General features: G+C 40.6%; 1 protein-coding gene across 2 annotated transcripts; it reads left to right on the forward strand.

Annotated features, from left to right (window-relative positions):
- Positions 1-14,082: 14,082 nt before the first annotated feature.
- On the forward strand, positions 14,083-58,506 carry BACE2 (beta-secretase 2). Of its 2 annotated transcripts, XM_061359183.1 has the most exons (9): positions 14,119-14,587; positions 36,151-36,239; positions 40,422-40,638; positions 42,215-42,343; positions 43,556-43,690; positions 46,756-46,857; positions 50,382-50,531; positions 51,660-51,828; positions 57,793-58,506. In XM_061359183.1, the coding sequence occupies exons 1-9, from the start codon at positions 14,276-14,278 to the stop codon at positions 58,044-58,046; spliced, it is 1,557 nt and encodes a 518-aa protein (XP_061215167.1). In that variant the 5' UTR covers positions 14,119-14,275; the 3' UTR covers positions 58,047-58,506. The 2 variants fall into 2 exon arrangements, with proteins under 2 accessions (XP_061215168.1, XP_061215167.1); XM_061359184.1 differs by lacking the exon at positions 50,382-50,531 and having other exon boundaries at positions 14,083-14,587.
- Positions 58,507-71,920: the final 13,414 nt, after the last annotated feature.

Consider the following 71,920-nt stretch of genomic DNA (forward strand, 5'->3'; position numbering starts at 1 on the left):
GCTACAGTTAGCATTTGCACCAAGTACTGTCAAACTCCAACTGTGACGGCAAATAACAAATCACCTGTCCCTCAAATCAAGAGGTTGAATTAAAAAATCATTAGATGATTAAAAAAATAAATAAATAAAAATTTGAACTCTTCATACAACAACCACATTCTGGTTTATGAACCTTTCAGACATAGTTACATCAAATGTTCTTTCCTCTAGAGATGTAAAGAATAGAAAAATGGGGGTTTTCTAGTGGAAGAGGCTTGCACTGAAAGTCTGCAGGAGCTGAGTGTTACATCAAATACAGAAAGACTCAAGATGAAATCAGGATCCTAAACAACATGGTGAAACCCCAAAGCAGAAGTATTTTCCTTTGACTTCCACAGTTGGGTTCTGACTCCAAGCTTCAGGGCACCCATGAAGCTCAGTTTTGTTTCTCCTTATGCTTCATTCAGCACCTCTGAAATCTGCAACCAACTGTATTTGGGATGAAAAGGCATAGGAATAAAAAAGGTCAAGAAACAGTCTGCAGCTCAAGTTGTCCCATTTAGTTAGGCCTTGAACCCTCTCCAAAGTTCCCCTTGCCCACTGTTGGATCGCCCAATGCAATATTTTTTCAGGCACTAAAGAAAATGCTTGTGAGTTCTTATATCTTTGATCCCTCTCAAAAGAAGTCTTCTTATACTTTTGCCTTTCTGGGAAATATAATCCTAAAACTACCCTTGTTCAGAACAGAAACAATAAAAATGAATCTGGAAATAAAAGACTCATACCTATTGTAATGGTTTCCAACATAACACTTGGAGGAAGATTATATAAATAAACAAACAACAACAAAAACCTAAAAACATCAGGCAAGCTCAATACCTTCCATGGTAATATAGCCTAGTAAAGAAAACAAGCAATGCTGATTCATGAGAGACAGTATGCTTGGGATTAAGTAGTGAAACACAGAAACTCCTTTTAAGAAGAGATTTAAATTCTGAAAACAAACAAGAAGTGAAAGGAGTTAATGAAAAAAATCCAAAGGACAAGATGAGAAAGCATGATATTTAAAAAGCAAGGAATGAGAATATTGTGCTAAAAATGAAAAAATTGAATTAGCAGGCAGTGAGCAGCTGAGAAGAACAAACAGAACAGCCATAATAAGGATGAGGTAATAATATTAGACTAAAAATAGCTAGTCTTCAGAAAAGATGGGGATCATGAGGAACAGAGAAAAATGAAAAATCAGTCTGATTTGCATGAGCTTTAAGAGACTGCAGAGGATAGGTAGGGAAATGAAGAAACAGACATAGATACATGGTTGATGTTGAGGCACAAAACAAGGGACACATGCAGGGGCTTATCCACTGAACCAAAATTAAGAATCACAATGAACTGTACTTAAAAATATTCATACTTGTTTTAATAGCAAGGGAGAGAAGGGTCCAGAGCAGAGCACCACTGGTTTTAAAAAAGGTATTTTCTTGGTAATTAGAAGAAAAAGAAAACAAACAAACCAACCAACCACCACAAACAATGCTAGTGAGAAAAGATGAATAGTGAGAATCAGGGGTGAAGAAAAGGATTTATGTTTTTCCTATCTTTCAAACAGCTGTATCTCTCCAAGAGGGAGGTAAGAGAGGTAGGAACAGAATTGTTGATGAGCAAATGAGCAGACAAGAAAGAAGTAACGTACCTGGGTGCTATGAGCATATCAGTCAGGAGCAAAAGTGCTGATGATTGATAGGCTAAATATAAAGAGAACACAGAGACCAAAAACAATACTATGGGCACATTGCTAACAGAAGCACTACAAAACTGCTAAAAACTTGAGCAGTCAGTCAGGCTGGAAGAAAAGTGAAGTGAAACCCCAGTACCATGACAATGAAGAAGCAGCAAACTGTCAAAGCCAGTGCCGGCAATTTGATTCCTGAGCAAAGCAAGAATGTCTGGGAGTAGAATGACACAGAGCAAAAGCATTGAAAGGGAAAGTGCTACTAAGTGTCTCATCCCTTAATGCTTGATGATTATCATTAAAGTTATGTTTCTTTCCTGCAGAATCTCTTTCTAACTCAGGGTGTTCCTAACATGATGAATTCTACTAACTTGTGTCTGGGGTTTCTCTTCCCAGAAGGGGCAAAGCAGTCATACAGAAGGGTGAAGGAACAAAGTCTGAGGTGCGGACAAGTAGAACACTACCGTTTTTCTCTGCTACAGTACATATACCACCACTGCCCACTCAAGAAAACTGATATTTTGACCTTATAGCCTTCAGCTGTAGCACAAACAGCTCTAGGGAAGACTTTGAAAACAAGACAATGGAAGTGCTGAGTGACTATAGCCAAAATAAGTTACAGGGCAAGGAGGAGAACAAAGCATAAAGTCTCCTCTAGTCTGTTGTCCTTAGACTAGAAACATGCTTTAGAAAGTGATGTTATTGCCTTTACAAAAAAATGTTGATGCCAGCTCATATGGTAGGAAATTATTTTAAGCTCACAAAGAAATATATGGAAAAAGAGGAATCAGACCTAAGGAAGAGAAGGTGCCGATAAACTTTCTGTGAGACTGAAAAAAGCAGAAGACAAAAACACTAATCAAATTAACTTAAAAGAATTAAAGTAACATTAGTTAGCCTCTGGTCCTTGTACATGTCTTAGAGAAATAATCCCTGTAGAGGAATGAAAATAGTAGCTAAAATCATCATAAGTACCTTCCTAATTTTGGTAGCAACATACCTAAATATGGGTTTGCTGAAGTTTTAAATAAATAAAGCATTTTTTATTTCTCTCTTAAGCTGACCTACAGGCCCCCTAGACAATGTTCAGCAGGCCGCTCAGAAGTGGTTGCTCTTTAGTCATTAGTGAATTCCAGAATGCCAATACTTGTGAGAGTCAAAACTACACAGAAGAGATATTCCACTATAATCCCATGTTTTCACTGACTCAGACCTCCCCAGGGGGAAAAACTGATGGAATCTTTTCATGTTCCTAAGTACAAAAGGAGCTTCCCTGCTGCCCCCACCCTCTAAAACCTGAGAATTATTCTTTGGACTACAAGGCTTTGCAAAGAGGGTGTGTGGGCATGTGTATACCAAAACTACTTCAAAAGAAAACTAAGGATACACAATCAATCACTAAATTAAAGTCAGAACTAAAGTTGCCAGGATAGCTTTTTCTCAGGCTCCCTCCCTTTTTACTAATTATTATTTAGCATCATTAGCACATTCATCTTTTTTTCTGCAGGACCTCTTCCTCATTGATCTCACAAGGTGGGCAGGAATCACTAAATGGACAGCTGTTCAGGATTACCTTTCATCCTCACTATTCAGAAGGTGCTCTATGAGTTAATTATCATGTCACCCAAATCCTACCTTTGAGCTTTTCTACAATGCCCTTATGAACTAGTTCTTCACAAACCCTAGCAAATACATTTTCACCAAGCTCCTGATGTGACTCACTGGTATTATACCTTACCACTTGAAGAGCTTAAACAGAAAATCATTTAATACTTTATGCCACTTAATATGTATACCCACACTGTCCAAGGAAGTCACCTTAAGGCTAGATTAACTGTCCATTCAGACAGCAAGCCTAGAAGCAGAAACCTAGACACAGCCAGAGGCTACCTCTATGTCACACAGGAAACCACTTGGGGGTTAGAACCCTCTGAAGCAGACAGTTTCAAATAGAACCTTATATTTGGAACTGCAAGAGACTACTGGGCAATTTCACTGGAGTTTTTCACAACAGGAATACCAACAAGAGATATAATATTCCAAGGACAAGTAGTGTGTTGGAGGGGGCATCTACCTCTGCCCTAGTTTTGGCTGGGATAGAGTTAATTTTGTTCCTAGTAGCTGGTACACTGCTGTGCTTAAACTAGTCTCTCTCCCTCTAATTAGAAAGAGCTGCTCTATGAGCCTTCATGTATCTCAAGCTAATGCAAGGATCCTAGGACCACCCATGCAACAGAACCCGTCTTTCCATCACTTCCCTTCAGTATTCACAGAACAACACAGACATGGCAATGCTGATCTGTAAGAGACAGGAAAGAAGGAAATGGTCTCCATCCATTCTTTTGCCCCACTTCTATTCCATAGAGGAAGTACTGCCTAAATTTTACAGTGGAAATTGGGAGTCAGAGGCTGTATGCATCAGTGTACAAGGGCACTACAGTACCACACTAATATGAATAATGGCTTGCATACCCTCAGAATCATGGTAAGGCTGGCAAGTACGCATCACCCATTACAACAATAATGATAAGAGCATTGATTTCTGTATTAGCATGTAAAGATGTTGCAATGTTATCAATTTTGTCTACACTTTTTCTGGCAGCTGTCCTGCAATTCTTTTGCAAAAAGAATAACACAAGATTAAATGTAACTTCAAGATAGTTTTCCCAAAGCTGCTTTACTCTTATAAGGAGCATTTAACTGGAAAGAAAAAGGAACATGGAAGGAGAAGATACGCCAGATTGTCCCTTAATTCCACATGCATCTACAGCATAGAGCAAAGAGAACATTCCTCCTAACAGGGAATGGGATTCTTCAGCATGTCTCCCCTTCTGCATATGCTTCACTCTTGTAAAAATTGGTGTTGTAAGCTTAAAACTCTCCTTTTGGATTGCGTGAGCTGCATTTCTTCAGCAGATTATCCCTGATCTCACTGCCCTTGGCAGCATTAGAGGGGTCACATTTTTACACGTCTGAACTACTTGAACAATTTCTTCAAAGTAGGAAATAAAAACATTCTTTCCTCCAAAGCAGCCATGAATGCTTTCTTCTTTATTCTGTTTGTTCAGTTTTTCTTTTTAAGTCAATAAACACTTTATACCTTGTATTCATTGCAAGAAAAACAAATTCTACTCTATTACTAGTATTTACATTCTGTTTACAGCATCAGCTGCTGAAAATTAAATATTTCACGTGTCTTAGATTCTTTTCTAAGATCTAAATGCAACCCCTAAATTATTTTCTCCCCAGCAAAGGTTATAATTGTACTTGGCAGGAATGGAGTGGAGAGTGACATCTCTGATTATCTTATGCCAAGCCTCAAAGAGCTGCTGTGTCCTCTTTCCCAGCTCCCAGGAGAGTACCAGCACAGTAAACACCATCTTTTAGGTACTACATGTAGCAGCAGCAGATGCATTTGCAAAGGTCACCTAGCAGAAGGCATTCCTGCCAACTTTTCTCTTTCTTTCAAATCCAAATGGTTACCATGAACTATTTAAAGCAGAGTCAGCTTAAGCATGGTAGAGTGAACCCAAACTGCATGTTATAGCTCTATTTTTTTTATAAATGGACAAGATTTACCCAGGTATTAATATAGTACAGAAGATGGATAGGGGTATTGCTAATATAAGGTAACCAAAATCTCACTCAGCCCTTTTATATCATCAAAATTTAGCACTTCAGTGTATATGAGACCATAGAAAGATGAAACATCTATTCTTGAATGCTTTTTCTCTTTGAAAAGTGCATTCTCATACATGTCTAATAAAGGAGATTACCTCCAACATTGAGTCAACTTCTATTTCTTTTTTTTTTTTATTTCCTAGACAGACTAACAGGATTATTGGTATTATATCCTGAAATTGATATTCAAAAGCAATAGCAGCCAAACCTTTGCCATGGAGACCAGTGTAGAAGGTGAAACAGTGAAGGTGTTTTTGTGTGGTTCTTCAGAAGGTATTAAAATGCAGTCAATAATCTCATCCAGCAGAGAGAGACTATGAAGTAAATAGCAGTGGCATGCCTGTAAGAATCCAGAAGGTCTAGTTGCTCTCAAAATAAGATTCCTTTGTGGAAATTTTTAGTTAGTTTACAAACCACTTCATCTGAGGTATATTATATTCGTGCACTCATACTCTCATTTGGTACAAAGTGTTTGAAAGCTAACATGGGCTCTTCCATTCTGTGCCAACAGCCTGTTCCTCTCATTCCAACATACTTCATCTTTTTTTCTTCCAAGTCACACCATTATGAAGGTCCATTTCAATTTGAGCTGTCACAGCCCTTCTGTCCACAACCCTGTATATGCCAGGCCAACTCCTGCTCCATTTCAGTGTGGAAGCTGTCTTCTCTTGCACTTTCCTGAGAGATCTAGTATCACTTCTGCAGTCTCTGTCCCTGTATCCAGCACTGCAGGGCACAATAGCAGTGACTGCAAATAAAGTCTTACCGAGCCCTGCACCAGAACCAGAACAGTGCCGTCCAACCTAAAGACCGACAAAAAGATGGAATGTGTTCAGTGTAGAAGGGGCCCTTTGAAGAAATTCCCTGCTAAGTGAGTTGCCACTGAGCACAAGTAAACTTATTTTTTATAAGTAATAACTATAACTATGCTCAGATTCATTTTTATGAGATAACTTCACAGATAGGCAGCTTCCCTTTGCATCTTCTAGTGCTTTTTTTCTAGATCTGCTTCTCACACAGAAATACCCCCAAATGGACTGATTTACATTTTTCTTTTTTTTCTTTAAGCTGCAGAAAAACACACTTTTCTGCAGTGTGCTTCTCAGAAAAGCCAGGAACAAACCTGCAGAAAATAGGATGAGTCTTCTGCCAGACCTTCAGCCCCAAAAAAATTCAGCCTCCAAATTCAGCAAGGTTATAAACTTCCCTAATTTGAGGTTCTAGGCATTATTAACCAGAAGGCATGCAACCAGCTCCAAGCAATACATTTCTGATGTCCCATGTATGAAATAGTATAAGAAGGAAAGACAAATTGAAGTAAAATGGCTAGATCTTGCCCTTGTAAGCAGCAAATCAATCTACTTTACTTCAGTGGGCTCTGCAATTACAAATGAGGGAAGAATCACCTGAAGTTTTTTAAGCTCTGTTTTCATGCTTCTGTCTCTTTTGGGTAACTGCCTGTGAGAGCCTGCATCTCTGAAACAGCCTCCATAATGCATTGTTTCCTGAAAACAAAGAATACCAAAAGGCAGGCATAATTATTCTCATTGTTGGATACTTGAAACAAACGGCAGGAGACATAAATTATGAGAAGACCTATAAGCCTGCATCTGATGAGGAATAATGAATGATTGTAAAGACAAATTGAAGTGCAAAGGCATGTAACATTTTGCACATTAATAATGTAATCAAACTTTCCAAGATCACAGATCTTTCTCAATTTTTTTAGACTGGCATCAGTGTTTTGCCTTAGGACATATTTTATCTGGACCATTTCACCCACTGTCGTTACCAGGGGACTGTAGGATAACAGTACTTTTCCTAATTGACTTATTTAACCTTAAAGTACCTAAACCATTTTTTTAGTTCTGTCTCACAGAAACAGGATACTGACAGCTGAAAATAGTTCAGTAACAGTTTGAGGTCTTTTTAAAATTTGTGTGAATTTTAAGTAGCATTTGGGGCTCATCATTAGCACAAACATTCAAATGGCTAAATATACCTTAGTACATCATGAACTAGCATTACAGCTGCCACTGGACTTCATTCTGTAAAACGTGATTCCATTTCACCTTTCTCTAGCCCCAGTAAATCGTTTCAGAGGTCTCCAGAGGCCCAGAAGGATAACAACAAGATCTTATTTTACAAAGATGATGGCTGCAGACCTTTCTTAGATGCTCTGGGTTTTGCCTATAGTTTAAATGCCAAGAATATTTCTGTGCTAGTGAACTCCTTTGCTAGTAACATATTCATTTTTCATGCACATCTTTGTCTTTACACACATGAACAGAAAAACTTCAATCTAAGAATTCTGGAAAACCAGAGCTCAAGTATTGGCTTGTAGGGTTTTGGTTTTTTGGGGTTTGGTTTTGATTTGGTTTTTTGGTTGTTGGTTTGTTTGGTTTTCTTTGCTTTTTTGTTTGCTTGTTGTTTGGGTTTGGTTTTTTTTGTGGGGGGGTTGTTTGTTTGTTTGTTTTAATTAGAAAGAAATTGGACACAGACTAGGTTATTTAGATCAAGATCACTGGGACCAGTGTGATAATTTCATTTCTAGTGGGATGAAGACTTGACCCACATCCCTGTTACTATTTTGGATCAAAAAAGAAAGGTAAAATGTATGAACAAAGTTCTATTTCAAGGCTAAAAAAACAAAAACAAAAATTAAAGAGCTCATTGTCAAAATACAAATAATCTTTTATCAAATCTTAAAAAAAAATCTTCATTAATCCTACTAATTACAAGTACATAGATTTTCATTAAAAATTCTTCTTCATCCAAGTGTCACTTGGTCTGAAGTCTGTGGTTTACACTCAGCCTCCAGCATTTTGGATTTTGTTTACTACAGCAGTATATCTAAACTATAATCCACAAATCTAGGGGTCCGAGAGGAGAGGAGAGGAGAGGAGAGGAGAGGAGAGGAAGTTAATGAAAATGCAAGTTAACAAAACTGCAGATCTTCCTAGATCATGAAAAAGCATACCTGCTGCATCCAGTGTTCAGAGGCTCTGCCACTGTCAGCATCAGGGTGCTAAAGAGGTTGGGGGAAAAAAAAAGCTAAAAAATAAAATAAAAATAAAAATAAGCAAGTTACCAAGACAGGGTGCACGAACTAATTTTGCCATGCATGAGATCCTTTATTTCTTGAAATTTCCAGACTGAAGTGGTTATGCAAACTATAACAGAGTAAATGAATACAGCGAACAACTTCCCAGCTTAAGGTTGGCTGTTCAGACAACGTGGTCCATTGCAAAATTTCTTAGTCTCTCCAGGAATGGGCATAAATATAGACCCACAGCCCTATTAAATAATGAACTTATTTAGAAAACATTCCCGATTGCAGCTGGGGTGCAGCCAGAAGCATGCCTGTAATCTCTTTGTTGAACATCTGGCACATGGTTGGACTGGAACAAAACCATACTCTGTATTTACTTCAGCAAAGCAGCTAGTGCTTCTAGGACGACTCTCTGTCTCGTGTCCTCCACTTCCTAGCAAACACTGTGGAGGTCAAAGCACTTCTGAAAAGTCTGGACCAAGCTCACTAGTTTCCTGAACATCTGCTAACAAGCAACTCCTATTACTTTTGCTATTAACAATAAATGGTCTACCAGTGCTGGGCAAGAGGATGCAGCTCCGCACATTTATGAAAGTATCTGAGTAATGTCAGCAGTATGTGCCAACTTTCAATGTGTTGTTTTTAAAGTGCTATTATAGTTCCCTGCATGTTTAATTTTTCATAGTTTATAAATTTATAACCATTGCTGTTTGCAGTGTAGGAAGGTATAGAATCAGAAGTTCGATACTGGGTCATTTTAAGGTCTAACCCACAAATTATTTCATCCATGATGCCAGCTAGAGAATGGAGTTGAGGAAGACTGCAGTTTCTGAGAAGAAATAGCACTTTTCTGAGAGTGATCACTGCATTCATCAAAAACTCAGACGCCTGTCTCAGATTTGGGGCAGAAGCAGAAATTACCACTCTCCCAGATAGCAGTGAACTACACCAGGCCCACTGGTAGCAAAATTCAAACAAAAGGTGATCAAAAAAACAGACAAAACAACACAATGCCAAGCATATTGAGTACTGTAGCATCAGGATGCCCATTACCCTAATCTTGATCTCTGTTCTGTGCTGCCCTTTGACCCTACAGGGCCTGAGTGAGCCTTACTTTGAGCCACTTGGACCTGCAGCTGTGTTTCTCCCCTTCCTTTGCTCCTGTTCCTTTCCACAAAAGAGTCCTGGTGGCTTCTGCGTGGGCCCTGTGATCTAGTGTGGGGACAAGCAGAAAACAAGCTGGGTTTTGCATCTCTTCTCTTTGGTGATGCACCACTTCATCAGAGAAAAAGGGATGAGGTGTGACAGAGGAGAGGGTGTTTTGTATGCGAACTTAAGACCCAGAGAAAAAAGAAAACACTTTGGGGCACGAAGATTTTTATATGAGAAAGGGCCTCATGCTCCAATAGGAGAGAAGCTCACATCCTGTGAAATCTTGCTGAGGTGGAGGACCTTGCTCCAGGGAAGATGTAAAATAGGGACCTCAGCACCCAACTGGGTGACAGCCTCTACCACAAAACAAGCCTTGGGATGACTTCTGAAATCACCTCAGTCAGACTCCACCAGTGATTTCAGCAGCAACTGAGGATGATATTTTGCTTGTTTTTAATGGAACTTTGAAAGAAGACAGCTGGAACTTCAACATCTTGTATGTTCAACTGCAGCCAAAGGGATGTATCATCACTCAGAAAACTAATTGCACAGACAGTGATCAGACACCCCTGCTCAGAGATTCTCTACTCACAGTAAAGAGATGAAGGGTGCTAAACATTTGCACCTACATCCCCAATCACATATTCTCCAGCCACAAGACTGATTTTGGATGAGCTCTATACACGGTGCATATTCTCAGTCCTTAAACAAGCCCCAGAACTGCCCATGCCCACACTTTGGCACAGGAGATCACAGAATCATATTACTAGAGCCCTGGCAGTATCACTGGAGTAGCTCTCCTAGGTGCCACATCTCTCATCCCACGGGGATTTTGCCTTGAAAGACACACTGCCTTTGCAGACAAACAGCAGAGCCAAATCTTATGGCATTTTCTGCCACTTGTTTACTGTTCCATCATCTACCAGCAACAATTCACTGGATTAGGCCCAAAATATGAAAAAGCTGACTGCAAGATGACCACAGACAGAGAAGGCCATTTGCCAGTCAGGTCCAGGAAGAGCAAAATTTCCCCTCTCCTATGGCTACTGCATTCTGCAGATTAACTGTTTGTACACTGCAGGTATAGCTGGGCTTCTTTCAGTGTGCAACCAGTGTGCAATAATTAGCAGTAAAAGAGCAATCAGTCTTCTGAAAACTGAAGTATTGATTATGCTGACAGTAGAAACACAGAAAGTAGACAAAGCAGTTTTGGAACAGAAGTCTATTTTGTGTCAATCTGCCCTTATCATTGCATAGGGATAGCACTAGCCAGCGTGATCACTTCAGATGCACTTTGGCCTGAGCAGTCCCCTAACAGCTTTCTTTCGGAAGGAGAGGATCTCTTTTTAGCCATGCAGAGCTTCTTTGCTCAGATCAGCTCCAGCACTTCCTCTGCATCTTCAGCCGCCTTCGCCATTCCTGCTGGTTTTCTCAACAGTCCTGATTTCACATCTCTTCATAGCAACTGTCCTTCTGAATTAGTTGATATACCTTGCCAACAACACAGAGCAGCTGTATTTTTATGATGTGTTTTATTCTGTAAATACTAGTGGAAGATTATGCTATAGAGACATATGTTAATTCACTGTCAAATGGCTCAAGATTTAAAGCACCACAGTACCATAAAATTAAATTAATGCAGAGTTGGGTCAAAGTCAAGATATACTTGCAAATTTATACGTGGACAAATGAGTTTTTTAAAAAGGCCTATTTGATATTCAAAGATTTTTTTTAATTATTTACTCAAAGAATAAATATTTGGAATAAAAAAACAAACAGAAAACAAAGATTCTCCAAATATTCTAGAAAACAAGGGATACAGACACTTAAACTTGTGTCTATTTCAAGCATTTCATTTATTTTCTGTATGCGATAAACAAAGAAATAAATGTGCATATTGACTTTAGTGGCATTCATTGCATACAGATGATTTCTCCTCCAAGGAACATTTTGGATACAGTTACATTCAGCTTTCTGGGAGGACTTTTTAATATCTTCTTTCAAAAGCAGTTGTTTACACTGCTCTTTCAGGGCCCATTCCTGCCATTGTTCATAAATGCATTGGGACTACTCACCTGCACGTGGCACAGTCAAAGCCTTAGCAGATACCTAGGTAAATAAAGGAGCACACAAGGCAAGGCAGAAACCTCACTACATGCTATTGCACAAACACAAGCCCTGCTGTGATGATGCGATGGGAACACAGAAAGGTTACGCATACACCATTTCATATGCAGCAGCTCTCTAATGTGCATTTACTGTGAGACTTATCTAGGTCTGTGGAAAACAGGGAAAGAAGAACTTTTACCAAAGAGTATGAGAACAGGCAAGTTTTCTCTTGAGCACTTGAAGGCTACAGTATACCTTCTATACTTTGAAACTATACACTTCTTCTGATAGGAATTGCTTCAGCCAGAAGTATGGTAACGTATCTTAGCAACAGTAGCAACTGGGTAAATTTACTGTACTGTAAAAGAATTAAAACAAAATGTATATAGCTGCTGACTGTTATAAATACATCCCTACCACTCTGAGGGGGTGTTCAATTATACTCCTGATTACTTTTCACATTACCTTTCTCAAAGGGGCGGGGACATTTCTCCAGTTTTCAGCTCACCCGTGAAGAGCCCTAAGCATTTTAACTCCCCTTCAGCTTCAGCTCTGACTAGTCAGGCCTTACAGTATAAACTGTCACTATCCCAGCTACATTAGCAAAAAGCCATTACTGTCGCACTCTAGAGATAACCTCTGTGTGAGCTACTCCTGCAGGTGTTCAGCTGCCATCAGCCTAGAGCTGCATTTTCCAGCTCTGTCTACAGTAGGTGAGACTAGGCATACCAGGACTGCAATACTTCACATTCCTACTTGTCAGGCAAATAGAAGGCTTCCTGCAGTGGGGAAAGTTCACATAATTTCACATTTTACACAGATGTGTAGTTTCCTGCGAGTAAAATAACCTCCCGAGCTCAAGCTTCATCTATGCACTCTACCAAATTTCCTAGTCAAGCCAAGCCCTTTGCAGGCTTCCCACCTTTGGCACAGAGAGGTTAAGAGCACTACAGCACTTTCCTCCTTCCGCAGAGAGCTCTGCAGTGGCAAGGACAGAAACCGCATCCCCCTCCTGCTGTGGGTGCAAGGGAGTGTGCTCAAGCACTGAACTGATCTAAGCCAATAGCCATAAAGTGAGAGCGAGGGCTCTAGATTTGAAGTAACAAAGAGACAGAGTACTGAAAACACCAGTGGGAAATATGAAAACTTCTCTTTAAGGAGGGGCAGGTGGGATCCTATTTTCCGTTTAAGGATTATCCTCTGCAAGCAACTCTGGCAATGGCCATGAATAACAGACTTACCTGAGCACCCTTTCAGCAAACTGTTCAGCCTTCCTGGGAATAAACACTACAACTGTGCACCTTCTGGTGAAAGTTCATTTAATACCTGTGAAACACTTGAAAATCTTGTGGAAGATTATTCCCTCTCAAGGAAGGGAGGAAGCCCTTCCCACCTACTATGGCAGGGAAGGGATCTCAGTCCATGCAGTTTAGAGCAGATTTACACACAAGGACAGAGCACATGGCTGCCTAGGACAGCAAATTGGTTAGGGAATACTGGAAGTACACATGACTTATGCTGGATATTTTTCAACTTTATCTGCCACAGAGTGGCACAAAAGTGATTCTGCTTAGACTTACCCAGCTTTGTTTTTCAAGGCTTTTGGACTATCTGCTCCATCCAATGATCTGACACTGTCATTACTCCAGAGGTGTGGAAACTAATCCATCCTAAGTGCTCCCATATTTCGAAAGGCTGCACTTGACTGCTGTTATTAATTCTGTGCATGATGAAGACATTTAAAGCCTCGCAGGCTTTCTCACATGCGGACGTCTTTCATGCCTCGCTCCTACTAGTACAGCAGATGAATTTCCACACACACACGCACACGCCCGCTCCTCACACCAAACGCCACCGCTGTGAATCGCGGCTGCCATCAATCACCCGCGCTTCAGGCACACGCTGCCACGGACACCCGTGGGAGAGGCGCACTCTTGTCCCCGAGCGGCCCCGCACCTCTCCTCTTCCTCGTCTTCTTTTCCTCCTCCTCCCTCCTTTACCCCCCCGCCTAGCCACAGACTCCGCTCCACTGGGGTCCTGAGGCGGGTGCCTGCGCGAACCCGTAGCCGGCCCCGGCGGTGGTGAGGGTCGAGGAGCCGCAGGCACATCGAAAGGGGACCGGAATCCCTGCCGTCTCCCGCGGCGCGGATCCCCTCTCTCTCGCCCTGCCGCTCTCTCCCTTTAAGGCTTTCGGAAACTTTTCTCCCCATCACGCCGCCACGCTCCGGGGCTACGGGCTAGGCTAAACCGAACCGGGAAGTTTCTCCCATACGTGCCGGTCAGGAGCGACTTTCCCGCACGGTCCCCGGGCAGTGGGAGCGGCCGGAGTACCGGCCACAGTCTCGGCCGCTCCCACTGCCCGGGGGCCTCGGGAGAACCGCGAGGAGGAGCTCGGTTCGGGAGGAGGGGGAGATGAAGCCGGGGCGTGGGTAAGCCGCTCCCTCCTTCTTTCTCCTCCGCCTCCTCCCCCCGTCGCCCCGGCTGCTCCAGTCTGGCAGCCAGGCGGCCGCTGCCTCCGGCCGAAGCCGCTGCAGCTGGGAGGTACCCCGGGCCCCCGCGCTGCTGCCGGGATGGGGACGCCGCTGGCGGCTCCCTGCCTCCTTCTTCTCTTGGCCGGCACAGCGGGGCTCTGCCGCGCTTTTTTCTCCCTCCCGCTCCGCGTGTCCCGTCCGGCCGCCCCCAGCGGGTCGCTGCCCGCCCCGGTGGTGTTGCGCCCGGCAAGCAGCAGCCGGCAGCCGGAGCCCCCAGGTGGCGCGGACGGCTTGGCCTTGGCTTCGGATCCTGGGGGCACCCTTAACCTTTTAGCTATGGTGGAGAATCTTCAGGGGGACTCCGGCCGCGGCTACTATCTGGAGATGCTGATTGGGACCCCACCGCAGGCGGTAGGAGCGGGCCGGGAGCTGCGGGTTTTGGCGGGGGGGACCAGGAGGGGAGGCAAACTTCTCGGTAGGCGAGAGTCCGGCGCCCCCCTTGGCCCAAACTCAACTTTCTCCCTTTGCTCAGTGCTGGCCCCTCCCTTTTCCCCCCACCCCGAAAGACGGTGTTCGTGCCCGGCGGCGGCGGCAACGAATTTCCTTTGGCCCGGGCGGGAGGCTCGTCTGCAGGTGCTCCCCAGTGCAGTGGCCGGTGACTGCTGGGGAAATCTTGCGGGGCTGGTGCCCGGTTTCAGGCTGTGTGTGTCTGATAGCGGTTTGGTTCGAAGCGAGCTGTTCTGTCAGTCGAAATGGCTGTGGTTTGGAGTCAGAGGGTGCTTTTCTCATTCTTTCATTTTTTAAGCTGCGTTGCATTGTGATCGGGTGCTCTGAAAGACCCTCCCATCAGAATCACTCGAAATCTTTCTGCTAAGCTAAGTGATGGCCGGGCAAAACTGGCCCCTTCTTTCGGGAATTCATGTGTTACTGATTAACTACACAAAGAATGCGCGTGTTTAGAATATTGTTTTCAAATAGACCATGTTTCCTTCAATCTCCCCCGTATGCTTTCGCCAGCATTGCTGAAGTTTTTTTGCAGTGTAGTTGCTCTTTCATCTGTGTCATGAGATCCCAGGGGGAGCGGTGCTGGGCTGCTGGTGGGGATGACTAGTCAGCTGAGTGGGGATTAATTTCTTGAAAGCCCTCAGGGCTTTCCTTCAGAGCTTCGTGTTTGCTTTGGGAGTTTAGGTCCTTACGTTCCCAGTGTACACAAAAAAAAAAAAATCAAGCCTTGTTCTTCTTTGGCTCTTCTACATAATAAAAAGCCATTGAATGCCAAAAAGCCTATCCAACAGAGTGTTCAGCCGTTGTCACATTTCTGGACTTCCGTGAGCAATCTTTTTTACACCTTGAATGTAGAAGGACTGGCCATATTGTCACTGTAATTGAAATACATGATGGTAAGATCAATACATGTATTGAGAAAGTGTGGCATTATTTTATGATCAATAAAAGGAGTTTAAAAAGTAAAAGCTAACTGGGACTGATGTATCAAGGTGTGGCCCAATAGCCATAGAGGCCGTGAAATACTTTTCTTCTCTGTTGTGTGCTGCATATTTGAGTAGCTCCATTAGCCTGGCATTGTGTGTGTTTCATTACTCCAGGGAGCGTATTGGTTTCTGCCAGAATCAAGGTACCAGGTTTGACAGGACTAATAATCCAATTCAGGATGTCTTAAATGAAAAAATAATTTTAGGTAGAAAAAGTGACTGTCAAGCCTATCATCTCCTTATATGTCATGGGGGATTCTGAAATTGGAAGAAATGAAGAAGGAAAAATATGATAGGCTTTTAATAATGTGACTAGAGGTCTAAGAGGGAGAAATGTGCTGCCCTCAGTGCACCTGGAGACTTCACTTACGCTTAACAGCTAGTATTACTTGTATTGCATGTGACGTAAGGTTTCAGATAAACTTGCCTTGGTGATTTTTTTCCATCTGAAAAAAGAAAATCTGAATCTGGTTGCAAAGCTTTTACTATTTTGAACTAGTTCTGCGATCTTGCAAAGTTAATTATTTAAAAGACCGCCACTAGTGTTTAGCGCATGTGAAGTTTTATTCACAAGTAGGCCCACCAAGGTTGTAAGCAAGGTTATAAATGCACTTGTGTTTCCAAAATCAGATCTTGGCATGTAGTGACTCAGTAGAGTGCAGTTAAAATTTATTCTCTACTTTTGATGGAGATGAATTTGTTATCTCATTCCCTGCCTGAAACTGGAAGACTTAAAGATCACAAATGTACTTGTTTTTCTGCTTCACAATGAATAGTATAAAGCTGCAAAGCCACTACAGGCTAGTGCTACTTACATCCTTCACAGTGCTGGTACTAACAGCAAGTATCTCAATACTGCCAAGCATTGGAATACTCTTAAGCTCCTTGGGCAAGTAGTTGCTGGAGTCAGAGTGGGCCATGATCAGGTAGAAAAAGAAAGATGTCTCATATTGATTTAAATCTCCTCCCAACCTGGCTTTCCCTTATGTTAGAAGCTTCAGTGTAAAGTCATGCTTGGGCATCTTCCTTTACTCTTGCACCCCTCCAGCATAGGACTTTCCTCCAAATGAGCACCTTTCCTTACCCAGGCCTCTCCCAGGACTGCCGAACCCGTACAGGGGTTAATGCTGCCCTGACATTTTGCCAAAGAGGAAGAAGGATGAAGCAATGAAGAAGAGCTGCAGAGCAGCACGGCTTCATTTCTGCAGAGCAGAAGGGTGGACGGCAGAGCTGCTGCTCCAGATGGTGTCACAGAGAGGGCATAGTTAAATGCAAACAAGGCTGTAGAGGACAAAGACCAAATAGCAGGTTATGAGAAGAGGCACAAGACTTAATGTCATAGTTGCAGTAGTGCTGGTGCCTGTGACTTTGAAAGTGTGTGCATTAAGCACAGAAAGCTACTGGGCCGGTAGTGTTTATGAAAGACTTCAGTGAACTTGCTTTACTGCTCAATTGCAATTCTAGATTTTTTTTTTGTTTTGTTTATTTTCTGTTCTTGGAAGGAAGCTACTACAAAAGAATTTTGTTTTTCAGGTCATTTAAGGCAGACTATTTGGCTTACGTTCCAGTTCTGATTTGTCATATAGCAGATAAATACAGCACAGAACTGAGTTTCACAATGGCAGTTCTGAAACACTTGTTCTGACGATATAAAAATAGAGCAGCTGTGTGAAGTCAAATTTATTTTATTTTCAAGAGAGGAACCCTAAATGCAGTCAATCCAGTTTTACAAAGTGTTTGCAGCCAAAGTCTTTCTGATCATTTCCAGTCTTAACAATAGTGTCCTTCCTAATTGTATCAGATCTCCAGACTAGCTACCAGGTAGGTGTGAACTGTCATTAACCCCATTAATCCTCATTCATTCACATACAGACCTACTTAAGAAATGTGTGAAAGGTGAAAAAGAAGGTCTATTGTATTGAAGAGTGTGATGGATTGGTCTCTTATTTCGTGGATGTATTATTGTGTCCTACTTCTGACAGATTATGTGCTTTACACTTAGGTGCACGTCTCCAAGTCCAGATTTAACTCAGAGATGGCAAGAGCCCAATATGAATTGTGTGCACTGTTCTTACTTCTTATTTCTTTAAATAATCTTATGGAATTTCCTTGCTCTATATTTTATTATTTTGTCTGTGCTGAGATTATAAGCGCTGTGAGGAATTCAGTCAAAGATCGTTCAGGGTTATTTCACTATTATCACTGCAGTGCTCTTCATATTAATCTTGTTTCTTGAATGAGCTTTTGACCAACAGAATAGTCAGACTGTCAAAGCACCCCATGTTCTTCACAGTTTTCTTGAAGTCCATCTGGAGTGCATTAAATGTTTGCAAAGGAAGTACTGTTGCCTCATCTTGCCTCTTGTGCTAGTTATCATTGCATGAGGTAGCGGTAGTCCTGCCAGTCCCACTGTATTTCCAAATTCTGTTTTTATTGAGACCAGGTACATGTTACTATTGCAACTTCATTGCGAAGAGAGTCTGGGCATGTGCCTTCTGAGAGCTGAGAGTCACGTAGCTATGGTCTGATTGAAACCACGATAGGATCTGATTTGTGTTCTGAATGCCATGGTTCCTTTTTGAAATTTCAGTGTCAGTTTTTCATTCTATGCATGAAGAGGTATTGTCTATTGTTTTTCCTAATGGCAGTTTGTTCTGTGCAGGTGGTGAATAAAAACCTGGCCTGTAAACTTGCTCTGAGTTTTAAGGTCAGCGTTTTAAGGTCTAATGGTTTTCATTGTGAAACACAGACTCCAGTTCCCATGTAATTGATTGGAGGGTATACTTGTTTCAATTTCTTCTGGCTATTAAATAAAAGGAGGATAAAGAAGGATATATATTAAACACCTCAAGTGTGTCATGTACTCTTATAATTTATAGCTTGGTATTTTGAATGTGATGAACACACACATTAGTGAGTTCTGAACATGCAGCCATTCTTCCTTAACTGTTGATAACTCTTATTTCCTGAATAATTCCTGGAAGGAATGAAGACTATGAGGAAAGATTCAACTGCTCTTGTAAATTCATCGCTTCACTAGTCTTGTTATATTAAGTGATAAGGGCCCAATTTCTGGAGCAGTGCTATTCCCTAAGAAGCTAAGCTCTGCTTTCTGAATTTAGCCGAAAGGGGGTTTACTGTCTTTCTAGATACAGAAGTTTTGAAAATGTGGTCCTTCCAGGTTCAAGTACCAGAAGGCAACCTCCTTTCTTTTTTTCCTTTTTCTTTTTTTTTTTCTCCTTTTAATAATTGTGTGGGTCTTTTGTGTTTATTTCTGAGCTCTTTATGAAAGCTGAAAAGGAGGCCTGAGAAGCAAAGACAAATGCTTTGGCATATTGAAGTGTTTTGAGGTGGCAGTGTCAAGATCCCTCCAGGTCTCTCTCATGGAATTACTATTGAAATGTAAAGTACAAAATATTCCTGTTGTTACATGGTGAGTTGGGTAGGTCTTGGTGGTTGTTGTTGTTGGATGCATGCAAAATAAAAAGGACAAAGTGAAACTGACCTTAATATTAGTACTGACCTTATTATTAGTAAATTAGTACTGACTAATACAGTATTGCGGTGTGGTGGAGAGTAGTGTTTTTTGACCAAAGACAAAGCAAACAAACATACCAGGTTTGCGTTGACAGAAAGGTCCTTGCCTTTACAAATCAGCATTCTGGCACCTCCTTCCGTACAGAAGTAGCCCTTGCAAAAGGAACTGCATGGAGGTAGTGCAGCCCGTACTACGAAAATAATCTAAAATGAGACTATTAATTGCAATGTAGTTCCCCTGAGTATAGCACAGTTATTGGTTTGTAGCAAGGCTTTGCCTTGCTGTGTTTGTAAGTACAATGCAGTGTCCTGCTATATCTGCACACTGACACTGAATGGAAGAGGCTTATCATGGTTGTTCCTCAGGATGTGATCCTGTCCCAGGGTCAGGCAGATTAGAGCCCCACTAACTGCTCCTTTAAAAGTTAGTTCTCTCCTTCAGAGAAACAGTGAAAGCTTTATTATCCAGGGTCCCTGATTGTGGCAATTGTGCATTTGGATTCTGGTGGGTTGGGGCAAAAGGTCCGTTGTGGGGAATAGGAGTGGTGGCAATAAGTATCAGGTTCACACTTCACTCCCCATGAAAGCAAAAACATCAGTTAAATTTGAAAAGAGGGGAAGTAGAAGGTGAGCAAGTAACTATTTTGCCTGTTAATAAGAAGTAAATTAATTGGGATTTGGAATAGAAATGAGATGGAAATGAACACATGGACAAAAGAAAGGCCATGTGGAATTCCTGTATGTTTGGATGCTTGGGATTATGAAGGACTGTTTTCTTTTTTGTTTTGGGGTTTGTTTCTTTTTTTCTTTTTTTGTGATGGTGGTTGTTCTTATTTGCCCTCCTCTAACCACAGGGCTTAGAGCTCTAGGGATAGTGTCTGGCAAGGCAGATTTAAAAACTACTATGCCTTGCAGGGGTCTTTATTGCCATAAAGAGCGCTTGAAACTTCAAGTCTGTGAGGACATGTTAGCTATTACATTGCTAGGTGAAGTGAATCTGACCTGAAATGTAGGTGAAGTGAATCTGACCTGAAATGTTATCTGGTCATTGTCAAGTATAGCCACATTAGGTAAAAAGCTGATAAAATGTCATATCCTTGCCTGTGTACATCTCCAGTACGAATCAGACATGTTTTTCCCTTTTCTTACTGGTTCTAAAATACAGATTCAATCATAATTTGTGTAAATAAATGAAGGAACTTGTTGCTTCTATTTTTGCCCAGAATAGGACAGATCTTCAAAGTAAGGGAGGCAGCACTCAGCTGCCTCAGAAACAGGAAGTGTTTTTTCCTGCCATTGATGGGACTATCATACATCTTGCTGCTTTTCAGCCTGGTTTTGCTATAGAGATCTGAGTTCATGAAGCAAATGCAGTACATGTTCTACAGATACCAAGTTGCTGTTAAAATAAAAAGGTTTATATTTCAATTTTTATCCGTTAGTTCAGTGTCCTTCAAGGCACTTGAAATAGTCCAGGACTAAAATAGATTTTATTCGCAACTTTCTGCACATCAACTCCCTTAGTTTTAAAATAACATTAGCTCTGTCTCCTCTTCTCTGCATATGCCTACATCGCAGCCACCCATGTGATTGGATTGCAGTGTTAAAGAACTGAGCTAGTAGAAACTAGCTTAACTCTGCTTGGTAACAGTCTGGTTGTGACAATGGGAACCTCCGCATGAGTGATCTACTGTGCTTGCATGGGTGGCTCTGCAACATGGAGCGAGCTCCATTACTGCTGGCAGCACCTAAAGCATGTCTGCATCAACAACATGGTTTGGTTTTGCTACAGCAGCAGCTGCATGCTGTGCACAGCAAAGGCTGCAGCAGCCCAGAAGTGGCCAAGAGCCTTGCTGAGGAGCTTGGTAAACTTTTTCCCCTTGGGATGGAAGTTTGGCTGCTGAACTTGCTACTGCCCATGTGCTCACCTTTTTGACAGACTTCCTCCAGGCATGGCTATCCTATGGGCTTTCAGCCACGTACATCTGAGAGCAGTCGCTTAGCAAAGTCAGCTCTTGTGACCTCAGAAAGCCTTGGGCCAGAATCAGCATTTGCTCCCTCTTTTTCCACAGATTGATAAAATAATACCTTTATTCCCCTCTTCTCATTCCTCCCTCAGAGTTCTTCTCTCCCTTTTGCCTGTCCTTCCTTTTGCTCTTGCTGTCTTTTTATGTCTAAGAGTATTTTACTGGGAGGACATCAGAGGACAGATGTTCTAGACCTTTGTTTGTTTCACCTTTGTTTTTTTCTTGTAAGAGTTCTCAAATAGATGAAATCTGTGGGGTATGGTGGAGAGGGAGGAAAATAAGCTAGATGGGGGAAAAAACATCAACTTACTCAAGTGAAAATCACAACTCATTGAATACAATTAATGTGTCATAATTAAAAGGCTCTTTTGAAGGGAATCTGTTAAGACAGTAATTGCACTCTACAATCCTTTTTTTCCCCTCACCACTGCTTACTAATAATTAAAAATTGTGAAAAATAAATTACTTGTAGATTTTGTCCCCTTTGCTCAGCTTGTGAGTACTAAAATTAGTTGATTTTATTTAGCTTTATGGCTGGTTTATTTTTGTACCTACTTACTAGCAAAAACTGCTGTAGCTAGACTACATGTATTTATGGAAAATGCTTGTCTCAAAGTTGTTGCTACTCTGGTTTTATTTAAAAAGAGGAAAGGTATTAATGCTGCAATAACACTTGGTAGGCTTCTCATATATAAAGACAGAAACGAATCCATTCCTAGGGATCTAAAGCTGCTTAATAGCACTACTTTTTCCCACTGGCATTTTTGTTTTGAAGAACAGATGAGAACTCAAGAACTGAGAGTCACCTCTCTAGTTGGGCGGGATCATAAGCCTTCTCGCATTAAAAGTTAGCTCCTGCCATTTTACAGGGAACAAGTAATTGGATCTTTTTGGCAGCTATTTTTATTTGTGTATCTGCCTGCAACAGTGGTCCATGCAAGAGTACCTTGGAGCCCGCCACTGTGCTGCGGCTTGTGTTTAGGCTCATGTCAAGGCCAAAGTTTCTTATTTTGCTGCCATAGGAAGCTTTATACTAGAGAAGATCAGCCATCTGGGGCTTCTACAGAAACAAAAGGCTTACCAGCTAAGCCACTATATGGAAGGTCAGGCCCTATGTGTCCGCCCTTGAAAAGGTTATGGTAGTATTAAGGAAAACAAAATACATCAGGCCAGCAGGAGATTGAAGATTGCCTTTGGCAGCAATAGTTTTTTTTTCATAGAAAATAATATAGTAGGGTGTCTATTTCAACTGCAGGCTTCAGATTTATTTTGGAAACTCCAACTTTGAAATCTTTTGGGAGGTTTTTTTCTTTCACTTTTTTCCTACGTAATTGGAAACTTTACTTTTGAAATTCCATTGTGATACCTGTTGATACAGAAACCTTGACTGTTGGTGTTTGCACAGCATAAGAAATCAACAGTTGTAGCTTTTTTTCAAGAGCATGCCGTACCAATTTGGAAGGTCTTCAGGGCAATATTACCATACTGCTTAAGCATAGTATGAAAAGACCTATACTTTCATTTGCTGTGCTGTCTGGTAGATGTCTGCTATGGGTATGAATGAAATGTCAGAGGCATGTCAGAAAATGATTCATCAGTCCCACTGGTACATTTCTATGACTAGAAAGATTTTTACTTAATTCATTCATTTTTCTTCTTGGTGGCTCTCTGGTTGCAAATAAGACAGAGGAGTCGAAAGGTGGTCATGCTTTCCAAAAGTCAGGTAAGTGTAGCAAGATAGCATCTCATGCAGTCACAGTGCTTCAGCTTATCTGTCACAGAATAATCTTCTCATTACTCCACGTATGCAAAGTCCTTCAGGGAATAACACAAACATTTTGCATGATAAAGCGCCAGATTTTTTCATTTAAACTGCTGATATAAATGATGTATGTGAGGGGAGAAAGAGTTCAGAAAATTTCTCAACAGCTGTAGTTATGAATATTGGCATGTGTTACATGTTCCAGATGAAGTTAACTTCGATCTGCACTCCGGTGAGCCTTTGGATTGACCTTTTCTTGGCAAGTGACCAAGCAGTAGTGATAACACCTGTACATTTTTGTTCAGGTTTGAAAACTTTCTCCATGGCAGGTGTGCAGGAGAACATTTGCTGTTGATAACAGACAAAATTCCACAATTCAGTGGCCTGAGCACCATGAGCTCCAGTGTGTAAGTAGCATGTGTTGCCTTCCTTGTAGCAGGCAAAATGTTGAAGCCCTGGGCTGCTGTAGAACATGAGGTACCGTTATCACACAATGGATTGTAACCACTGGCCAAAGTAGAAGATAGCTTAGTCCTGTGTACTGGTTGACGTGCGGAGCAATGGGAAGTAGGAGATTGTCTTCTGTGTGTTGTTGCAGTGTGTACTAGAAGACTTAGTCTCAACCTGAGAGCAAGACAAAGCCTTTTAACTTCCTGCCCTCCAAACTCAACCTGAGATCTGGAAATGAAGCTGTGTTCCTGCATGCCTCTGTGTTCTCCCATGTAATAAAGATTTTTATAGTGGAACTCGGTTAACACATGTAATGATGTATGAACCACAGGCAAAGCTAGTTCATTTCCCAGGGCTGCTGCCTTTACAGTATTAGCCAAGGTAAAGAGTAAAGTGTGCATGTTTGAGAAGGAGAGAGAGAAATAAAAAAGTCCAATAACGGAGGGGCGGGGGGAGGAATGCTGCTGCTTAAATAAAAAAAGAATTTTCAAAAAAAATCATATCTTACTTTACTTCAGAATCAAATCTGCCTTTTAAATTGCCCTGCCGAGTTTTTAAATAAAAATGTTAGAATAAATACGAATAAAAGTGATTGTTCTTATTTTTAATAAATCAAACACATTATTGTGACATTGCTTAATAGCTTTTGCTTACTCTCTCCATCACACAGTCTTCCTGGTATTATGGAGTGAAAAGCTGCTTTCTGTTTGTGCCTTTGAACTCATCTGTATAATTCTAAGAAACACCCATGATGACAATCAAATTCTGCTCCTTGGTAATATCCTAAATAGGTCAGGTGGAATGTGGATCAAAAGCCTTCTGTCTGTTGTATTCCCTTAATTATCTAGGAAATAAAAACACTGGAGTTGCATCAACTTGTGTGAGACCTAGGGCCACCTGTACATCCCTGTGGTTACTTGAGACAGCACAGACCAGCAGGCAGCTGCCTGACCAAATGCCTTTTCCCAGAGATGTGGTACAGCTATTCTAGCAGGGAATACAATCAGAGTAACCAAAGGCCAGTCCTTGTGCCTGTCATAGCTGGGCTTTTTTGCAGCCCAGAAAGCTAACCATATTCTGGGCCGCACCAAAAGAAGCGTGGCCAGCAGGTCAAAGGAGGTGATCCTGCCCCATTACTCTGCTGTTATGAGACCCCATGTGCAATACTGTGCCCAGCTTGGGGGCACTCAACACAAGAGGGATGTGGACCTGTTGGACCAAGTCCGGAGGAGGGCCATGGAGTTGATCAGAGGGCTGGAGCACCTGTCCTATGAAGACAGGCTCAGAGAGTTGGGCTCGTTCAGCCTGGAGAAGAGAAGGCTCAGGGCTTATCACAATCTTCCAGTAACTAAAAGGGGCCTACAAGAATTCTGGAGAAAGACTTTTTACAAGGATGTGTAGTGACAGGACAAGGGGAAATGGTTTTAAAGTGAGAATAAATTTAGATTAGATGCTAAGAAAAAAATACTATGATGTTGTGAGGCACTGGCACAGAACAGTTGTGACTGCTTCATCCCTGGAAATGTTCGAGGCCAGGTTGGATGGGGCTTTGGACAATCTGGTCTAGTGAAAGGAGTCCCCACCCATGGCAGAAGGGTTGGAATTAGGTGATCCTTAAGGTCCCTTCCAACCCAAACTATTCTATGTCAGTTGGCTTTCATGTTTTGGGAAGGTTGGTCTTTCACTATTGCAGTGTATAGACAGAGAAAACACAAGAAAAATTATGCTTATCCGCTTTGGTTTTGTTACAGTGTTTTAGGGAAATTACTAGAAAATATCATGCAAGTGTTCAGTGGTGTTCTTGAAGAAAATCACTAAAAGCCATAATCAAGCCGTTCCTGAAGGCAGGTAGAAAGTGCAGCTAGGAAGATGTTATAAAGAGCAGCCCCCCCCCGTGTGGGTATGGCAGTGCCGTTGGGAACAGCCTGTTCTGGGGAGGACAGATAGACCTGATGTGTCAGGAGTATCCTGCCTTTACCTCTTCTTTGTGCTGCTCTCCAGGTTTTAAAAAAACCTTTGCTAACAAAAACCGTCTCCAAAACTAACATCTTGACAGAGGAGGGAAAAAAGCCTGAAGAGAATCATGTCGCTGCAAGAGCGCGTTGACAGGGGGAGGAGAGGGAAGAGATCAGACCCGGCATGCAGCCTTCTCAAAACTCTGATTTTTCTCACTGCCATCCTGCAAACTTATTCTTTTGCTACCTGTCTCTGAAATGCATCCTTTTTCAAAGTTAATCACTGCCTTCAAAAGGCACTTAAATATTGCACTTGGTTTCACATCTCCAGTGCAATTTGAAATCCAGGGTCTTAAATTTAAATTTGAGATTGAAGTTCAGATCTTTGGTTTGAGGGAGACCTTTTAATGGAGGTAGAAATATAGAAGCGAGACTGAATCTCTCCTGAGAAGTTTCTGCCCGCTACTGAAGGGCAAAGGTACTGTGGTGTCTTTGACAAAAGGGACAAAAAAAAAAAAAATAAATGCTCATGAGCCTATAGATACATTAGGAAGAACATTAGGAATGGACTTCATAAGCTGGATTGAAGTTTGAAACATGGCTGTTGATTAATTCTGGCATTTCCTAATGGCACAGGGAACAGGGGCAGGGACTTACAATGCAGGAGCTTGTACAGCATGAGAAAGGTTTAAAGATTAGTAAGTTCAGGTCTTCCTGAATTTCCTTAGTATAGCTTGGTTCTGTGCAAATGTGTATGAAACCCAAATAAATAACGTTTCTGTCTTACAGCCACTGCAGTTGGAGGGTTGCTGCTTTGGTTTCAAAACAAACCTTTACTTTTTTTTCATAATGTAGGGCTTCTGAAGCTAGGTAGAGAAGAACTGAAAAGGCCTTTTTCAGACAGCAGTTTCTTTGAGTCCAATGAACAATAGAGGTAAAGAAAGGGTGACCTGACAAAATAAATTGGAAGCTAATTTTGGAGAGCAAAAGCCTCAGAAGATTGAAATTCTGAACTGTATGCAGCTTCTATCTGTAATCATTCACTGGGTATAATGCATTAACATAGGCTTACTGATTTCATTTCCTTAAAAAAAAACCCAAACCAAAACAAAGCAAAAAGCCCTCCTTGGATATCGCATTCTGAAAGGCAGTGTATTAGCAGAAGTCCCTTTCTCCTTTTCCTTTCCCTAAAAAAGAAAACTAAAATAGATTGACATAAGACTATTTTTGTAGAAGTATCATGGCCTAAGTAGTACCGGTAAACATAATAGATGTAGCAGACATTTAACCTAAAACACTTGAGGTGGGTGGTCTGTTGTTTTTCAGTGGGATGGTTGTCTTTTTCTTACAGGGGAAGTTTAGCTTCGGGTCAAGTGAAATAATTTAACAGTGGTTTCTTCAGGAATGAAGCTAGACAGGCTGTGGTTAAGTGCAAGGGTACAAGTGCATAGAGGCTTGCTTGATGGAGCGCTCTGGGGACAGCTAAACCCTTTTGACTCGGCCAGTGATGTCTGTGCCTGTGTATTGTGAAATACACTTGTGCAGCCCTTCACCCACCTTGGCCATTTTCCTGTTTTCTATGGGGCTAGAAGCTGTCCCTTCCCTTAGGTCCTGCTACAGCACCCATAGCCCTGTGGACTAATAGTCATCTGATGTGTGTGGCCATTGCTCCAAAGACTTTAAAATCCTGATGAGCAGTGCCCAGCAGGTCTGCTTTGTGGTGGCTATTCTTGGTGATTTAAGAGTGAGAGAGAGTTAGGTTGAGACAGTGACTACAAAAACAGTGATGGCATTTATGAGTGTTTCTCCAAGAATCAGGCTGGTGGTAGAGGTGGAATTCAGGCATTTCTTCAGTTTCTTTATAGCTGTTGAATTAGTAACTAAATAGCTGTCTCTCCAATACTTTTGTCTACCATGTTCTCTGGGGACAAAGGGGTGAGCTCTGGATGAGATGCATACTAATTTAGATGTGGCACAATGCTTAGACATAGCCTGTCTCTAAACCAAGGCTGCGTGGGCACTGATGGATTCCTCATGAGTCTTGCAGTTAGACATGAGTTGGTCCCAGTGGCATTCAGCTTAGTCTCACTGTCTCATCAGTGCTGTACTGTAATTAGCAGAAAATTGATGAATTTAATTCCTATACACCTACTAACAGGTGAAAACTTGTTTTTAGATTTAACAAGAGCTCTGTGTGTACTTAAGTGCAAACAACTGATGTCTTGCATTCATTCTTGAATTTCATGGTGTGTTTGTGGGGTTTTTTTCAGTATTCCATTTACTGAGGCACTCATTAATCTTTCAATTCAAGAACATGTTCAGTATAAATACAGAAAATGTATGGATTTTCCTCACTCAAATTTGTGAACATTTGGGTGCCTTACTGCTCTTAGTAAGAACTAAGAGTGTACTTGATGTTAACATGCAGTGCTGGTTACACTGAGAAAGGCTGGTGAAGATACCAGCTGGCTCATATACAAGCCCTTTTTTCTGAAAGATGTGGCTCCCAGGGGGTCTCTGTGACAACCAAACATCTGTTAAGACTATCAGTTTTCCTCAGTTGTTTCAAGCCAGTTCAAAGCTTTCAATGGTTATTTACAGGTGAGGTTTTTATAGACTTCTACATTATTGTTGTTACTGAGCTTTTTCTAGTCCAGATTTTCCTTAAAGCCCAATCCCTTGAGAAGGCATGACTTCAGCTGTGAACTAGAGGGTTGCTTCACCCACTTAGTTTTTTGTCAGCTGTGGGGTCTGATATGAGAGAGGGACTCGTGTCAGGGAAAAAGAAAAAAAAAAAGGAAAAAAAAGGTTAATCTTTTCTGGAAGGCAATGAGACGAAATTGCTACAATTCGCACAGTTCTGAGATAAGCAAGTAATAGCTCATGTTCAACAGCAAAACATGTTCATATAGCATGAATAGGATGGATGTGTTGTATGATAAATCTAGACACAGCAAATAAATTTCAGCCTGAAAAATAAGATACCACATGAGACAGCATGTGCAGAAAGAATGCTAATGTTTAAGGAACCAAAGGCATTGGCAGAAAGGAAAGCACAGAAATGAAGAATAGGTATTTTGGTTTTTTACCAGGATTGATTGGGTGACTTTTTTTTTCTTTAAACCATAATAGCCTTCCCTTATTGTCAAAATGATAATATATATAAAGCACTTCCTGTAATATTTCTCTTCAAAATGACTATTCATCAGTCCCAGAGTCAGATGCTCATATTTCAACTCACAATTTAGTTTAGCAAGTTTATCCTTCAGAGCAATCAGTCACTTCAGCATTTGTATTTTAATACAAATCTCAACTACAGAAGCACGCAGAGCTCTTAAGCACGGATAGATTGGCTAATCCAGATAGTGCTTTGTAATCTTCTGGCAAAGAAAGAGATTATTGCTTTTTAGAGAGAGAACAAAAAAACAGTATTCTTCCCAGTCTAATAGTGCAGATCATTAAAAGATTGAGGGCAAAAGACTCTCAGTCTTCTGCTGAGCCCACTGCAGGTGTGAGAGTATCCAGGGGTAGCTGAGTGGTATAGGTGGCCGGGAGAGAGAGTGAATATAAAGGCAGGATAGATATGGGGTCAAATCCCAGGTCCTGACACCAGTTGGGAATGTGCTGAGGGGAACGACATTGAATGTCAAACTTGCTCTGGTGGGCTTGATCTGCTACTGCCCTGAAGAGCCTCCATTTGCCACTTGTTCTGCTTACTCCACAGCCAGCAAACACAGCACGGTTTCTGTGACAAACTTCAGCTGTTGCGAAAGCAAGAATTATCTTTGCTAGACTTGACCTCCTGGTTTGGCCAAGTTTTCATGCTGAAATAAATCACATTCCTCTGTGTCCTCAGTCTGACGTTGCAGTGAAACGTGGGATCCACCTGCTAAGCAAACAGCATTAAAAAGTCATTAATCTCTTCCATTTTTCTTTCTCACAACACCTCTCTTATCTTGGTTAAACCCTTCTTATGACTACAGGAAGATTTTTTTGGAGGTAGTAGCAGATAGGTATGTTTTCTCTGGCAAGGTGACCTCCCTCGGAGCAACACAGGCAATACTTCTCCTCAGTGTAACATGTGGGCCCCTTCCTCCTCAAAGGTGAAGTATGATACCATCTAAGCTGCAGAGAATAATTTTGGCTCTGGGTGGGGTGTTTCTCCACTGTCATGGCCATGCAGTTGTCAGCCAAATAGCTGAGTTGTTTTCTGGATTCCTCTACTTGGCACTGCTGAGGCCACACCTGGAGTGCTGTGTCCAGCTCTGGGCTCCCCAGTCCAAGAGAGACATGGACATGCTGGAAAGTGCAGTGAAGGGGCAAGAAGACATTTAAGGGATTGGAGCATCTCTCCTATGAGGAAAGGCTGAGTTGGGACTGATCAGCCTGGAAAAAAGAAGTCTTGGGAGGATGGGGGGATATCTCATTTATGTACATAAATACCTGAGGGGAGGGTGCAAAGAGAACAGAGCCAAGCTCTTTTCGCAGGTGCTCAGTGGCAGGACCAGAGGCAATGGGAATAAACTGAAACACAGGAGGTTCCCTCTAAACATAAGGAAAACCACTTTTTTACAGTGAGGGTGATGAAGCACTGGCAGATGTTGCCCAAGGAGCTTGTGGAGTCTATCCTTGGAGATGCTCAAGAACTGTCTGAGCATGGTCCTGGGTATGCTGGCTCTCAGTGGCCCTGTTTGAGTAGGGATTTGACCAGATGACCTCCAGAGGTCCCCTCCAACCTCAACCATTCTGTGAAGTGCTGCAAAGCAATGAGGACTTGGCTACTTCAGTCCAGGGACTGCTTAAGAGCAGTGAAATACAGGAGAGTCCTGTCGCTGTCCCAGTGTTCAGGGTCAGTGTACCAGACTTCTTTTTACCCTTTTTTGTCTTACCTGTTTAGCAAATTACATATTATTCTGCAAGCAGAGATGTGGTGTTGTGGGAGCTTTTTCAGTTTATGTCTAAGTTTGCAGGCCTCTACATCTAGAAGCACTTCCAAAGATTCCTCTAATTCATCTTTTAATTCAGTTTTATTTCTGTATCTTAAGAAAAACAGATGAAGAATCTATATTAAAGCATAGACTTCTGAATCTGTTCATTAGAAATTAGCCTGTAAATGCTAATTCCAAGTAACACAGGAAAAAAAAGTGTACAGTATGTCTATGCTTAAAAAGCCACTGTATATTGTAACATCACTAATTTGTAGAAACAAATTGCTGAAACAACCTGACTGACAATCTGTGCCAATAATAACACATAATAACTGTGGGCAAACACAGCATATAGTTGCTAGTATGTTTTCTTTTTCATGTGATGGTTCTAAGCAATTCTTGCCAGATGGGCTGATAATGTAATTAGGAATTGTTGTGTTAAATGAGGCAGTATTTAAATTGGCAACTAATTTTCCTATCTATTAACCAGCTTGAAAAAGAAGAGCTGTTACCCAAATGATTTCTAGCAGCTAATCCCTAACATGAAACGTAGCACTTCTTTGCACCCTTTTTAAACACTGCCTAGCAAATTATTTTCTGTAGGGCTTATTATGTGTGGGACAAAACAGGAAAGAGAGGGAGTTAAGAGATGCTACAGGTTCAGGGGTTGTTAGATGGGGTGGACTTCCACTAAGTCAGTAAGTCATGATACGTGGTAACAGCTGATGAGCCAGGAATGGGATGCTTCCTATTTGTAGTCTCCATATGTGGGCAGGAAAAATATTTTTACTATGTAATAGTTCACTGTGTGGCATACTCCAGCAAGCAGAGTAGGACTATAAACCCTATTTTAAGTCTGTGAACGGGAGAAGTCATGAAAGCATAGCAGGACATGATTTTGAATGGCATATGAATGCTACTAGTGCACAACGGTCACTTTCTTTACTGGGAACAGGAGAGGAGGGAAAAGAAAAGGGTGCCCTTGGGTCAAGTTAAAATCCCAGAGAAGGCATAATTGCTTGTAGTTTTCATCATGAATTCTTACAGAACTAGCTTCTTCGGTCTACTGGCTTGTCCAGTAGAAGCTATCAATTGCTTATCATTAAGATTTTGACTGAACCCCAGAGTAAACATAAGGCTGAGTGAGATTGATTATTATATTTATGTCTCTGTCTGTGAAAACCTTATTCCTCCCCCCCATGCTTCAGCTGAAGCAGGGCTGAAGACCCAAATACTTCTTTGTAGTCTCATTTTTTTCTGTCCAGTGGTGAAACTATTTCTTGACCTAAGAAGATCAGACCTGTTAACTTGAAAAAAACTACACTGGACTTTTTTTTCCATGGGCCAGTTTTTTTAAGGGGATGAGGATTATCATTAGCTCAGTGTGGGAATCACATCAACAGCAACAGAGTGACAGGGTCGCATGGAAGCCCTAGGATTCCACACCTGGAAAAGGCTCTGCATGCTAAATCATGCAGACAGGTACTTCAAACAAACGCATTATGCATTTGAAGCCATGAGTTTTGTTTTGTACGTTTTTCTGAAAGTTACCAAAACCTCGCAATCAAACTAAAACAAGAACAAGTAACGTATAGGAAGTCTGAGTAGGGTGTAGATCAGGACAGAGGCCAGGCTGTCCCTACATGGAGGATGCTAGCAACCTCTATGAGACAGAAATGGGGTGATTGCTACATTTAATCACTTTTCCTTGAAAATATGAAGAGAGTTACTTTCTGAATGCCTGGTGGGGTAACTGCAGATTGCTGTTTACCAGGCAGTTAAATGATGCATAGATAGTGCTGACTGTTGATGACGTCATATTGATGTCACTTGCTGTAACAGATAAAGCAGGTGCCTGAACCACAAAGTTTTGCTGAACAAAAGATGACAGATCAATAGGCTTTTTTTTTTTTTTCTGGTAGCAGAATATAACAATATTAGGCCATGAAATTAGAAATATTAAAGACACCATGGTAAGTTAAATTATTGAGTCATACATTAAGTTCTATTTGATGTTGGCACTAAATCAAGGACTGGAAAGTTTGAGTGATTCTTGAAGTATTGACAATGTGTTTGGCTTCCAGTTGAAATAAATCATTGCAACTGGGGGTTTTTTTTCAGTGTGTCTGCCCCTTTGGAGTAGAAAAAATATAAAATGCATGACCTAAGAAGGCTTCGGCTTTCAATGTTTGTGACTTTCAGTAAACAGGTTTGGATTTGTTTCTTTTTATAAGCACAGCCTAATGGCATATAGATGGTGTCAGATTTCCTCTTTAAGTTTGTCATGGCAGAAGCGGATGTTACAAATCTTGCTTATTCTATAGCAAGGGATCTTTATTAACAGTAACAGCACTGTTTCCATATAGGAAACGCATCCAGCAAAATAATCTCCAGGTATGATACTAGGTGCAGATTTTATGTCCCACGGCTGTGATAAAGGTGTTGCTCAGGGGGGGAAAATGGCCTTTTGGGTTTGCTGTCTGCTTTCTCCAGTATAGGTCGGAAATTGAACTTGGAAACCACAATAAAAAAAAAACCCTAAAGCCTTCCTTCTATGTCTTCAAAAGCAAAAAGAAAGTAGTTTTTCACTGTTTTTAATGCTGGGCACATGATCAGTCAGCAGTCTTTGGGCAGTTTTTTCCTTCCTAGCCTCATTCAGCGGTGTCTCTCAGACCTCAGTTTTCGCAAAATCTGCCTTCACCTGGCAATCACTGGCAAAACAGGGTGAGCACTAAATAATCAGCTCTCAGTGACAGGAAGTGATTCATTTGTAATAAGCCCATGCCTGTAATAAGCACAAAGAATGTTCTCTGCCTGCCTGCAAAAGCTCTGATTCACCATCTCTGTGCCTTCACGAGAAGGCAGCTGGAGAGGATGCTACCACCGCTGTTGGCTCTGCCTTGTCATTAGGGTCTTCTCTTCCTGTGGTGGAAGGGTAGAGACACAGAGAGGTATGACCACACTCTGCAGCCGTCACAGCGCATAGCTCAGTGAATCAAGTTGAGGTGCAACTGATTTCTCAATAGTAAGTTGGGTGGTGAAATTCAGCAGCTGGGGAGCAAGCATGCAGTGTATTTGGCTTCATCTTTTGGGAGAGGGCAGTGCTGACCTCTGGAGATGGGGCAGGATGGGAAGCCCTAGACTATAGCTCCTTTGGTTGCTACCTTGTGACTGACCAGAGCTTCCCTTAGGTTCTCCCAACAGCACTATTAAACCTCCAGCAGGCAGTATGGAACAAAGTAGGCTCCAACGGTGACAGCATGAAAGTGATTCTCAGTGACTTGTGAAGACACTAAAGAAAATAGCCAGGAGAGAAAGAGAACTCAGTAAGTTATACCCATTCCAAAATGAGCTGCTAATCACTGGTGCTATTGTGAGGATTACAATAAATCAGTGTCTGCCCTGGCCGCCTGCATCTCATTATGCAAACATGCAGATAGAGAATGTCAACCTCAATAGCGATCTGTCATGTGAATGCTGCTGTGTCCGAGTGGGCTGGCACTTTCATGGTCAGCCAGCTTTGTATTTTTTTTTTATTTTTTTTTTTCTGTGGGGAATATCTATTTTCTTTTGGAAATGTCGATTTGCTTGGTCCTGTGGGTAGTAAATTTGCCCTTTCCTTCAGTGATTTGTGGATTCTGTGATGATAACATTGTGTTTAAGGTGTGGGGGTAAAATATCTTTAATGTATGTCATATTTAGTGACTGGGGGGTTGCCTGGGGTTTGGGTTTGGTTTTTGTTTGTGGGTTTTTTCCAAGTCCTCCCCCGTGTATGGTGTCATGCATATTACTGAAGCTAAAGCAACACCTACATGTATTTATGCAGCTGATGTATAGTGCCCATTACTCAAGCATCATGGATTGCCTCAGAAAGGCTAATTAATTTAAGCCCTGCAGCACCCCTCTGAGGCAACTTTTGTTGGTCCTGATAGATGCACACATCGTAGCTGCTCTTTGTTATTTATTTTTAATATGATTTCTGTCCCAGAGGGGAGGGGAAATGAATAGTTCTTACCTCATTAGGTAGCTGAAAAAATGTTAGGCTTTTGATATCACCAAAGTAAAGTATGTAGCAAACTTTGGATTTTACTGCAAGCCATGCCTCAGAGGTTCTTATTTTCTTTTAAAGCCTCAGATCCTGGAGCCAGGTGAACCTGTAGATGTCCTGTTGTCTGTAAACGTCCGTGTCTACCTCACGTGGTTCCAAAATAAGTTTTAATGTATTGTCTCAGCTTAATGTAAAATCTGGGATGCAGTGAAGCACTTGACTAAGGTTGTGAGTTTGTTCCCTTTTAGTCTTTAAATCTTTGCATGATTAGAACTGGGAATACCTATGACAGTGTTCATGCAGTTCAGAAGAGAGTGCCACAGATTACTTACTAGTTGTTTTTCTGTTCATGCTTTAATTCAAGAGCTTCCCATACTGTATTAACTAGGTAAAACAAGAGTAAGCATCTCCTTTCTCTCCCTCCATGAGCAAACCAAAAGTGTTTTTTAACATTGACTCATACCTTTTTTTTGTTTATGCTTGGTCTTAAACTTATTAAGAAGAATTCAGCCTATCTTCTCCAAATGCTTGATCATCCTTTGTCCTTTCTGAGCTCAGCTCAACTTCCTTGTCAAAACTAAATTCATGTCCCTTATCATTCTCTCTTACCCTTCCCATATCCATTTTCAGTGCTAGATCCGGGGTAACAGGTGTCCCTTACTGCCTAGGGCATAATTTCACAATCGTTTCAAGCCAATCTGAGACCATACTGCCACCAAAGGAGGCAGTCACCCTTCTAGTATCTCACTATCTGTTCCTACCATTTCTTCTCAAGTAGCTGATATAGCAGATCACTTTTTTTTTTTTGGTAGCTGTATGTGAGGAACCAGATTTGATTGCTTCACAGCTCCATGGGCACAAATGCTCATGCCAAGAAGCTCTGGGAAGCATCCAGCCAAGAAAAGGGAAAAAGTGTAACCACTGCTTCTGGTATCAGTATAGACTCTGACTGACATAAATTATCATTTAGTGACACTACATTTAATGTAGTTCAAGGTCTCACTGAAAGAAGTGATCCTGCATCCAGCCACTCGCTCCTGTGCTGTTACCTTCTGCTTTAGTACAAGCTGTCATGCAGTTGTGGTGAACCATCCTGGTTATCTGAGCCAAATGGGGAAAGGAGGTGTCTTGTTTTGTCTGTGTGGTTTTGCTAGGCCATTTTTTGGTCTAAGTTGTCATCCTACTTAACCAAACAAGTGGCGTGATCTAAGACTGAAAGTACTTTCAATCAATGCTTTTCACAGTGTTTATAAATCTGCCATCCTCCTATTTAAAGGCAGCAAAGGCTGTAGTAGGTTGCTGCCGCTGAGGACGAAGTGGGCATCGTTCCCATGCTTTGTGTTTCTGCTTATTTCTGCTCAGACTAGCATTCTGCCCCTACCTTGAAACCTCATAAACTCTAAGGCAAACAGTGCTTGAAACAGTACTCAGTTCAGCCTGTGTCCCAGATGAGCCAGATTGCCGAGACACATGGGTTGGGCCAAAAAGAAATTGGAGATGGTTGTGAATTTATCTGCTGTGCAAATATGGGCTCAGTGAGTTATCCCTCTTCTAGGAACAAGACTATTTTAAAGCATTTGAGCATGATCAGCTGTTTTGAAGGGGCTGCAGCAGCCTATCTTTCCTAAAAGCGACACTTTGTATTTATTTTCAGAACAACTTTCGCCATAATTTTAAAGCTAAAGGTAGTTTAGATAAAAACTCTAATGATTTTGTTTGTGTGTTTGTTTGTTTGTTTAGTTGAATGTAAAAACCACCTTATCTTCTATTTTGGCAGTTAAATATTCTGGTTGACACTGGGAGCAGTAATTTTGCTGTAGCAGGCGTCCCTGATCCTGATGTCACCTCCTACTTCAATACTGAGCTGTAAGTACCTGTTCTGCATGCAGTGAGGGGTTAGGATGTCTCTTAGATCCTGGCTCCTCCATGTGATGCCGCAGTTTCTGGGGCTCCTGTGACATCCCGTGAGAGTGGGATGTTTGTAGCCTGAATGGGAAGATTGGCCTTGCCTGGGACAGAGTCAGGCTCCCCATGAACACGCCCACTGATAACCACATAACTGAGCGCTGAGTGCAGAGCTGATTAGAGCTGGAGAAAAAGGAAGAAGGTAACAGGGTAAAAATAGTTTGCAAAATCATATCAATTTCAGCAAATTTCTTACCCAAATAGTCTTGGGAGGAATTGAAAATTTAAATATACTTTCGCTTTGTTTAAAAGAACGCAAAAGGTAAAACACAGTAATTGTATCTGTCAGCTGACACTTCATCCAAATCCAAAATTTAGTAAAAAGTGGTAACTTACAAGATACAACTTGGTGGTTTTGGTGCTTGTTATGCACTAAATTTGCTGTGTTTAGCATGAGCTGACATTACTCACAGCCGAGTGCAGCTTTGTCTGAATCACTCTCCCTTCTTCCTTCCTTCCTTTCTGCCCTTCTTTAGTTTCCATTATTTCAGGTAAACTTCTGCAAAATACAGTTTCTATCTTTAGCTGAAGCATACAGATAAAAATACTTCGAGGACTGAGAGGCTGGAAAGTATCACCATTCTCCTTACCTCTTTGTGTATTTTAGCATAAGGTTTTGCACTTTTTTTTCTTTCCCAATGAGATACACTAGTAATGGAGAGAAAGTCACTATTTCCGTGATGTTTCCTAGAATAGCATTACCTGCTGCCACACACTCTGGTGTTAATGGAGGTATTTCACATTTCACTCTGATATGACACAGCACTGGAAAGTACAGAATTTTTACTAGAAAGCACTACTGCAGAGTTCTACATGCCAGATATCCCCTTTCATAGGTAGTGGCTAGAGGAAACTTAATTGCAAGGAATTAAGCCCACAAGCATTCATTCTCCCTTTTCTCTTAAATGGTGTTATTTTGTCTGGGAGGGCCAGGCCTCTCTCAAAAGAACTGTAAACTGTTAGAAACAGCGACGACAGCAGAGGTTCTGTGCTGAGAAAGGTTGTGAAATTGCTTGAAGGTTACAGTCTCTTATCAAGTGTTCTCAGCATACGCTGTGTTTTGAGAACTTTTACTATAAAGTTAATATTGCAACCTTGAAATTTAGGCCCTGAAGAGTTAAAGGGTGCTTTGTAAAATGATTCAAACTCAAGTCATTACATTTCAAAGCAATTGCAATAGCAATTTCTGGTTTGGTTTGGGTTGGGTTGATGAAGTACTGCAGTGTGCTCAGAATAAAGTGCAACCATTAACATGTTTGAACCTGGCTACTCCATTCTTCTCCCATGTTAAATACTTTAAATAGATTCAAATAAATGTCATCTGGGAAGGATCCTGCCCCCTCCCCCCCCCCCGAAATCAGACGTTTCAAAAATGTTGTTTGCAGGAAACCTCTGTAGGGTCAGCCACAGCAGAGTCCCGCCAAGTCCTGTAAATATTTAAGGGTGAAGAATCTGTGATCTTTCTGGGCAGAGCACTTCAGTGCTGTGCCACGCTGTCCTTTGGTGGAAGTATTTCCTGTTATCCAATCTGAACATCACAATGTAAGTCATGTGTTGCCCCTCGTGTTATTGTCTGGCACTGCAGAGAAAGGTTTGGCTGTGTCATCTTGGTAACTGCCTTTGAAGCTGCTGTAAACTGCTAAGAGAGGAGAGTTACCAGGCAGGACATGGAGAAGGGAGTAGTGTCACTACGGCATCGTAAACTAGGAGGCCTTTTTCTTTGCCTCTGGCTAAGATACCCACTATCCTGCTGGAGGAGTTGAATTTCTTATTTTTTCATTACAGTCAAAACGTCTCATTTGGAATTTTTTGTCCAGAATGTTTGTTTTAAAACACTTGTCCCATGAATTAGAACAAGTCTCTAGGTTTGACCTCTAAAGAAGTTTCCTTTTTTTATGTCAGTGAGGTGGAAAACTATGTGCTGATTGCAATGAAGATGATGGAGTAGGAAGTGTTTCTGCGGAACAGAATGTAATCTACTGACACAAGGATTATGTGATATCCCTTCTCACGTTAGGAATTTTGCGCTTTGAAGGAAGTAATAAGGCCTTCTTATCAATACAGGATTTGTGTGCTTTACAAATGAGATGAGTATCCTCATACCCATTTCTAAGGTGGGAAAGCTGAGGCACAGAAGTCGAGGAAGCAACTTGTCCTGCCTTTCCACCTGAAAGTTCAGCATCTGTGTTAGAAAAGAAACTCAGTGGTTCTGTGTCCTGGTCCACAGCTCAGTCCACCATCCTATTAAAATTTACAGAAGAAGAGCTATGTGTTGCTGCTGCTGCTAGTCATGCAGTGCCTGTATTTGCAGATTCTCTTTGCTTTGTTCTCCCAGCTCTCAATTTTCTCTCTATTTCAGGTGTTTCCTCTTCTGTTGCACAGCCAGACACTTTTCTACATGAAGAATCCTGAATTTCCCCTTCTTTTTCCTGCCCCTTCCCCCCTTTTTTCATGTCACTAATTATTCAGACTTCATTTTGATTTATCAAATCTACAGCCAGTAGCACAGTGGTGTTCTGAAGGCCCTGCCTGAGCAGAAATATACCTTTGTCTAAGTGTCAGACAAATGCAGATTTACACAGACACATAAAACAGCATTAGAAGACCACATACAGGTAGTAACAGTATTTCTGGAATTTGTGCTTTTAGCAATGTAATCTGTGAGGCCTATTATTTAATGTATTTCTGTTGTCTTGGATGTTACAAACTACTGAGCCCTGAAGACCCTTGAAGGGTTAGATGTTGGGAGCATCAAAAACTGCTTAGGGTATATCCTGGCCTCTTACTACTCCCTCCCTCCCTTAGCTAAGAGAAGGATCAGTTGCATGGGCCATACAGCAAATTGTGCCTTGAGATGAAGTGTCTGCTTGAATGGATGGGGGCTGTCTGCATTGCCATCTAAGGATTGTTCCCCATAACAGACAATATCACACCACCTTCACTCTGGTGAGCTCAGATGCAGGGGGCTCTGAAGACACTTAATACGGCTGTTTCTGTCAGAGCCGGTTAGATAAAGCTCGGTTGATAAAAATTCCCACACTTGATGAACCACCTGCAGTTTCTGTTGCTTTACAAACATGTAAAGGTGGTGCTATGAAATTATTTTACACTTGACTTCCTTTTTTTTTCTAATTTACTTTAAAAAAAGTTGTCAAGTTAAAAGTCTGTCCAGATGAACCGAGAATGGTCATTCATCTCTTCAGAAAGGGAGGCTGTAGGCTGAGGAGTGGGACCAAACTAAATTGTGAGGGATCTAGAACACCTGCAGCTCTTGAGCAGTGTTGTAGGTGGAGGAAGATTATTATATTTATACTACAGTATTTTTAAATGACATATCTATTGAGGTTTTTTCCTAATGTTTTTGTTAAGCCTTCTCAACAGGATTCTTTTCCTTTCTTTGCTTCCCATACTTAACTGCTCCTTTGCCCTGGTCTGAAAGGAACTCCTTCCTTTCCTGCTCCAAGTCAGTAAATCATTTGTTAATAATATCCAAGTCTACCTACTTCCTGATAGATAGGCCAAACTGCAGATGTAGAAAATCTGCGTCTTACTGCTGATACTCACAATAATATTCCAATTTATCCAAAATTGATTTTTAAATAATATTAATGAGGTATTATTCTACAGCTATTCAGGTAGCTTGGCATTTCAATTTTAGATTTTAATTCAGAAGCTTTTAATTTGCTAGCACCACTTAATACATTCTGTCTCCAATTAAAGAGTATTGCTCCTATTGTGATGGACCAGTGTGAGTCAGGGACATACTGCATAGGGTAGCATAATAATACCATGTTTGTTGCATTAGGTAGCATAATACCTTAGTTGTTTTTTTTTAAAGAAAAGAAAAAGACACACACTGTGAAGATTTGAGTCATCGATAGCTTCAGAATAAAAAGAGGGCCTCAAGACTTTTTTCTTTCTCCTTTTTACTTGTACAGTGCATACCCCTTCTTCTGTGAGTATATGTGATTGACTTTGCAGACTTCATTTTTTTTCTGCTCTCTGGGAAAAACTGAGATTGAATATACTCTCTTGCATTGTAAATGAACAGCTCATGCATAAGTGTATCTTTTCCTTTTAAAGGTCAAGTACTTACAAATCTCAAGGGATTGATGTCACAGTTAAGTACAGTCAAGGAAGCTGGACTGGAGTGCTGGGTACAGATGTCATTACTATCCCAAAAGGAATCTATGGCAGCTACACCATCAACATTGCTACCATTCTTGAATCGGAGAACTTTTTCTTGCCAGGCGTTAAATGGCACGGGATTCTTGGTCTTGCCTACGATGCCTTAGCCAAGGTAAATTACCCTTTCCCCAGCTATTGTCTTTTACAATGACAGTAAATAGAAATCTAGCTATTAAAATAAATTGAGCAGATGATTTGTCAGCATTAGACTCCTCCCTTCCAGCCACTCTTTTGTATGGATCCTTTGTGTTTGTTCCAGAAGGAATAAAGTGGGAAGTGATGGTCCCGTGTGAGGATTTTGGCTTTTGTGGTAATGAAGGCTCCGATTTCAGGTCCTGTGGAATGAATAAGTTTTTACAGAGCTTTTAGTACCAGACTATGGGAGTAATGGCTGCAGGCATGTGTTTGAAGGGTGTATATTAGGGCTCTGATGACCTCTCTCAAGACCTGTCAGTGCACTGATGAACTTACTTGGCAGAGCACTTGGCAGTTCTTTCTTAGGCATTCTCCATTCACGAAGTAAAAGCTGAGATGGAAGACATATATATGGATAATTTCAGAACAAATATCTATGGTGTTTTCATGAAGCACACCCTGTTCTCAAGGAGACTGGAAATACAGGTAGAAGTTTAAAACCTAAAATTTATAGTCTTAACACTTATTACCTTGTAATCTAAAACTGAAAATGTGATTGAAATACTATGTTGTCATAGTTTTCAACCCATGCATAACTCTCTGAGAAATTCACTAACTGAGATATACCCAGTTAGAATAAATAATTCAATACTGTCCACCGACTATGCAATTAAAATGCTTTATTCAAGAGGTATGTAATCACGGTATTGACTTATGCCATATTGCTGTCATACACTGTCAACATACAGACAAAGAAGAGCTGCTTCTCAAACTCAGGTTTGGGTAAATAGTGCATTCAGGGCATTTATTTTTCCCTTCTTCCAAAGACTTAAGTGTTGTTGGCTTCTGAGGCTGCTCTGTGCTTTTCGCAGTAAAAGCACTTGGAACGTCTCAAGCTAGCCAGGATCTCTGCCTATCATGAGATGTACCTACGTGGAAGTCAGGATTATAATGAAACTGCAGTGCTCTAGTAACTACAAAGGAAAGCGTGACATGAAACATAGGAAAGAATCTATTGTCCAGTAATCAGTTGAAGTGAGTGTGCTTGGGTATAAAGCTCTTTAAAATAAAGAAGAGGAAGAAAGGGTCATTTAATTCAAAGTTCATTAGAATTAAACTATGCTTAAAAACTGAAAATACACACTTTAAAATTCTGCCCTTTAACTGTGGAAAGGTGTGAAGGGCAAGCTACATTTGACTGTTCTAATAACCCAAAGCCTTTTCCAAACAGAAAGCATCAGTGAGTTTCTGCCTGAAACTGAAACTAGTATGTGAGTTTGAAAACTGCAATTGAAAAATACTCATGTGTGTCAGAGATTTCTATGACAGTGGTCAAGAGTAAAAATGTTTTTAAAAACAACAGAAACAGAAAAATGACAGATGTTGGGGTTTTAATGACTTGTTATATCTAGAATTTTCATCACCTGGTTGTCAGGAATTCAATTTACTTGAGAAAAGTGGTCTTGTTTGAATGATTTGCTTATTTCTGCAAAGAAACTTTTTAATTAATACTTCTCCAATTCTTTTCTGTTTTGTTTTTCAACACCTTCAAGCCTTCAAGTTCTGTGGAGACATTCTTTGATTCTCTTGTGAGGCAGGCAAAGATCCCCAACATTTTCTCCTTGCAGATGTGTGGTGCTGGACTGCCTGTTTCTGGAAGTGGTACCAACGGAGGTAGTCTTGTGGGTATCTGTCAATCTGAGAGGGAAGATGTATCTTTGTTAATCTCTCTCCCTCTTTTCTATGGCTATCCTCCTTCCAAATTTAGTTTTTAAACATAAAATACTTTAGGTTTTTTTTAAGGAAAAGTTAAACATTTAAGCAAAACTCAAGTGTTAGTTTTCATTCTCCATTCTTATTTACTTTTTCAAGTTTGAGTAAACTTCTGCATTTCAAGGTAAATCTTAATAAAGAAAATCGTAAATGTTATGGTGCTTCCTAAGGGCAGATTCTGCTGTCATTTGCAAACTGAGTAGTCCCTTACTCAGCTGCTCAGCTTGTTCAGTCTTACCAAAATGCTGCAGTACTTTTTTTACATGATGTGAAAAGGGGGAGAGGAGTCAAGGCTCTTTTCCATTTTTGTAGACAGCATGTTAAAGCAAAAAATCTGAAGACCAGATTTTCTACTTACTGTGATTCTGGAAAGTCTTTCCATCAGTTTTAGTAGGACTGAGAATTGGCCATTATTTTCTGGAATAGAGATTTGAATGACTGTTCCCAAATTATGCTCAAAAAAGCATATCAGCACGAGTTGCTCACAAATAGCTATTTTGTAGTGAATCCATACACAGTAAATGTTAACAAACATGAGCTAGATGAAACCCAAGAGAGAACTGGCTTATGTTAGTTCAGTTCAAAATCTGATGGTCTGGTATGTTTCCAGTCAGTTTCAGTGTACGTTTTGATGGAAGCTAACAGTGACAGCAGTGATAGGATGGTCATATTCCATTTTGGTTGTGTGTAAGAAAAATGATATGTTCTTGAACAGTGTTAAGGTTTTTCTGATCTGATAAAGTGAATTTATGATGTGCAAGTTTAATATTCTGTCCCATTTTTATACATTGGCTAGATTAAACCACTGAAGATACTGTTTCAATTTCAAACAATGGAACTTTCATAATAGGATCAGTGTTAGCTTGTAGATGAATGCTGGTAATTTCACCCAATGTAGGAATTCTTTTTGAAGCACAATCTAAGTAATGTCTAGATGTTTCATACCGGTTTATTGTTGACAAATAATTTGTCAGTAAAATCCTTACAAATGGTACTAAGTTAAAATTTTGATGCCCTGTGTATCACAGTTAAATATTCTGCTTTTTTTTTGGTGTGTGCTTACTCCAAATCTAAACATCCAGGATTTTAAAGCATGGGAATTCCTTTCTCCATTCCCTCAGGTTCTGGGTGGAATTGAACCAAGTCTGTACAAGGGAGATATTTGGTACACACCAATCAAAGAGGAGTGGTATTACCAGGTTGAAATTCTCAAACTGGACGTTGGAGGACAGAACCTTGAACTGGACTGTAGAGAGGTATTTGCAGCTATGTGTTTCTGTCTAAGAAAAACACTTAATTGATCAGTTTTGACTTTGCAAGCAGGTGTGTATTGCAGTCTCCTCTGAGAATGAAGGCTGCGTGGTAACTTTGAAAAGAAATGAACAAGCCATGTGAAATGCAGGGTGTACATCAAGCATGCTAAAATTGATTCAAAGAGGACTTTAAAGCCATTAGTGGTATTCTCAGTAAACTAAGAACTAAGTTACAGTTGTTAAGTGAACAGTCCACTGAAAAGAAGGCTGCTGTGGCTTGGAAGGGCTCAGCCTCCTGGCTAGTTTCAGTTGAAACAGAGGTGTCTTAACACTGAAGATGGTGCATTAATTCCAGCAGACGCAGGCTTTAAACAGCTACTGTGTACGGTTTTCTGTTACACAGCAAAATAAGCCAAAGGGTTTTAAAGCAATTCTGGTCAAATAAAGAAAAGGAAAGATTTTTGGATTGACTCCTGTAGAGATGTCTAAGCATGTAATTCACAGTGGCAGTGGACAGGTGTCAACCTGGGATACTTCCCAAAGGATGTCATTCTATGCCTCCTTTTTTTATTTTTGTAATCCACTTTTTATCGCTTCAGCCTTTCCAGGTATTATTCCTGATGGACATGTTTTCTGGTTTTTTTAGGAATAATGTTCTGCTATCTCTGGATTAGCCTAATGAGACTGTGTTGTTGCAATTTTTATTCCAAAGCTGTTTCTTTTTCTTTTTTTTTTTCTGAAGGATATGTGCATATGTGTGTGTTTTATTTCTTTCTTACTGTTGCTCATTGCTATTCACGCTCTGATTTCAGTTCTGTAATTTTCATGTCCTGTTTTCATTAAACATTTTAATTTTATCTTGGGCTTCTTCTCTTAGTTGGAAATCATTGGGATATGATAATTCTAAAGTTTTTATAGTTCATATAAATTCATGATAAAAACCTTATGTGTGCATAACTATTTCCATACAAAATACAAAACTCGTATTGCCATATAAATTATTTAAAATGAGTCATACTGTCTTTCAACTTAATAAAGCAAAACAAGGTCTATTTAAATGCCTCTATAAGGGAAAGCAAAACCACTGGTCCGCTAACATAAATGTTTATGTTTGCTTTTCTTTCTTACCTTACAAAAGAGACAGTATGTTTTTGAAGAGGAGCCCTTGTACTAATGGTTTAATACATGCTGTTTCCAGAAAACAACTTGCTTAAAAATCTAGGGGTGTTACAAAAATTTCCTGTTATTGTTGCTCTTTTCTAAGCCAAGGTTTGCTTTCACATTGTTTGTATTAGCACAGTATGCTAATCACCGGTACAGAAGGCATCATTGCTTTCTTGACCAAAGGAGGTCTTCCTGTACAAATTTAGAGGAAGAACAGTGAATTAGAGCTAGTACAATTAACGTTTGGCTAGTTAGGGGCTTGCAAAGGATGCATAATTCACTGTATAGGATGATGAACTGTATGCCCTCTCTCCTTTTAGTTGTTTTCTAGGAAATGGAACATTTCTTTTAACCATCATCAGAGACTACTCCTTTCCTTGCCAGGGAAAAGTAGTCCCCTCACTTCAATACTGGGAATCTGTCCAGTATTACACTGCACATGTGGCCTTGAGCCTTGCAGACCAGGACTGAGAGAAGTACTGAGCTGCCAGCAGTGCAGGCTGCAGAGTGCCCTGTTAAGCATTAACCAGGAAGACTAAGAAGGCAAGTTGCTGCCTACTGCAAGTATGCTGTACACAGCATGAAAATCCAGGTGCTTAGTCCCTGTCCAAGCAATCATGCTGCTCCAGGCATTTTGCATGGGTTTATGTTAGTGGTGACCCTCTTGGCTGGGCCTTCTACCTACTTTTTTTCCAGGGATGGCTTTCCAGGACGGTGGCAATTGCGTATTTGCAGTACAAATCTGTTAAACTAGACTTCACAGAGCATTGATACTTCTCTTCACTCTTTAGAAGTATTTCTGTGTATTCTAAATGGTTTCCTGTTTGCTTTTCTTTCAGCTCTGCTTGGCAGCCTAAAGCAGCTCTTTTTAAGCTAGTTACTTTTTTGTTTGGTGGGTTTTATTTTCATCACTGTGCTAAAGATATTCTGTATGACTTGATAACATCTAAACCAAAGTATTTTAAATTTGCTTGCTGTTTAACTTCTTCCTAAAAAGCCTATGCTGTATATTATTCTCTGTCTTATGATTATGCCATAAATATGTCACTGCTCAGTAACATTGATCTTACTGCCTAAGCTGGCAACAAAAGTAGTTAATTCATGCAGCTGTCACTGCTACTTGCTTCCCCTCCTCCCCCAGTTAATCATAGTTTTTAAGGAGTTAATGAAAAAGATATATACCTTTAAAAATGTTTATTCTTTGTTTGATGTATCTGAAATTAGCTGAAATATCCTTATCTGAGGGTTTGGGTTTTAGTAATGAAATGTTTGCTTAGGGGTTTTAGTGCAAATTTTGAGGCAGACAGATTGAAATTTCAAGGGGGTTTTATACATGTTTTTTGGCATTTGTACTCTTGAGCCAGTACCAAGTGTGACTTGTAGTGAGGTATAATGCTCCCTGAGTATTCTTGGATTACATGTACCAGCCATTAAAAGTAAGTTGCTGCATTGTGTTTAAACTAGAGTGAGTTGTTTCCATTATAGCAGAGACCTTGATTCAGGGCTTGGGACATAACTTGTAAGCTACATCAGCATATTTAGCATCTGTCTGTACTGACCATGAGAGTTCTTCTGCCCCAAAGCATGTGGGAGTACTCACAGCTCTGACAGGGGCTGGGGTTTACTTCTTTTTACAGTGGTTTGGCTATTTGTGCTGGCTATGGTAACACACGGTAGTTTCCCGAGTGGTGCAGTCTTGTGTCTAGGCTGACTGTATCCTGCTTTTGCTCTCAAACTTCATTCGAATTTAAGCTATCAAGTAGAGAGAGCTGCCGACAGGTATGACACGTGGCTTTGGGAAGACAGCTATCAAAAAGGAACAGCTTTGTCATTGTTATGAAACAGTGGAATCTGCATTACACAGCTACAGTGTGTAACTTCTTTAATTTTTTCACCCTCCCTAGTACAATGCTGATAAAGCGATAGTAGACAGTGGAACCACGCTCCTCCGTCTGCCCCAGAAAGTCTTCAGTGCAGTTGTGCAAGCGATAGCTCGCACATCTCTGGTAAGCTAATGTCATTCAATCTGCTCAAAATGTTAAATTCCTACTGAATTATCACATCTTTGAAAGGAGTGTCATCTTTGCTATCTACCTTGTAAGTGATACAGTTTTAACCTGGGGGGAGCAGAATCTTTCCTCATCTACTTCTGTTAATAAGTGAGGAGTAACTGATAGTCTTAGGAAATGGAAAAGACAATGGAAATGCGAAGATGTAAAGGGAGAAGGGAGAAGGAAAAAGGGGGGTGCAAGTACAAAACAGAATTATGTGTATGGCAATGCATCAGAAATAGTGCAAAGATGGAATATTTTGTTCTAAGCATTTTAGAAACATGGGCATAATACCCGTTGCTCTGATTCAAAGGATAAAGAGTGCAAAAATCAGTCCTTTCACTCAAAATGGAGTGTTTATAAAGTGGAAGAACCTGCTATTGCAAGCAGTTTCTTTCCAAGTATAATGCCTATTGTTGTATAGAATGGATGCCATTCATTAGGATTATTCACATCAAGAAAACTGCTTTTGACCTTCATTACTGAATTATTTATGTTTAAAGGCGTCTTTCTTTGGAAATAGAGTGGGCTTTAGAAGTAGGGCATGGAAATGGTGGATTTCTGTGAGTGTAGAGTAACCAAAGCAGCATTTTCTGGTTAATAAAAACTATTCATAACTTTGGGTTGAATACAGTGAATAGCGCCAAGAAGGTTAAAGATGAAGAATAAAACCCAGATATTTCAGTGTGAACAGTTTAAACATTTTTGTCATGGATTCACAATCAGGCAGTAGTACTTGTTGCAAATCACAGGAAATACAGTAACTGAACTATTGGCTGGTTGCCCAAAAGACAGAATATTTGCCAGTATGCTGATAATTCAAGATTTAGATCCTTTTCCTACCTGATTGAGAGCAGAGATTTAGCATGAAGTGTTCTTCACTGCCTTCAGGTGTACAGTATCAAATATAAATGTACTAGTTACCTCATGTAGCTCAGCTTCCCTAGTTGAAAAGCTTTCTGTTTGCAAAGCACTTACGTATTGACTGGAACTATTTCAGTCAATGAGGGGGGGAATTGTAAGAAGCCTACCCAAGATCTCTTGTAATGGCATCTTGTGGTAGGGCATCCTCCTGTGAAGTGGATCACAGTGGTCCACACTGCTCTCTGGTCTTGGTCAGGACATTTGAACTAAGACCTTCCACATGACAAGTAAATAGTCAACTGATCAATAAAGTATTAGAGGGAAACCACTCACTTGTTCTGCTTGACAGTTTCTGGTCGTTCTATTAAAAATACATAAACTAGCTCTTCTTTTTAGGGTTTCTTTTTAATCTGAAGGACCTTGCTGCTGTACCCATTTCCCTACACACACACACAAAAAAAACCCAGCTTTCACAGCTCTGAACAAAGGAGATAATCTATTAAATAAGAAAGCAGTTACAAGATGTAAGGATCAGATTCCAGCTGTGTAGGACCAATGTCAAGAAAATAGGTATTTTCAGTAATTGTACCATAATATCACAACTGTACTTTTAGCACTTTGTGTTTCTGTCAGGCTATGTACCACTGAAACATAAAATCATCTGCTGTAGTCAGACATACTTCTCTGACCGCAGGTGAACTAGGTTAACAAGTTCCTGCTCCTAGCAGCTTGCTATGAGCTTCCCAGCAAGATGTTATTGCCCCCTCAGGTATATTGGGATAACTGCATGCGAAGCGTTCCTCTACCCAACTCCATTAAAATCCAAGGGTGTGAGCTTTATGCTCTTCAGTGGTGCAGATACTTTTTTAAACCTTACTTATTTGGACTGACATATTTTAGGGAGAAGCTGTAGATGCAGCTTGATATCGGCAAGTCTGAAGGGTGGTAGTTTGGTTACGTGGGCAGAGGTGAGCCACAGAGGGGTGGCATTTACTGCACCTCACTGAGCTGAAGTCAAAACAGCATGTCTGTTCATACAGAGTGAAACTTAGCATGTAATATAAAGTTAATAACTTGAAGAAAGGAAGGCTCAAATAAACCTAAAAACTTTATTTTAATAATCTTTTAGGTGTCATACTGCCAAATCCCCCCAATGCATTTCTTCAGCTTACAGAAGTAAGGCAAAGAAATGCAATGTAATAAACAGTCTTCCTGGGAAATGAAAGAGCACTTAACACAGAGCACTTTATGGGCTTGGTCTGTCCAGTGTGGGTGCTAACGTGCAGTTTCTTCAGATCACAAGCTCTGCTTTCCAAGAGAAAATGAAGAGAGAAGAACTGTATTTTCAGCAGGTGTGGCCTTGGATTTATCTGTGAGGGGCAGAGCATTCTGTCCTGTGCCAAGAGATGTACTTAAGCACACACTGAGAGCTAAGGGTAAACCCAGTCTTTATTGTGAGGGTAAGTCTCACTGTGTGCTTTCATGAATGTATGCTTTCTGGACCAAAACCAAGAAATAAGCACCTGGAAGTACTAAGAGCCTAATATTGTGCAAATATTTCATTAGCAGGTATGTGGGGTGGGGTGAATACTTGTGACCTGTTAAAATGCCATATAACTAACGTATGAGCTGGTGTTTACATGATAATCAGTATCACAGTTAAATACAAATGAGGGGAACGGAGAGGATGGATTGTATCTTTCTCCTTTCCCAAAGGGGAGGCTTTGGCTGTGCAACATCAGAACAAGATACTGCCTTGGGTGTTCCTTCATGTGGGAATGAGAACCAGCACAAAGTAATGCACTTAAATAAGGCAGGTTTTTCATCTGATCTGGCAGCAGATCAGCTTCAGGGAGCAGGAACATCAGGCAAGATGTTTGTCTTAGGCAAACAAGCTCTGTAGGGGTTTGCTTTTTGCTTTATTAGTGACGTATTATATAATATATTAAGAACTACTGTTAGTCTTAAGAGCATGTCAAGTTGTATTGACAGTGAGTGGCAGGGCAGCAAAAGACAGAGGGATGTGTTTCTTTCCACTGACTGTAGCAGACCTTGATTCCTCTAGATGCCAGGAGATTCTGGCTTAGCCCTTGGCTTCAAAACCCTAATGCTGAGTAAGAAGCTGTAGGTCTATGAGGAAGTGAGATGACTCCATTACATATTCATGGCTTTTGTATTTTGGTTTGTGTTTCTAAAAAATGTCTGCTGCTTCAAAACATTGGCGTTTGTTCAGAGCTCTTCAGAGAAGAGGTAGATGGGTAGTAAGAGCCTCTTGATGCTTTTCCTCTCTGGTCCTGATTTCTCAGGGAGGTTCTACATGTCCATTGCAGAAGTGGAAGTAGTGAGACACAAATGGGGAGGGAAGGAAGAGCTAAACTTACTTTGCCTCTTCCACCTTCTTCCAAATCACAATGGGCTGTGATACACCTTGATTTGTGTGTTGGGTTTTTGCTTTGATCCTTTAAGAAAAAGCTCCTTTTAAGACTTGTGTGCATGCTTTAGTTTCTCCATGGGAATTGAAGAAGTATCGAGCAGGGGTAGGTACCATTTACAAAAATCTTATCAAAATGTCTGTAATCTGTATGCATTTTTTTTATATATATTTTTTTTAATAGATACAAGAATTCTCTTCTGGTTTCTGGACTGGTTCACAGCTTGCATGCTGGGATAAAACTGAAAGACCCTGGTCCTTGTTTCCCAAACTCTCTATATATCTAAGGGATGAAAACTCCAGTAGGTCGTTTCGGATCTCTATCCTACCACAGGTCTCAACATTCTTTGTTTATTCATTTATGCATTTATTTTTACTGTTATAAAGCACATCCTCTTAAAAAAACAGGAGCTACTTTTAGCCATAATAGAGAACTGTCTTATTGCGTGCAAGGGAAATCTTTTAAAATGACATTTTAAAAATCAGATTGTAAACAGGGAAGATATTTGTCAAGCCTAAAACAAAAAAGGAAAACAGTTTCCCAGTGAGTGCACAGTCCATGTAGTTGGGAATGATTTTTTCAAATTGTCAGGAAAAATAGTTCTTGTTTTGTTTTCATGAGCTTTAACCATATTAAATGTGAGTACAGAATGTGTGTGTTTTGCTTTGATCTCATTTTGGGAAGCAAATTGATCTGGTTTCTGTGGCATTCATGTGATGTCTTCACCATTTTCTGTAACTTGGTTTGCTTACCTTTTATTAATATTCCATTCCAGCTTTTAGAAAAAAAAATGCCACTTTTTCCTTTCTGGCTTCCACTCCTGGTATAGGCTGCAATACAAGCTAGTATCCTCTAACATTGCTAATACAGTCTTTTACCTCAGGGGATGGTCAGGAGCAGAGGGGAGAATGAACCTATTAATTAAGTGTATTTTTAACTTGAAATATAGTAAAACCTTATGATAAGCTTTTTCTGTATTGATCATGTAGCTTGGCAATCTTTCATCTTCCCTGAGGGCAGAAGGGGTAAAATGTGACTTGAATTTATGAATCTGGAGCCTTGAAGCTGACACTGAATGCTTTCTGAATCACTTCCATCCTGATAATCTTTTAAATAATAGAATTATTCTCTAATTTGAGTTCATATGCCAAATTTTTTTTCAGCTATCCTTCCCTTGTGGAAAATACAGTAAAAAGTGGCTCTCGTGAATTTGCTGTTGACCTTCACATAGTGACCGACTGTGTTCAAATTTAACCTTGGAATCTGAGAGCTTTACATCTCTACCTGCATGTAAGCTCTGACCAGTTTTAAATCATGTACAGAAATCTGCTTGCCCCAATTCATTCTCTATTTCCAGTGGAGTTTGAGTGCTTGAATATCAAAATCAAGAAGTCTGAACTTCTAAGTACTGTGTGGTGTTGCTTCTTACACTCTGTCATCTTTATTTTATTTTTTTAATAGCTTTATATTCAACCTATCCTTGGAATAGGAGAGACTTTACAGTGCTACCGATTTGGCATCTCTTCCTCCACAAATGCTCTAGTTATTGGTGCTACAGTCATGGAAGGCTTCTATGTAATATTTGACAGAGCCCAGAGGAGAGTGGGCTTTGCAGTGAGTCCATGTGCAGGTAAGAGAAATACAGTTCAGGACTTGGTGGGTGAGGAAACACCTGGTCTCTCAGAGAAAACCTTGACACTTATCTGATGGGGAAAAGCGTGATTACTCATGATGTGTGAAGGGTGTATTTTTGAGCAATCCCAAGTTATTCACATTCCAAGGGGAGAAAAAAAAAAGAAAAAGCTGCACACAAGTCTTTTGGCATAAGGTAAATCAGCCTCAGCTCTATGTATCGTAGGTGCATTATTCCCTCTGAGAGATCTTTCTGAGACATCTGCCTCTGTGTGCAGTTTCCCCAAGAGTCACATGAGACAAGTTCCTCTTTTTAATGCAGCTTCAGTATTGTGTAGTTCCTGTTCTAATCTGCAGATAAATTAATACTTCAACTTACTTTTGGAATGTGTATTAAAGTACCTTACTCGCACTTTTCTTTTAGTGTAAACTGTGCCCTTTCAGCCTCTCTTTCTTTCAGTAAGAAAGAGCTAAGATGAAAATGGGACTCGGGTAAAGACTTGTGGTGTTTGTGTTGGTTCTAAACAAATAGGTTTCTCAGTGTAAGTAGAAAGTCATTGATTTTTTAATTATCTGCTGAGGAAACGTGAAAAAGCTCTTTTTTATTATTATTATTATTTTAAAGTGCTGGTCAGTTTGCCTTTTCATGATTTCTTTTATCTCATCAAGTATAGTTAAAAACAGAAGTTTTGAGGTTTCCTCCCCTGTTGTTGAGACATTGCTTTGTCACCACAGGAAGATGCAAGTGGGAGAGGAGGGAAGGGACATAAACCTATACCCAAGTTTCTGTCCTAGACAGAAATGGTGACACATGGAAAACATTGTATCATCTGAGATTTTCATGAGAAAAGGACTACTGCTGACAGTGCTTCTTTAATCCCCAATATTTATGTTAGAGAGGGAAAGGGCAATAAGTAGTTGAGTGCTTAATGCAACACGGTAATTGGGAAAAAGAGGGAAGAGACTAGGTAGCTGAGTTGTAGCTCCAGGGCATTTTAAAAGCCTTTTTTTTTTTTTTTAATCTCTCCATTGTTAATGGGCTGAAAATTGTCATCTTTGAGCTTACTATGAAAGAAAATCTGGATATTGATGTGGACCTCTATGAGGTACCATGCAGTGATGAAAGACACATTCTGAACGTGTCTGGAAGGAAAGTGTAACTAGACAAATACTACAAACCAGGCTTTCCTGAGTTTCATTTTTCCTTATGCTTTCTAACTGCAATTTCAGCAGGCATAGAGCTGTCTCTTGTCCCTGTCACGCTGCAACCATTAATGGAGAGGGGAGGGGGCATTTTGACAGAACATACTGACCAACATCTAGTCAGCAGGGGCCACAAGTCAGCTGATACTCATAAGAACACTTTGACAGCAGATCTTTGTTAAGAGAAAGAGCTGGTGAACCATAATAACACCTTAATGTTAATATTGCTACACAGAAGTACAGAGTTTGGCCATTCCAAGTAGCTCTGTCAACCTTGTGTAAAGAGGAAGAACTGAGCTTGCTGAGTAGAAATGAAATCTGAATTCGCATGAGCTTGGACACATAATAATACCCAGCTGGTGCTAGAAGGCATTTCCTCCTTATTTCTTTGTCCATGTTTCATTCATATGTCTAACCTAGCATCATGGGAACTTAGCTTCTTGAGAAATCAGATGACACAAGCCACTGACTGAGACAAGATACACTGATTTGTCAGACTCCACTCATGGGGCAGATGACATTTTGCTGGATATGCCAATTGATTTGAACTCATTCCAACACAGCTTGTGATTTCCGTATTTAACACTGCTTTCATCAGAAAACCACAACTGTGAGTGGCGAGCAGTGTCTGCAGTGTGAGGGATTAAGCTGCCTACCTGGCTTCCTGTGGAGGCCAGCTATGTCCTTCATAGCAACTATATTAATGTGATTTATTTGGAGCTTTTTAGTCTGTTCGTGTACATAAATTAAATTGAATGACAGGTGGCATAAATTTTCAGAAATATTGAAATGTAGGAGACCATTTGGTGTGGCTTTGCAATGACCTATGTTTTCTTGTTTACAATACAGTGTTAAAGCTAAATTTAAGCCCATGTTTTTATAAGATGTTAAACAGGTATGTGGTGAATATAAAAATGAGGGGAACAGGACTAAAGGCTTTAACATCATTGAACTTTCTCTTGAGACTTGACTAGACATGAAAACTGGCTTATTCTGCAATATTTGCACTGTTTTCAGTCTCCAGGATGTACCAAGAGTTAGGAGAGTTAAATAGATTCCTGCAGGAAGCTATTCTGTTGTAGCAGGAAAAGAAATTTGCTTTTTCCTCAATATGGGAAGCCCTTGAAGACTTAATTCTGCCCATTACGAATTTCAAATTGTTTCAATCTGCCTGTTGATTATTTCAGGGATACCTTACTATTTCCAGGATGACTAAAAAAGGCTTGGATCAGATTCCTTCTTGAGACAATATGTTCAGATTAACTAAGTAGTATTGGTGAAGCGACCTAATGGTACCTTGGCATCAAGTCCAATTAGAGGTCTAGTATTTTTGTAGTAAGTGAGAAGATCCTAAGAGCAGCACTTAGATAGTTTTTAGGAAAGAAGTGCACCAAGCACTCTAATCTACATTAAACTGTGATGAGACAGAATGCACCCATATCTGCAGGCACTGAACTTGGGAGAATGGATGGCATGATGAATAGCAGAGCTTCAGTCCAGAAAGGCCTTGGTAACCTGGAGGACTAGGCAGCAGAAACCTCAAGTTTCAGTGAACAGAAGTGCAAAGGTTCTGCACCTCAAGAAGAAAACCAGCATTCATGGGTATAGTCTGGGAAGGGACTGGCTGAATAGCAGCCTTGCGGAAGATCGGCTAGGTATTATAGAGGGCCCTAAACTGAATGCAAGCCAAGACTGAGTGCAAGTGAAACTACATAACAAAGGGCAATACCCACCAGTTACATTCAGGAAGGCTCAAGATGGACATGAGGAATTTCTTCTTCATCAGGAAGGTGGCACAGCACTGAAACAGGCTGCCCAGGGGGATCAGTCATCTCTGTCCTCAGGGTTTTACCAGACCTGGCTAGATAAAGCTGCAAGTGACCTGATCTGTTGATGGTGACAGTCCTGCTTGGAGTAAGGAGTTGGACTAGGTGACCTTCAGGGGCCCCTTCCAAGCCACAATTTACAATTTTATGATAAATTTGATCTAACTTCAGGTTTGCTTCCTTTCCAAACCACCGAAGATGATGAGTGTGTTAAAATTCTACACAAGTGTCATAAACCAGCATTTTCCAGAGGTGCCATTTTTGTCCTGTAATTATCAATAATGAAAATCTCATTTATTTGACATCAAGAATTTATTGTAGGTAGCTACCAGATACTCTTTAAAAATATGCCAAAATACCCTAATTCATCTAATGTGTAAATAAGCTACAGGTGTGTGACTGTTAGTTTATGTTAAGGGCTTGTTTGAACAATTTAGGCAAATTTCTTCTCTTTTGATTTCCTCTCACTTTCACTGGGGGTGGAAGATAGTGACGAAAAACTTTTGGGTTTGGAGGGAAGAAAGCAGAGGCTGTGCTGCTATCAAGCATTCTCAAAATGTAGTTTAAAATGTTCGCCACTATGGCAACAGTTTTGTATTGCCTTTTTTAATAGGAGTAATTGTTGCACTCAAACCAAATAATGAGTAATTAGGGACTGTATATTTTCAACGCTGACTCCAACATGGAAAATTATGCTGCTTTTTTCACTTCTTCAAAACACTAAATTCCTAGGTAGTAGTACTTATACCTTGCATTTCAAATTAGTATTATATGGTTTTTAGCTTAGTTTTGCTGCAGAACTTCGTAAAGACAGATTAAGTGGTGCAAGGGGGTGAGATGTCCAGAAAAAACAATTACATGGTAGACAAATTGCAGTAGTGGGACTGAACAAAACTGATTTCTGCCACAGACCTCCTAGGTAGTCTGTCCACTGCTGTGCAGCTCCCTTACCATATCTGTGTAACAGCCATGTCTCAGCAAAGATATGCTGACAGTATAAGGTACATGGGCCAGTTTATTGCCATCTGATGAGCTGAGGTACTACATGTTTGATATTCACCAGTGTTATTACGATGGTTGTGCGTGCAGTCATAGCTTTCACCCTTTTCACTCCATCAGCTTACTGCTGCTAAAGGAGTCTTCCTACGCTTGCAGCTGGAGAAGGGGTTGGTTCAGTTGTGGGATTCTACAGAAAATTCCCCATTTGGGCATTTGTTTGCTATGAAATGTTGGTTTTATATCTAGTCAGTGTGTTGCCCTGACTGTCCTTGCAGCCAAACAGTTACTAGCACCAGCACAAAAGAGTCACTGAGGGACAAAACTGAGGGCAAGCAGGACTCTCTTTCAGCAGCAGCCTGCAATTAACTTGAATTAAGTCTCTTAATTTTAATGAGACTTAAAGCTTAAATTAATGTGAGGTGTTAGGAGGCCAGAGACTGAATACCAGCTAAAATCTCTCCCAGTGAATTGCCAATAGAGCAGCCCACCTATTCTGCATTTGTTTCTCCACAAAAAATCTTAAAGACCACCTTCCTGCTTTTCCAAAATACAGATTTCCCTCTTCCTTCCAAAGGGTAGTTTATGCTAAACTCTTCAAACATGCTTTCAGGAGTCACATCTAAGATATGTGTAAATAAGAAACACTGTTTTCAGCAGGCAGGATTGCTTAGAATTTGGCAAGAATTTGTCTGCGTATAAAACAAATAAGAAGTGAAGTAGGAAGGTTAAAACTGAGGCCTTTATAAGAAATACGCAAATGTGCCTTGAAGTATCTGACCAGAGAAGTGAATTACAACTGTTTGGAAGGCTGGTTAAAATACACAGATAGTACTAACCTCAGACTCCTGGTTGCCCCAGGCAAACTAAAAGGTATCCATCCTTCCCTGGCCACACACCTGCAGATATAAAATGCTTAAATTTTTGTTGCCCTAGGCAACTCAGTTGCTGTGCCTTTACAATACGGGTAGCCCTGTCCACAACTCGGGTGAACTTTGCTGCTCTTGCCATGGTTACTGTGACAACCATGAGCAGCATAACTCTTTTTAGCAGATACTGGTTTAACAAGTAGGGGATTGTGATGGCAAGGAAACAAGTCACACAGTCTCTGTTGTTACCAAGATGGATGGCTGTTCAAGAACAGAGCTGCCAAGGCACCCCTTCATGCTTTTTGCCTTACCTTTGTCATCTCCATTTTTCGAGCTGCTTTGTTGGCTTCTCCCTCTCTGCCCAACAGCGCTGCTCTTTCATGTCCCAGCTTCTCAGTCCTGACACTGACCTTTTTCTCCAGTGTTCCCCTTTTCTGGACTGCCTTCATCCGGCTCTTCTGCCTCACTTCCTCTTCCATCTGAATTTTCACCTCCACTCACAAGAGTACCTATGCTGTTTTCCACCCTGCACCTTGTGTTTAGGATACAGTCCTTTAAGGTATCTGTGAAGCTAATGAACCTGCATGCTGCTCCCTACGACCCTGGTAGATAGGAAACCCAGAAGATATAAGAATCATCTGAGGTACTCTTCCAGTTGTTTCAAATGTTGGAAATAAAGTTAAACTGCCCAGGACCTGACCTACTCCAGTGTAGATGTTGTACGGTTTTTAAGCTTTGTTAAATTGACATTTCTGAACGGTTAGTCCAGAGACGAAAGGTGATTCAGTGGCTTGGGCTTTAACTTTGTCTGCAAGAGATCTGATTTAGCTGTCTGTTCTCTCATTGACGGTCTGGGTAGATGTGGGAGTGTCATGGTTTCCTTATGCTTCAGATTCCCATTTTATAACATGGGCTACTATCATTTTTATTGCAATCAGAAATATAAGAAAACTTGAGATGTATGATAATGGAGGGAGAGAGAGACACAGGTATTTAGGCTAGATCTCTTGTTATTTGCTTTTAAATGGTGTCTGTAAAGTTCATGTTTTCCTTTTTGTAATTTCTCAGAAGTTGATGGCTCACCAGTATCTGAGATTGAAGGCCCTTTCACAACAGCAGATGTTGCAAGCAACTGTGTTTCGAGCGTTTCTTTCCATGAACCAGTGTTGTGGATTGCTTCCTATGCTCTGATGAGCCTGTGTGGAATTATCCTCCTTATATTGATCATCCTGCTGCTTATTCCACCACGGTGCCAGCATCGCTACACTGACAATGACGTGGTCAATGACGAATCCTCCTTAGTGCGTCATCGATGGAAATGAGAGCTTGATCGTCAAATCTGGGACTTAAACAGAATGAAAAACAAAGTACTTTGCCAAGGGGAAGAAGCCAATGCCTCAGTCCTTTCTACGTTCATTGCAAATTGCTGTTGAAATCCAGCCAAATATCCTGCTTTATAACTTTTTAAACTTTATTTTCTAACACTGATTCTGAACCAAAGCACTGTTAACCACCGCTTAAGTGCTACGGTACCGGATTTGCTACTGCAGTAAAATGAGCCTTAGTGCTCGCAATAGTACCTTCTTTTTTTTTTAAAAAAAAAAAAAAAAGGAGAGAGAAAAACCCCCCACCATGCTGTTCTTCCACTGTCCAGCCCTCTCACAAAAAAAGAGCTGTCAGTATTTTCTAACTAATCAAGCCCTGACTGTAGAAAAAGAGAAAAAACTTAATAATCTTTCTTATTAATTGCATTAAATGAATACTGCTTTATGTTTACATGAATTCATTTTGAAACTGTGCTTATGGTGCGGGGGAGGGAGAAAGGCCAGACTTAAGCAGCAGAGAAAAGCAAATGAGGTCAGGAAGAAATGTTGGTCTGTGGGTTTTTTTCCTCAAGATCACTGCTGCCACTTGAGAGGGTCGCCTTCCTGAGTGTCATTACAAAATAGTTTGAGGAGGTGAAAACTGGGGAACAAACCTGTTCAGCCTTAGTGTAAAACAAGACTACCTCTCTTAATTCACAAGGATGATACCACTGGTAAGCCTGTGGCTTAGAACTGGTCTTGTAGCACAAGATGCTCCATACAACCAAATGCAACTCCTCAGCTTTGAAGTAATGTATTTTATAAAAATTAACACTTCATTACTTTCCACTTTGGTGCACAAAAGAAAAGCCTCTCAGTTTTTCCCCTGAAGTGGGGTTTTGTGGGGTTGGTTGGGTTTTTTAGAATTAAGGACGACTGATACTTAGAAAAGGCTGGTCTTCATATGTATTGGACAGATGATAAAGTTAAGGTCTGTGTTCTGCCATGTTTTTTTTATATATCTGAAAACAAACATTGTGAAACTGAAAACAATAGTGGGAGAGAGCAGGAAAGAATGTATTTGACCAGACCTCCACTGTACAAGCACAAGTCTTAATGCCAAGGTCAGAACATGGTATTTTCTTTGCAAATAGGACAGTTTTTCCTGTATCAAGTCAGTGAGCATTGCAGGACCTCCATCTCTGCCCTATAGCACTGGCATAGTGAGGTTGAAAGATAAACAATACAAGGTTGATATGATAGCTATTAGTTATCTGGTTTGGGGGCAGGGGAAGGGAATAAAAAAAAAAATGAGGAAAGAATTCCTTTGCATTTCGATAGCAGAGCAGTTTGCATATCCGTGTGGGAAACAGGAGAAAAACAAGGAAGCTTGGCTCTGAATCTGCCAATGCCTTGCCTAGAAAATTTTCTGCCTATAGTCCCTTCAGTACGGCTTTCTGATCACACTGCCTCTGCATCTGACTGCATGGAATAAGCAAAGACTTCTTCTTTTCAGAAATGGTGCTTTTACAGAGGTGAACAGTATGTGTGTGAAAATAAAGCACTCTTGGTTTTTATTAACTAAGTCATGTATTTCACTTCATAACTAGAAGTGCCTGTGGTTTTCTTTCCTTTTTAATTATTGTACTTTAAAATTGCTTGGCTAAATACAGTAAAATGATAGGTGTCATGATCCAATGTCTGAAAATTATTTCTCTTGGAATTAGGAGGAACTTTTGAGTTTGCCTCCCTCCTTTGCCTCTTAGTTTGTAAAAGGAGAAAAATGATGAATTATAGGAAACGTAAGAAACTGTAGAGCTCAGGTGTTTCTCTGTATTCTATTTTCCATGTTTCTTTTTTAATGTCTTATAATTAGAATTTTTAGTGCACATTATAACAAAAAGAAGTCCCCTTGAGTTTTTCTTCAAGCAGTATACTTTGCTCTGAAAAGACAGAGTGGTGTTTCCAATTCTGTGATTTGGCTCCGTATCCTCCTCCTGTGTTTGGTTTTATACATAACAAATAATTTTAACATTGTATTCCTTCCTCTACAGTATGTTAATATAAGTAATGCTTCTGTCACCTGTTTCAAACAGAAACACAGTGTGAATGTTTCAGTTGGTACAGTGGTAAACAATGAGCCCTTTTTCAATTCAGAAAGTAGTAACACTTGTATGCTCTTTAGAACGCTTCTTAGCTGCTTCCCTCTCCCCACCCCCTCGGATCTCATTACCACAAAGAATACTAGGAAGGAATTTACTGGGAAAGGTTCTTGGTATACTTTCTAATGGCAACCAAGATTTCTCCAGAGTTGCTTAACAAAAGTATTTTCAATGTGCTAGATTTTATATAAAACCTTTCAGTTTTGCCCTTTCACTTTGATGTCATTGGTCAAGACATCTTAATAGAAACACTTGAATTATAGGAGCAATAATGAAGTAGCACAAATGAAACGGTGATATATTCTTGAATTTCAAGGCATCCCTTGTCACTAAAATTTGGCTTTTAGTAAAAATGCTGTTAGCGACATCTGCTAGCAGCGCAAACTTCATCTCAGCTTGTAAATTGATACTTACACTGGCAGATATTTAGGTGAGTATTGCTTTGTTGCTCTGGCAACAAGAAGAGCAATAGAAACCCTTGAGGGTTCATTTTTAGCCTACAGCACATTAAGAAAAATAATGCTCTCAGGCATTTTTCTATGAAAGATGAAATACAGTAACAGATTACAGTGTTACCAGTGTATCTTACTGGTGATCTCTTTACCTGATATATTTTTATTTGAAGGAGAGTGCTAGCAGGTATTTTGTGTTCCTCTTAACTAACTTCAGAAAGATTAGACCATACAAAAAAAAAAAAAGAAAAAAGAAAAATCAGAGCATTAAGTAAAGATGGTGCTGGAAAATATTCTCTGTTTATTATGAAAGACAGAATACTCCAAATCTATTCTTATATATGTATCAATATTTCTTGCAGAACCATCATTTTCCTAATGTGAATGTAATATCATGTACCATAAAAATGTCAGAGACTGTTTCTTAGGATGCAGCCTTCAGATAACTGATGCTATCAGTGCAATCGTTAGGGGTTTGAAGATGTGTGGCTTGAGTTCAAGTAGTCAAACTTGAGTTCAGGTATGCAAATACGTTAGTTCTATCCCACTGCCTTCACAAGGTTTAGAAATATTACAATAGGCTTTTTGGCTCAATTTAAATGCTGAAGAAAATAGAAGAAAAAAAAAATAAAAGCCTTTTTTTTCAGTCGCCGTAAAAGAAGTTAGGTAAAGGAGATTGTTCTGTTTTTAAGGTGAAGGAGCTGGAATTAGGATTTGCATGCTGAATCAATCTAAATGGAATATATCAAGGCAGCATACCATTCCAGTTCTCTGCTTTGATGCTGTGCAAGTTAACTAGTAATAATCACAGAGCCATCAGTTTTGGTATTTATTAATGTAACAGTTGCTTAACAACAGTAAACTCTTTATCAACTGAAGTCAACCTATGGGTATTCTGCCCAGTTACTTGCTGTGTGTTGGCTGCCTGTGTTTGACTGAAGGATGAGCTGTTTGTATACTAAGCTTTTCATTTAAATATGAAAAGGTTTATGAGAATTGCTTAACACAGCGAGTTTTCAGAGAGAGTGGTCCTTAAATTTTCTGATAATCCAGTATTATTGTGCTACTGAACGTTTCCTTGATTCCTGTAGGGGCTTCCAACAACTAGGTTGGTTGGTCAGATCCTGATCTCAGACATGAGTCTCATATTTATAAGTAATGATATGAGCTGCATAATGAAGGGCACTGGTACAATGACATAATAGAGGTGAAAATAAAAGAAAGTGTGGAAAGATAAATAAGTAAACTATCCTTCATTAAAAATACTAACTGCATAACAGATTGATCATTTTAAGAAGGTCTGTACAATTTACCAAGACACTAGTTCCTGTCAAACTTGACTCTCTGAGAAGTTGTTCATTTCTCGCTGCTGATGTTTTGCTGCTGCTCAGAGAAGTGAAGACAGATTGGTAATGGGATATGAGCAATCTTCTGAGCCAGTCAGATTTTCTGGCTTCTGTGGCCTAATTAGACATTAAGTCAGGCTTGCAAGGAGTCCAGAGTCCTGGTAATGGCTTGTCAGTAACATACCTGAAATACAGTTGTTGGCTTCAGCCAACCCCCTGAGTGTCATAGATCTGTACCACAAAAGCCACTGCTGTGGCTTGCACTAACTGACAGAAGGACTGTGGTGAGCTGAAGCTGGCTGGTGTTGTGAACTGTGGAGATGCTAAATAATTGAGTCTTCTTCCAAATCAAGGCTGAGGCTCCTTAGTAGAGCAGAAGCGGAGAGCAGTTGCTGACAAGCTGCTGTAAGTGTAACATCAGTCAGTCACGTGGTTTCTTTGGTAAGGGTTCACTTGTCTGGATATTTTGAAAGCCAGTGGACTCTAAGGCACCTGTTGCTGCTACTGGGAATTATCCACTCAGAGGTGAAGGGGGGGCATGATCATCTTTAAGTAAATCATTGGCCAGTTACTGAATATCCCCTCACCAAAGTGTGTATGCCACACCCGTAGCAATAGTTTGTCAGCAACAAAACAGGTTATTTTAAAACATGTTGGCACTGGTGACTATGCAGTAAGATAAGAACGTTTTGTGTTTGCTTTTATTTTCGCTGCACCTAGGCTTTGGCTGGATCTTTGTGGTTGGGTAGTTTTTTTTTAAATACTGGGCATTTTAGATTAGACTATGAAGGCACATGCAGAATTTCTTTTAAGCTAGCCAGAAAGTAGAACACAGATGGTAATTTTTAGCATTTAAAAGTAGCCCTCCATATGTGTTATCTCCATTGTTTTGTAGTTTATGATAATCAATGTATTTAGTATGTCTCCTGTCCTTCTAATTTACTGGCTGTAAATCTTCAGATTTTTCTGTCTTATAGTCCCCTCATTCCTCTCCCCACAAAAGAAAAGGGTTCCTAAAAAACATTCCTAAAAGGTCCTGAAGACCTCTGTAGCCAAAATTTAGCCTTCTGACAAAAGAGATGTTTTCCTCTGTGGCCATTCACAGACCTGTTTTAAAGTAGTAAGGCTTTAGAAAGTAGCTCTAGGTTTAAAATACTTGCAGTAGTATTAGGAGGAGGATTGGAGCCAAAACTTCATCTGTGTCAGTGGTCCCTGAATTTGTCTGTGTGCAAAGAACTCCTTTGTGCATTTGACTACCTTTCCTAAACCTCTTTCACTTCCAACTTGGAAGTACTTAACTGCTTGGTCACTGGTCCTGTACATTCTTTGTCTCTATCCTTGTGAAATACGGTGGTGGAGAGGAGGGGACCGCATGATGCTGTGAGAGTTAGTACCATTCCTTAAGCAGATGAACACCCCTTATTTGAAGGCCTTGCCATTTTTTTGTGCTACCACCAACTGTAGTGCACCCTTAGTATCTGTTGGCTCTTCTTGCCAACTGAGACACTTACGCTTTTTCCAGTTGAGCAACTCAGCCTGCTCTGATTTTAGAGCATTGTACTTAGGCAGAATACTTGAATAAACTGCATTGTTTGTAACCACCTTCTCATCACGTCCCTCTTTGAAGAGAGACATTTTCACAGAGCCATGTCAAACCTGCAAAGGATATGTTTATTCCTGTGGTTTTAGAGAGGAATTACATAGTTGAATGTTTAAATGGCTGTATTTGCAACACAGTTGTCCTTTGGAAAATAGTATGAGGAAAAAAATGGACTCAAGAAAAGCATGTTGAAATGGTACTGAAGAGAAAACTTGACAATTTCTTGACAGCACCAAGGCATGAATTACTGAAATGTGTCATGGAAAATATTGCTTCGCTAACCAATATTCTGTGTATGCATAAACTATACAAGGTTGAATATTTAAATAAGATTTATCTGAAATGGGCAGTTCACATTTTTTTAATTGAAAATTTTATATGGAGGTGCAGAAATCTTTTAAGTTTTTAACACTACATCAACTGTTACTTGATAGCATTTGGGAAGTGTGGAAAGGACTTCACCTTTAAGAAAATTATTTCATCTTGTAGAGGCATTTCTTCACCTGATTTTTTTCTTCTTTTCAACAGGCAATGTTTTTAACATTGACTGAAAGGAAAATGGGATCGAAACTTTGAAATAAAGGTGTATAGTCTTTTAAATTCAGTCTTTGGGTGATGTTAGGATGTCTATCCCACTTACTGTCAAGCCCTATTGCTGAATTTTCCAAGAATTGATACTTTGTACTTTCAGGTCTTTCCATTTTCAGATAAACACTATGTAAAAATTCAAATTTTATGCTGCATAAAATAAATGATTAATTCTTTGAACCTATTCTGTATGTCTTTTTAAACGCTGTTAAGATGAACTTCAAAGCAGATAAATTATATCCATCCAAATTCTTCCTAGTACTTTATGATTTTCAGTTCTAACTTCCAGCTTTAGCTCTGAAAAGAATGCAGAACTGCCTTAGATCTCACCTGGACTTTGGAGGGAGGAGAGGAGGCAGGCAAGTTTAGCTCCAAGGTGATTTTTCCTGCTTATGCTCAAATAACTGAGATGTTCTTGCTTCAACTTTTCATCAATTCATTTCAGTATCGGACAGCAAGCGGGCAGAGAAAACATCAACTTGAGAAGATTAAGCTTCTGATCATCTGGAATGGATTCCAGTAGTATTTTGGACTGTTGCTGTCTACTGACCTACGCTATAAATCAAGAAGGTATATAAATGGGATGTCCCTGTCCTTAAGACAGCCACCCTGAGAGTGTTGGGTTCTTACCTTAGAGAGCCCAGAGCAGCATGGTTACTGTGCTCGGTGTTTTGTACCCCGGGAGGTGGCGCACATGGTTTGTTTTTCACATAGGAGAGTTTTGAGCCCTTTTCACAGCAGTTCCTGTTGTCTTGCTTGAATTCTATTAAAAGTACTTTCAATTTCTTTTTTCTTTTTTGAAATATCCTACCTAAAAAGATTGTTATCTTGGGGTCTTCCGGCCATTTAGTAATATCGCTCTTCCCTCCTCCTAAAAGCCTGTTTTAGAAATGCCATTCTTTTAAAATCCTGAGCTTTTGTCTTTAAAGGTAGCATGGTGTGGTAACTCATGCAAATAAGCTTAGGGAATTGATTAAGCAAGACAGATTAACGCCAACTGTTTAATAACGTGTTTTTCTTTCAAAGCTGCCTAGTTTTCCTTATTACTGTCCCAATATTCAGCAAAGACCACCTATTACTATGCATCTCTGTTCACAGGGCTACTGTACAAGTATTCAGTATTCTCCTTATGCTCCTCTTATGCTTTTGAAATTGCCATCATCTTCAGAGCACCTCAATGCTTCAGGCTTATTGAATCCAAAACTGTAAAACTGTCTTTTCATTCACACTTGTCTTGCCCATCTTTCCCCATTAAAACTAGCCAATCTAGATAAAACACCTTGTAAGTTTGTGTATGAAGCATGAAAGAATTTACTGTAAGAATATGGCTTTTTTGATGCAACAGTGAAGTGAACACAAGTAACATGAAGGTTTACAATTCATGTGCTCAATGTGATTTTTCAGGACGACTTGCAATTCTGATGGCCACTTAAACTGTAAACACTAACTATTCCTCCATTTCTGCACCAAAACAAACACTTGTAAAAATAAATAGCTTGGGGTGGGCTTTTTTTTCCTTCTAGAGGCTTACACCATACCTTGACTCACAATTTGTTTTTCTAGGAAATTAAACAGCATTTCCCGAGAAATACAGGTTATTGTAAAGACCACAAGTATCTATGCTGCCAGCATATAAACAAATGTTAAACAAGGGATTTAGGTTAGATATTAGGAAGAAAATATTTTTTGTGAGAGTGGCGGGGCACTGGAAGAGGCTGCTCATGGAAGCTGTGAATGCTCCATCCCTGGCAGTGTTCAAGGCCAGGTTGGACAGAGCTTTGAGTGACCTGGTTTACTGGAAGGCATCCCTGGCCATGGCAGGGGGGTTGGAACTAGATGATCTTAAAGTCCCAACCAAACCATCGTATAATTCTATGATTAGCCTATTGGATTTTTATAGTTGTTAGCTAGATATAACTACATTTTTGTTAATGAATAAGGTATTGTGATTCTTCAGTTTTTTTTTCTTTCATGCACCCAGCATTGTTCTGAAGTACTACACATAAGAACACTATTTACTGTTTCTTTGGCTTGAGGGGTTTTTTAATTATAAGCCTAACATTAGCTTCAGGTTTCCATATTCTTACTGTATGCTATATTTTTGCAGTTGTACATCTTGAACATCCTCTCAGCTGGTGTTTTATACTGATTTTTAACTGCTCATGTATTTTTACAGTCTTCTGGCTTACACATATATTCCCTTTCATTGACTAACTTATGCCCACGTCTTTCCCACAGTCCTGAAATACCAGCCCACTGTGATCACCCTTGTCTGTTGCCATCCTGGTCCACAGGTAAAGCCATACCTGATTTTTGTCTTTCCACTTCTCTAGAATACAGTCTGAAATAAATCCACCTCCCTCACTCTGTGTGTAGATTGGGCTTCAAAATTGGATTTGCTGTGTTTTTTTCTCTTTTAGAACTCCAGCATCATCCTTGGGTAACTTGAGCCCCTCACAGTAGCATCAGCCTGGGTCCTTGTTGAGAAATCTTGTTTTAGCAGAATGGTTCAAGGAAGAGCTCCAGGACATAGCATAGGATGTCATCAAGCTACAAGCACTTTGGGACTGCTGATAGCAGGGACCTTGCCAGTGCAGCTCCCTCTGGTAAGTCTCTGCTTAATTGAGTGGTCTTGCAGATTTGTTTACATCCAGACTTGCCTGTAGATCATGTGGGATTGCACAGGTTCTGTGCTAATAGAGACCTGAGGCCTTATGACTGTGCTGACAGCGGCACTTCAAGAAAACAACAGAGATCCTGTAGGATTGTGCAAAGCCATATCAAGGTATTCAGCATTTAATATATAGATTTTCCTTTCCCTCTCCTCTTGCCCTTGCCTTCCTCTTCCAAAAAGTTTGGGACACTGTGAATTAAAGGCAATTAGATTTGGGCCCATAAAGTGTTACGCTATTGCTGCTAATACTGAGGAAACTTGGGTCTTGTCTGGGGTTAGACAACAATATGGGAGGACCAAGAGGTTTTCCCCAAGGCTGGACAGTCATGAGTGGCAGGGTGTTTGGGACAGTATGGGCAAGTATCTAGTCCACTGGGCCCCTCCAGTGCTTTGGAAACATTGGAGATGGAAGGACAACGAATTATTTTGAACCTGGTGGGACCATGACCCTTAAGGCCAACAGAGCAGAGATGCAACATCGAGATGGACTCATGATCAAGGGGTGGACCTAACAATGGACACTACTGCCCAGGTTATTCATGTGTGTGAACACTGCACACAGCCTCTCCTGCTCTGAAAGGCTGTTACAAGAGATGGAGCCTGGCATCATGGACCAGATGGACTCAGCAGCTTTATAGGGACTGGTCCATGCACTAAGATAGAAGTGCACTGAGATCGGAGTGATGGTATATTGAAAATGTAGGATCTGAGCATGACGTGAATGGTATGGAATAAGGGGTGGATAATGTCCTGGGTTTAGCAGTGGCAGTCATTTTTCTCTTTCTTGGTAGCTGGTGCAGAGCTGTGTTTTGACTTTCAGCTGGGAACAGAGCTGAAAAACAATGATGTTTTGGTTTGGCCAAGGACTTTGTGGGCCTCATGCTCTTCCAGGGAGGAGGGGAGCCGGGAGGAAGCAGAGACAGGACACCTGACCCAAACTGACCAAAGAGGTATTCCATACCACAGCACGTCATGCCCAGGATGTAACTGGGAGTTAGCCGGAAGGACAGGGTGGACTGCAGGGTTGGAGGAGGTATCGGTCGGTGCTTGGTCGGGCTGGGGGGAGCAAGTTATCGGTCGCCTGGTGATGGGGTGTTGTATTCTCTTCCCTTGTTATTTCATTTATCATTACTATTATTGGTGGTAGCAGTAGTGATTTGTGTTATACCTTAGTTACTAAACTGTTCTTATCTCAACCCGTGGGAGTTGCATTCTTTCTGATTCTCCTCTCCGTCCCTCCAGGAGTAGGGGGAGGGCAAGAAAGGGGGGGGGAGTGGGTAACAAGCTGTCTGGCTGTGGGTTAAACCACGACAAGTGCAATTGAATGTATTTTCCTTGCATATCTGAATGCATATTTGGATTAACAAAGCTGAGAAAAACAAACAAATATGCCCTACCTTTGTATTGTTTAATGGTCCAGCAAGGTCCTGGGAGCTAGACTCACTAGCTTTACAGGTTTTCTAGCTTACCAACTGAAAGTAGTCATTGCTTGCTTTTTTGCCTTTTGTTATATGACCCACTGTTGCATATTTGGGGGGAAGATTTTAACATATCCACAGAAGAAGTATATACAAGCTGTCATAATCTTCTAAGTATTTTCTCCTGGGTATAATAGACACATTCAAAGTATACCAGAAAAAAAAAGGGAAAATTTAAAAAAATAAATTTATTAAGATATACATTTAAATCCCTATTTCTTCACATTACTGTTGATGCTATCACAATTCAAGATGCTGAGGTTCTACCTGAATTTTGGGCACAAGCACATGGTGGAGCATGGCTGTTATGGCAGCTTAAAGATCTGCTCTTCCTTATTGCCACCCCTATTGTCAGTGTGTATGTGTATCTGTCCCAAGACTTAGGTAAAATTAGTTAACTTAAGCATCAGTTGCATATTTTATGTAGGTGGTCTAGTTTTTCTGGTACCTCTTGAACTCCTTGTGACCTCTACAAGCAAAAATTTGGTACAATACTCTTTCTCTGCCTTACAAACTCTGCCTCCATTTTAAATCATAAGTTTTTTTAATCGATCCTAGCAGCAGTAAAAATACATTGTTGGCCGTTTGTGGATGGGCAGAAAACATGTGAGCTGCAAGGGGTGTAATGACACTTTTGCTAATTTGCTACCCAAGTGCAATAGATACAGAAAATAACTTTGGAGGTATAGTGGCTCAAAGGGTAAACAAAAACTTGATCTCTTGTAATTTTGCAGTGTTAGCAAATGCCAATAAATTTCTCATAATGACTGCAGCTTTGTGTTGGTAAGACAAGAATAACACTTAAGCACTGTGTACATACCTTCACCTGTTCCATTTAGTGTCTGCAAGGGTTATTTGTATCCTGGGCAGATTTACTGTGCTGCTTATCACCAAAGGGTCTCACAGCCTCACAAGCATTGAGAGTGAAGATTCATGTTTTGAAAATCTTTCTCTAACCTTCCAAATTACAGAATGAATGGTTACAGAGCAAGGACAGAAAAGATGCTTCAAAAGTGTTCTGCATCCCACATCTCTAATTAATTACTAGAGAAAGAACAGTATTACTTTTCTTTTGCAGACACAAAATTAAATACCTGAAGTAAAACATTTCAAAGTTCCCTGGTCCTTTGGAATCTAAATTCCCCTCAGCTAGATGCCGCTGGATCCCTGGGCTTCGGCACGCAAGCAAAGCAATTTCTGTGTTGCCTGGTTTTGTAGCAAATGCTTGAGTGTAGTTCAGTGTAGCTGTGGCAGTACTGAAAATGATGAAACCTACTACAATTTTCTTGTGGGTAAAAGCAGCTAAATTGGCAGTTATCCAACAGACACTGATTGCTAATGATGGGGTTTTCAACAGAAAGGCTTTGAGAAAGTGACAAAACTCCTAGAGGCTTAAAACTTTTATCCATGGAGGCTGTGACCCACCAATGTTCATACAATAAATTTATTCCAAAACTAAATTATCCTGATTCTAATAAATTTTCCTTGCTTTAATAAAAGTAGCAAAATTTTTCATCTGGCTACCACAAACTGTAGCATTTTGGGTTTAAGACACATTATTTTTACTTTAAAGGTTATAAATGCACTCTTCAATAGTTTCAGTCATTTATTAGCAGATACGCCATTTTCTGATGTGCTGTCTTGCAGGATAGCAGTTCCTGCAGAAATAACTGCATATTTGGAAAAGTAACCCAGACCAGTGTTGTCCTTAACTTTCTCTTGCCCACTCATAACTCTTTTTCCTTTTTGTCCTGTGCTTTTCATTTCTTCTGTTTATTTGTCCCATGCTTTAGCTTTAATTATTCGCACACCTAGGTTTCATTGCATGTTGCTTTTCATTTGCAAGCTCCAGTACACTGGAAAATAACCAGCAGCAATTACGCCCTCAGGCTTCACCTGTAATTTATAGGATACTATAATATCCCACTTGCAGAGAAGGAAAAGAAACGCCTCTCTACCAGGGGCTGGGACCATTTATAGCTTTTATGAGTGCCCTGGGAGGAAGGCAAAAGCCCCAGTCTGGCTGCAACCCTGTATGTGCTCTCCTGCAGAATTTTATTCATCTGTTTGCTGAGCTAAACATAATTTTTGTGCATAACTAGAGGCAGAGGGAACAAAGAAGCTTAAGGGTTACTACAGGTTGAGAGTTTTAAGGGCAAATTGTAATTCACAGCGTAGTTTGAGCAATTTTCAGAGTGAAATCACTAGCTTCCTTGTTTGTGTTTTGCCCAGCTTGAAGGTCTTCAGCTCAGTTTCCTGAACATGTTTGAGTGGCTACTTCAGTCCTTAGAAGCTGTTCTTGATGTAAGTCGTAATTTCCTTGGTTCATAGTCAGGGCTGACTGGTACTGGTGGGGCACAGCACCCACACAGGCCTCCAAACATCTATTAACCAGAGCATGTTGGAAACCGGAAGTTTTAAAACCAGAAAAGCAAGTCCACGATGTGGGGATCTTGATGGGCATCACCTTTGTTTCATGTTAACTGACACAGACTAGAAAATGTGCGCTGCCAGCACTGTGCTGTAGTATCGCACTCCTTACATCTGGCTTTGGGAGGCTGGGGAGTGGGAGTAAATCATAGAATCAGAGAATGGCTTAGACTGGAAAGGATCTTAAAGACCAGCTATTTCCCACCCCTTGCCATGGGCAAAGACAGCTTCACTAGACCAGGTAGGTAGCTCAAAGGCCCATCTAGCTTGGACTTGAACACCTCCTGGGATGGGGCAGCCACAGCTTCTCTGGGCAACTTGTTCCAGTGCCTCAGTGGGGATGCTGCCCACATCTTGAGTCCAAGTGGTGCCAGGTTTTTTGGTGGGTTGTGAGAAACCTGCTCAGCAATCAAAATTTCACAGATGGGAATTGTGAAGCAAAGAGCCCTTTAATAGCAGCATGCTGGGTGCATCATCCTTCAGGGAAATGAGCACACCCGCTCAGCAGATATTTACAGTTTATATACCTTTCTAGGTTTTGTTTCTCAATTATGCCCGCCCTCTTCTGAGAAATTATTTACACGTTCCATGAACCCAAACCCCTCCCCTCTGACAGCTCTCAGAGGGTCTCTGGTGGTCATAGGGAAGAAGGCTCCAAGTCTTCTTCATGAGTGCACTTTGAACTTTGCTTCTGGTGCATGCGTTCAAGCCTTGCAGTTACATGAACTCCTTATCTGTGTAACATATTGCATGCAGATGTGCCTATCACCGACTTGGTAATAATTATCCCAACTCCCTAGACTGGGATCCACATCCTCGAACCCCATGCCCTACAGATCTTCCATTCTGCCTATAGCTCGCTCACAACAAAACCTCCTACATTTTTCTTACAATACTCACAGGGGTGATGGCAACTGAGAACTGACCAAGCTACCACAGGGGGGAGGAAACAGCCAAAGGCTCCATGACACTTTGTCTGCAACACCAGCAGGGCCCACGACAAGAAAAGATGATTCAAGGGTACAGCCGTGTGAGTTGGTGCCCGTGATAGGACTTGAGTCATCGCAGTGCTGTGGCGGTGACTGGAGGAAGGAGGGGGCTACAGTGGGGCTCTGCTCTGCCATAGCGATAGCTGAAACACTAGGCAAACCCTGGCCATTAC

This window comes from Neopsephotus bourkii, unplaced genomic scaffold (genome assembly GCF_033783945.1).
Source record: "Neopsephotus bourkii isolate Nb327-2 ecotype Australia unplaced genomic scaffold, CSIRO-AGI_Nbou_v1 NB_962, whole genome shotgun sequence".
Classification (NCBI taxonomy): domain Eukaryota; kingdom Metazoa; phylum Chordata; class Aves; order Psittaciformes; family Psittacidae; genus Neopsephotus; species Neopsephotus bourkii.

Bases quoted from the DNA above. Each gene is read 5' to 3' on its own strand.
- BACE2 (XM_061359183.1), top strand. From the start codon at position 14,276: ATGGGGACGCCGCTGGCGGCTCCCTGCCTCCTTCTTCTCTTGGCCGGC. The intron at 14,588-36,150 runs GTAGGAGCGGGC...CTATTTTGGCAG, and splicing joins TTGGGACCCCACCGCAGGCG to TTAAATATTCTGGTTGACAC. The intron at 46,858-50,381 runs GTAAGCTAATGT...TTTTTTTAATAG, and splicing joins CGATAGCTCGCACATCTCTG to ATACAAGAATTCTCTTCTGG.